The 72,089-nt window shown below is 37.9% G+C and overlaps 1 protein-coding gene across 1 annotated transcript; it reads right to left on the bottom strand.

The window, feature by feature from the left end:
* Nucleotides 1-9,175: 9,175 nt before the first annotated feature.
* Nucleotides 9,176-50,307, bottom strand: fgf11b (fibroblast growth factor 11b). Its single transcript, XM_059539541.1, has 5 exons — nt 49,742-50,307; nt 31,756-31,866; nt 25,412-25,515; nt 11,291-11,489; nt 9,176-10,155 (listed from the first exon to the last, which is right to left on the bottom strand). The coding sequence occupies exons 1-5, from the start codon at nt 49,932-49,934 to the stop codon at nt 10,022-10,024; spliced, it is 741 nt and encodes a 246-aa protein (XP_059395524.1). The 5' UTR covers nt 49,935-50,307; the 3' UTR covers nt 9,176-10,021.
* Between the last annotated feature and the right edge of the window lie 21,782 nt (nt 50,308-72,089).

The raw sequence follows: 72,089 nt of genomic DNA on the forward strand, positions 1-72,089 counted from the left end.
CCACCTCTGCTCATGACTATTAGCCACAGAAGGTTAGTTAGTAAACTCACAGGCCACATGTCAGAACCTTTACAGGAAATGTTCATGCTGTTTTAAACTGTCATTTGAGTGAATGTTTTGGCCGGCACCCTGAGGGTTCCTCTGTATAGCCTACCAGTTTAAAAACCTGCAGCCAACCCAACACACTTTTCAAGTTTTTCATCCGTTTCATATTCAGAGTATTTCTGCGTGTTCTGACACATCTGTTTTAGAACCTATTAGTAAATATAAATGCATCTGAATTGTAAAAAGCCGAAGTGTTTTCTTAGGAAAGACTCTTTAGTTCCATTGTACTGTATCGTTTCCAGGGAAGTGATTCCACTTAAGGACTGTTTTTCTTTGCTGTTAGTCTAGCCACATTACACAAACATAGAGAAAGAGAAAAGGGAGTTTCTTTATGAATCATACGAGCTATCCGTCACAAGTTTCAGCCATAAAAAATTCCTGATATAATTCATAAACAAATGAGCATGTACAAATGGATATAGGTACACTTCCTTGTTTATGAGTGCGAAACTGTTTACTAAAGCATTATTTGCCATCGTTTTCACAGGGTGGAGGGTTCTAATGTACCAGTACTGGTCAGACAGGTTCTCCCACAAACCACAGATCACCAGCCCTGAGCACTTCCTGAAATCTAATGCAAACATATTCATACATACAAAGAAATATCTACTTTATATTCCTCCACACACATAAACCAATATGCACATCCACATATCGCGTCTCTTCTCATACTCTTATGGTCCAGTGAGACATTTCACACAATCCACCGGTCACTGTCTCAGAGAGCGTGAGAAACTCGGAAGTTTATTTCTGATGTTGTGTGCAAATGCAAAATTCCTATAAATATCTTGGCCATGGCTGTACAAGAATAATTTTTTTTTCTCACTGTGCTTTTTCCTGAGCAGAGACTTGAATGTCACCTCTGTGCTTGGGTTGTGGGGGAGAGGGATCTGGGGGAGGTCTTATTTGACACACCCCTATAATTGTTTAGAGTCCCAAGTCAAGTAATTCGAACTGTCAACTGATAGTGACTCATAGCCGAGAGGAAATGGGACGAGTATCAGTGGAAAGCATAGTAATTCTGACAACTGCTGCTTAGTTTACATGGTAATATTATCATGCATTGCTATATATAGTTTAATTAGCTCTGGGGTGTTTGCAAACATATATTTCTTGAATCATTATTATCACTTTTATCTTAACCACAGTTTCTATGTAGATGGGTTTCGTGGAAACTCTCTCTCTAACGCTCTCTGTCATTCAGTTTTTACTTACTACGCCCCCTAGTGGAAAACCCCCGCAAGTGTTCAGGTCAGCCACTAGAGGGAGTCGTGGCCTTTCAGTGTAGCTCAGTCCAGAGAGCTCTGACATTTGTTTTGTTCCTTCCTTTATTGGTGTAATGGATGCTGAACATCACCAAAATGTCTCAGCAGACTCTTTCTGTTTCTCTCTTTGTTCTTCCTTCTTGGGGTCTGATAAAAATAATGTCCATTTACATCCTAATGAGAACAAGAAGGTGTGATGGGGAGAATAAGGGAATAGAGGAGAGAGGAGAATGTGTGGGAATGAGATAAAAGTGAAATCAATGATGATGTTACCAGGGCCTCACAGGGAAGGATAATGGAGGACATTAGGAAAAATACTGAGTGTGTTTTTGTAAGAGGCTATACAGTCCATAAATCTGAGACCAGTATAGCAAAAATGCTACTATTTGCATAATTTAATAGATTTTCTTGTAATTACAAATTGTATTATGACTATAAAAGTTTTTTGTTGTCTCTCCTTTGCTTTATTTGACAGCAGCACTATTAATTTTAGAATGATCCTACACTGTAAAAAAAAATATTTTTTAGAAGTCTTTCTACTTAACAATTTAATTTTTAATGCAGCATGTTACATGCCATTTCTTTGTAAATATTTGTGAGCTTTACTAGCAATTTATGAGTGAGAATTGTTTTTACGATGTAAAAAAAAAAAAAAAAAAAAAAGATAATTTTCTGCCAAAACATTATTCATTAATTTTACAGACATTTCTATTAACCCTACAACACAAGCCAGTGCAGTGCAAAATTCAAAATATAAAACACAGAACACCTGTAAAAAATCAATATGTAAAAAAAAAATCCCTTCATACTCTAGGCCATATTTGTATGATTTTTTATTTTCCAAGTGTACACCTTTGGTGTATTATTTAAGCATATTAAGTTTATTCTGTGTATTTATGCATTTTAACTGAAGTAATTTCTTTCTTTGTTTTGAAGTTGAAGTTGCAATTTCTGTGATCACCTCTCATAAGATAACAAAATAAAGTATCCACCTAATGTTAAGTGTTAAAATAAATATATAAAAGTAACACATCACACTCTTTTTAAAATAAAGTTCCAAAAAGGCAATCAAATGGGTACCCCAAAAATCATTCACTGAACAATTCTTAAAAGAACAATCTTTTTTTGTGTGTGAAGAACCTTTTCCACTTGTAAAGTGTGTGCTATAGAAATGTTCTATGGATGTTACAGGTTCTTTATGTAACCATCAATGCCAATAAAGAACATTATTTCTTTTTTAGGTAATCAGTGCAAATAGTATCAGAACCAAGGCTGCAGACTCGGGTATCATTTGCGTTGTCGACGCAGCGTCTCTTACATCCACTAGAGAGCAGTATAGAACAAGTCTTGAACTCTTGCAATCTCATTCGCCAAAGACCTTGACGATCAGTTTAAGTACTGTAGGTACAATCTGGAGAGGGTCTGGAGATGTGTTCAGGAGGCTTCGGGGCAAAGCTGAAGGCCTGAGGGAAGAGTTTAAATAGTGTGAGTGATGTCAGGTTTGAATGCACACAAACATACAGAGCAAGCAGCTTTAAGAAGATGCCATGTTGGATCAAAATCATTATCTGAGAGATCATAGAGGCTTATAAGGGAACACAGTTGTGTCTGAGAGCATATATTTGCTCGCCAGTGTGCAAGTAGAGACTTGTTTCTGTATGCATTATACCAGCAGCTTGTGTGTGAGTGTAGGGTGAGATCAGAAAGGGAAGCCCTGGTCTAAACGCTGAGCCCAGATGGCAAATGTAACGAGGAGCAGATAGCAGAGGTGCATTCTCTGACCCTGCCACCCTTGCCTTCCTCTTCCTTCCTCCCCAGGGACACATCCATGAATAATGCATGGATCAATTGTTACTTCTAACATTTAGCTCTATTTTAGCAAGATTGCAGCAGGTTGCCTTAGCAAGCTGTGTTTATGTGGTCACTTGAAAGTCTTACCATTAGAATTTAGCCATGGGAAGAAAAAAAAGGCTACTGAGCATTTATCACCCTTGACAGATTTGTGCATTACTGTTGTGGTTTACCTTTATCAAGAGTTGCGGAGGTTTGCTGCAGGTGAGGGTCTGATACAACCATGACTCATAGCTTCTCTGATGCTTTCAGATTCAGCCTGGGGACTCAAAACCAAGTTCTGGTGCGTGTTTGTCAGTGGCTGTGTAAAATTCAGTCAAATCAAACGTGCTTGTGATGTAAAATAGGTTACTGCTGCCACTATAAAAAGCATATGAATAATTATTTTGATTTTGCTGTGATTATGATTTTATTTCCTTGTCAAAAAGGGTTCACAAAATTCTCTCGCTCGTTTGTCTTTGTTTTGATGTTACAAACGCCATTTCTAAGCACATTATGTATATTACTTCATTATGTATAAGCGAAGTTGTTTGTTTTTCGTTGTTCAGGGACTCGTTACAGCTCGAATAGCTCTATGCATGTCAGCGGTAGACAACTTCAAAGTCAAGGAGCGTCACTCACTAAATATTTTTTTTAACACATTGTGTATTTATGAGCTCAAAAACACGCTCATTTACCGGAGGATTCACAACAGGTCTGTACGCAAATAGTTTTGTACTTAACCTGTTCCTTGAACGCGTGCTGGTAGATAGTGATTTGCATAATACGCGCACAATCCATGCACACAAAAGGGATTTCGTACTACCTCACCTGTCTCTTCCGCTCGCTCCCGCTCTCTTTCGCGCGCGCATTCTCAAATAAGAGCATGCGCAGAAAGTGTTTCGAACAGTTCTTAATCTATAAACCGGTTTCGTATCGGCCTGGCCTACATCGTTTAATCACGGCATTTTTATCGTTATTAATTTAAGATAAACATTTAGTTACTTCGTATCTAATGATATTATTTATTTAATTTTGTAAATAAATATGTGGCTTCGGTTGGTTTTAAATGTTATCGTAAATGTTAAAAATGTTCAAACTTACCGATTAATGATGTTTAAAACATGCCACGTAAATGGTTTAGAAAAGCTGACATGACAAAAACATCTTTAATGTAGAATTTGTAAAAAATGTGCCTGTGACCACGAGAAAACAAGTAAAATCTTCTAGTGTTTTATAAAACAACAGTATTTTCCAACAGTATTTTTGTCTCTCCCTTCATCCTGCAGAGAAATGATCACAACGCAACCATCTTTTTTGATTTATCCCATACTTTTGATGTCTTCTCCCTTCCCTTGTTTAATCCACATGGTGTCATTATCTCCAATAAGCAATCTGCCTTCAAAATATTTCTGAATATTCTCGCAGCAGGAATCCTGATCTAGAATTAGTTTCTAGGATTACTTTTAGTTAACCGGCGGAGGGATCTGAATTATGTTTTGCCCTCCCACACTGAAATTCAAACCCTGTTCTGCATGTAATTTTCTCATATTAATCCATCAACTGCCAGCTAATCCTCAAATATATAGAAGAAACTTGTTTTAAGAGTTTGTAGGGTCTGTAAAGGCGTTAAAGACAATTATCTCGGCTTGCTTGAAGGGGCTGGAAGATGATCTACGATTTTATAACCAGTCTGTATGCGCGAGTGAGAGTGTGCTGTGGTTTATATTCCACCCTGCGGTATTAATTCTGTTCCTCATCTGATTAGCGAGACTTCCTGTAATGCAGTGACATGATGCAGATGTTCATAGGTTGCCTGTGAGAGGATTAGTCGAGGCCTGGTGACATAAAAGGGAGAAGTTGAATAAATACTGCACACAGTGAGAGTCTCTTGTGTGTGGATGTGTTGTCCATGTGCAGTGTGCCAATGCTAAGTGGAGGGAGCAGAGGTTGTCTGTCACCTGTCACCTGACTGCTCACCTTTGAGTACCTGCAGCTGTCTGCGCTCTCTGTTTCCTACATGCTTCTGATATTATGCATGGTCATTTTCTAAAACCAGGAACAGCGGACATCTAAAAACACATATTATATACAACACAGTCCATCACACATCTTACAATAATACAAATATAACTGTTTATTCAGTAATATGTAGTAATAAGACACACCCCCTTACTCCTCCTAACCCAGAGATGTATAATTGCTCTAGAAACGTACACGGGATGGCAAGTTAGAGGCCAGGAGAAGGTGCTAAGGAGATCCTGTGCTCTGTAAAGGGGAGTCATTGTCTAGTATTTCCGAAGTGGGATGCATGCAGTAGAGTCCCAGTACTCTCCCAGGTGTGTCGGCTTTCAGAGCAGCACGTCTGCCATGCTGGTTAGGGGTGCAGGGGACAGCCAAATGATCCAGGCTGTTGGTCTATGGTCAGCCTTTGGTGAGTCTCCACTCAGGCCTCCATGCTGAGGTGTGTGTAGCTCCGCCTCCAGTGGCTGCAGCCAATCGGCCTGTTCCTGCATTCACTGTGAGATCAGGGGCGGGGCTTAAGCAGGAAGCCACATTCTGTTTGGCAGTTATTGCCACACTCAGGCAAGCCCTGGCTAGTGGAAGACTTTGCTTTTTCGGAAGACAAGAGGATAGGGAAGTAAAGGACTGGCTTTTTTTCTTTTCATTTCATTTGGAAGACCTGTTCAGAAAAAGGTGCGTTGGCTTTTAGTTCGAGTATTTTTTTTGTTCTTTTTTGCTTAAAAGTCACAAATCATGTGTTTAAATATGGGTGAGGAGGTCTTAAAAGTCCAATTAATCCATTAACAAGAAAAAAAGCATAAAAAACAAGTTTGCACAAGGGAAAATATAGCAGTAAAAGAAAACAATCAAACAAATACAAGGTTTCAGGTTCATAAATATTTTCCACTAAATATAAAAGCAAATTACAAGGAAGTACCCACCAGTTCTTTAAAATGACTTTTTTTTTTTTTACTGTGGGTAAAATGGCCTTCGGTTGCAATTAATATTACAATTTAATAAAAACAAATACAAAAAGGAACTCAAATCTGTACATGTCCAAAGTCCTTATGGCTCACAGCAGTTTTGGCAAGACCAGGCAGTCCATCTCCACAAAAGCACCCATTTACAGTACTGTCATCACTGCTTGATTGCATTTAATATTACTTTTTAATCATTCTTTGATTTATATACACATATTGTTCTCTTTTACTTCTCTGAGATAGATAGTATGAAATCTCTTTTCATCACAAAAATACAGCATGAAAATTTCATAAGTGTTCCCTTGATCATCTCGCTCTTTTTGCATGCTTGAATTGAGGGCAAATGAAACAGAGGGTGGACTCAGTGTGTCCTTGAGAACTTGCCCTGATTTAAAAGAGAGAGCGAGAGTCAGGAGAGATATAATACTAGCAAATTCACAGCAAAACCAGGTCTGGACAGAAGCAAGAGAGGGGGAGCGAGCGAGCAAGGCCCATTTGACAATACCAAAATTGGGTTTGCGATCTGGATGTCACTTTATCTCCATGTTGTCCTTTCCTCTGCCGCTTTCTCTCTCACTGGATAAAGTCCCACAAAAAATAAAGAAATAAAAAAATCATCTCAGTTCATCGTCTGCTAATGTCCTCGAGTTCCTCAGTTGAACAGGGAAATTATTGCTCACAGTGCTGGGCTATTGCTCTCCAGTTTGGCTTTTATTGAGTCAATCGATCGTTACTTCTCTCTCTCTCTCTCTCTCTCTCTCTCTCTCTCTCCCTCTCTCTCTCTCTCTCTCTCTCTCACTCACTCACTCACTCACTCGTACACATACACACACAGAGCTGGAGGGAAGGTTAATAGCCACTGGACACACAGGAGAGGGTTTGTGGAGATTGCTCAGGCAATGGAGCATGACTTTGGAGCACACATGAGGGGACATATTTGCGCAACATTTGTCCTTGTGTTCTTAGCGTCAGGTAGATACACAACACATAACGCGTTCTCCTCCCCCTATCCTCATAGAGACTCTGTTCCTCAACTTCCACTCAATCGGCAAGAATTTGTGTCGGATCTCGCTTTCATCATTAGCACCAAAGCACACGTTCTCCTCCAATAATCCAACTTAATGATCTTCTGGTTTTGCTCCTCATAATCGAATGTCGTCTTCCTCTCCACCAGCTAACTTCAATCACAGAGCTGCCCTCAGGATTTTCACATACTCTCGCAGCCAGCAAATTGTCTTCATCCCAAATCTCGTCACGCATAACCAAACTTTCTCCAGCCTTTCTCATGCTACACATTACAGGAATGTTCCAGATTCAATACAAGTTAAGCGCAATGAACAGCACTTGTGGCATTATGTTGATTAACACAAAAATGTATTTTCAATTGTCCCCCCTTTTCTCTAAAGAAAAAAAAAGTAGAAGAAGCAAAAATCTGGGTTACAGTGAAGCACTTACAATGAAACTGAAGAGGGCAAATTCATAAATCTCAATATCTTCTTTCTTTAATAAAACAGCCACAAGATATAAAAATTTGCATGTTAACATGATTTTAGTGTAAAAAAAATATGTTTACTAAATTTTGGTATAAAAGTGTATTCAATTTTACTTGAAAACAAAACAGTTAAAACCATAAAAATGATTAAAAAGGGTAATTTAAATTGCTTTAATGCTATATAAATGCACAAGTTTAAACGGAACAATAAATGTACATCTTTTATTAAATGAAAAGCTTTGAATATCTACTTGAAAATTGTCTAAAAATCAATTAATATTAATTTCAAGTGCATCACTGTAACCTGTAAAATATCTATACATTTTTTGTTTTTTTTCTGAAGAAAATTAGGAAAAGATTTAAATACATTTTTAGTTTAATCAACATTATGCCACATCTGCTGTTCATTCAATTCAATTGAACTGGAATATTCCTTTAATATTCAACTTGCTAATAACTTTCATTGAGACACATACAAGTACCTTGCTTCAACATGCTAAACACTTTCTGCAACTTGCACAAACCCTCACTAACATCCACTATACATTCTTCCTACTTCCTGATGCATTTTCCAAAATATTTAATGTTCTTTGATTTAATTATTAGTCAAATATTGATTCATTTTATGTATGTATTTATTTCTTTTTTTCTTTTTCTTGCTGGTCAGATGTTAGGGCACAGCTCAAGGAGATTACGTCTATGTGAACACAAATAAGAATTAACAAATGACCTTTCTCAGACAGAACAGCAGCAAAACCAACAAAAGACATGCAAGCCATACCTTCTACAGCCTCAGCAACTGCTATTGGCCCACAAATGCATGTCATCATCAAAGAGGAGGTTGCTTCCCTTCTGTAGGACAAAAGGTCACCATTTGGAAACTGGTTGACCAATGCACTTGCAAACGCACACATTGCAAACAACTTACGGAGTGTGGTGTGTGTAAACTGATAAGATGCCTGTGGAATTACAAAGAGATCCTGGATGTCACAGCACATCCGCTTGGTTATGTGTCAATTATGAAACCTGGAGAGGGTCATCAGTCAACATCTCCAGGCAGATTAAAATGCCCAGACTCTACCGAGCCATTACAATAATCAACTGTGGTGTGTGAGCCAATTTACACATGTGTGTCCAGACTGCCACACACACAAATAAATAATGGAAGCAGATGTTCATTTCACATCGTTCTGTCTCTTTCACACTCTAATACTCACGTCTAAACGCACACAAACATTGCGTCATTGATCAGCTTGCCGCAATTTAAATTTGCATATTAAAATCTCTTGTCCGAGCTGCTTGAACAAGCTGAACGTTCCCGGGAAAAGGAGTAAATAATTCAAGCAATCATGGCTTGACTCCATGTAATCCCCTCTAAGAATTCCATCAAAGAGCTATCAAACAACTGCCCCGAATAATCTTCACTCGTTTGCCAATGATACAGAAGCCACTTCAAGCCAACTGGCCATTAAACATGAATAGAGTTTCACACAAGAGAATTTCTTTTTTTTTTTTGGATCTTACAGTCTGCAGTTGTAGCCATAATGAAACCAAAAACAGATGTGTTTTGAGTTGTGGATTCAATCTAAATTCATAATCATCCTCATTGGGTTGTTTTTGAGAATATCAGACAGTGGAAAGAAGTAGAACTACAGATTTATGTTTGATTTCAAAAGCTGCCCAATCACATATTATGCACAACACCACTGGCTTCCCTGGCAGCGGCCCAGCAGAAATCAATCGACACTGCTGACCAATAGAACTGGATCCTCCTTGAATGGTCCAATAAAAACTAATTTTACTATGCTCCTTCGTATAGTTCTGACTGGCACAGAGCAGCATTTGGCAAAGTGATGGCAGGAAAAAAAATGAACCAGCTAGGGTCTCATCTGCTGAAATCATTATGATGATATTGTATAATAACCTCTCTCTGCTTCGCTTTTGTTCTTGCACTAAAATTCTTTGTTCAAACAAAAAGAAACCGTAGGGAAAGAAAAGCCAATTGAATTCTTCAGTTAGGATGAATATTGTTTGCATTTTTCGTCTGACACTGTGAGAGAACTCAAGTAGGGCACATGGGTGCATGGAAAAATGTTTTTGCAGAGGATTATGGGATCATACGGGGGGAGGGGGGGTCAGGTGTCATGCTGGGTCAGTGGAAATATATGTGAGCTGGTTCGATGGAGAGAGGCAGGGATTCTCCACTTGTCTGTCTGATCTTGCCCCATTCAAAACCCCACAACTGACAGCCGCTCACACAGCTCTTCCTGCCCTCATTACATGAAGGAAAATGGAGTTCTCAGTGTCTATGTAGTCCCTCACCCTCCCTGCGTGCGCCCCCTGTGCTATGAAGCATCAGCTCTGGGGGCTTCTTTCCTGCCATTCTGGTGAGACGGGGAGTCTGAAGTCTTTACGGTTTTGCGTGGAGGACTCTGCTCCGCTACAAGCTCATGCAGTGAAGGTTCATTGTACATGGCCACTAAAGGGAACAAGAAGAGTAAAGACACACTGAGGTTATTTAAAGCAACAACAGAGTAACTAAAGTTATAGTCTCTGGAATAGTCCAAAAAAAAAATGAAAGAATCTGTCATTGGAAAAACCCTTGTTTGGACCACTAATTTGAATATTGGGAGGGCCATTAGCTGGTACAAACTTATTATTATCTAGTATAAGATGGCCAAATTTGGATATAAGCTCATCTATGACATCTGGTACAAGCTGAATACTGGTTTAAGATCAGCTTATCTACTAATCTAAGGTTTTTGTTTGTTTGTTTGTTTTTTTTGTAACCGAAGTTTAACAATTTTGACCAGTCTTAAAGAAAACAAATAGCTGACCAATTTTCAAGACTAGTCTAAACATTTTATGCCACCAGCCTCTGGCCTGAGATAGGGCTAGCTGGTCTAAACTAGGGCGGCTGGTTATTGGCTGGTCGTTAGCTTGTTTAGACTGCTTATTATCTGCTCTAAGATTGGATGGTTACTAGCTGGTCTATGCTAGTGCAAGCTGGTTATAAGTTGGTCCAAGATGCCTAGTCTAAGTTTGGCATTATTGGGTCTACAGCTAGTGCAAGCTAAATATTAATCATTTGTCAGTGCAAGCTGGTTATTAGCTACTCTTTGTTGGCCAGCCACCAACTTCCAAAAACAATCTTGACCACCTGGTTTGCTAATCGACCAATCAAACTGGTCTATTGTCACCTGTTTGGACCAATTACTTACAAGCTTTAACCAGCTAGAAACTAAAACACAGTTACCCCTTCAAGTTAGATTTTCCATCTTGGAATTAGTCTCTGGTAAGCTATATTCTGCATTGGAATTATGGCTGCACAATTAATTAAAATTAAATCGCAAAGGCGATAAATCGCTATTTTGTCATGCATATATTTCATTAAAGCACAGTTCTGTGATCAGTAGTGAATCTCCATCCGAATGCCAGAGGGCGCTCTCGTGCTGAAACTTCAAATACATTGTGTAGTAAATGCTTCTCCATCTGAAAGCACGTGATGAGGCTTTACTACTGATCACAGAACCATCTCTACTGACAAGATGCGTATGACAGTCACATTTGATTAATCATGCAGCCGTAATCTGAAAGTTTAAACCTGATCTGACCTTCGATGACTTTAGGTAGGAAGTGTGCGGCTGCTTTGGTCTTCTTCACACGGTTGCCCTTCATTACTTGGCCATCCCGGTTGATGCCAATGTACCACGAGCGTCCAGACTGGCTTTGGCGGTACAGCATGGAGGAGTACGTCACATAGTAGTTCTCAAACACACTCTCTTTGAATTTGCACTCGGGGTTGAAATTCTCCTGCCAAAGAATGAAAAAACACAAATATGCTAATAAGTACAGGCATCTGTAATGCATGCACATTCATGTATGAGAAAACGAAAGATGACAAAGTTAGCATGTTTCTAACAGAAATACCATTACACCGTACTTTTGATTGGTTGGTCTGCATCTGTAGAGGGTAAGCGGAAATCCCATCATGGTGCTTCCTTGAAAGCAGTGTTCTCCAGAGAGCAGGAGGTAGATTATTCTACTCAAAAACTGCATTCATTTGCATGACTGATGAACTTAACACTGTCCCCAAAGGTACTCCGAGAGTAGAGAAGCAGCGAGCTCCACTCAACATATGTACCAGCATGCAAATGTAAATGCACACACTTGAAAGCAGAAGCCACAAATCTATAGATACTCAAAATGTCATGACCTGCGATGAAGAAAAACACATTCCGTTTTCAACCTAAAACTTTCATTTAGCCCGTTCTGAACAGAACCTCGCCGTTCCCATTCATCTCCCTTTTACTTAGAGCCCTTTCCACCAATCCAAGCCACTAAAGCCAGGTGACTGTAACCAGGAGTGACATGTATACATCTCTCTTAGTCTTCGTCAGGGTCCTTGCCCTGTCAGAGAGCAGACCCAATCAGCAGGATGGATTTACTGAGGGTAGTCAAGTAGAAACGGCTGACTGAAGACTTTTGGCAAACCACCGGAGATTGAGAGATTCGGACTGAGTGAGGAAAGGAGAAACAGAGATGATTCTGGGGTCTGAAGGTGGATGAAAGGGTTACGGGGGTTTTTCTTTCCCAATCTTAAGCAGCTCAGCTCAACTTGAGTGAAAACCAGCGCATGCGTCCAAATTTCTGCCTGTCTGCTTTTAGAGTCTATGCAATGCTCAGGATTTTTTCTTAGATTTGTCTTCATCAGCACTCACGTTCTTTTTCTTTCACTTATTTTATCTAACCCTCCTTCCCTTCCTCTTGGCCTGTGCATCAAACTAAGCAGCTTTTTCCTCACGTATTTGATGTCCTTAAAATCTCACAGACGGAGGAGATCAATAGATGATCAGCCTCATGGAATACTAATAACAATCTAATCACGTGAATCGTGTTACCACGGCCACAGGGAAGGACATTGTCACATCCAACCTCACATTTTCAAGTTCAGTCTTCAAATATTAAGTCCCAAAGTTGACCTTTGTCCTGTTTTACAACATACATTACATTATAGCTTGTGGTGGTACCGTCTTAAGACATTAAGAACTTGATCTCCTGGGGTTGACCTGAGGACAACCTTTTTGATGCCAAGGACCCCTAAATATGTTAGGAAAAAATGTGTGAAAAAAAAACAAACAAACAAAAAAACAAATTAAGTGTGATATTATAAAGACAAGATCACTGTTTCCAAATTTAAAATACATTTGAATTAAATTTAGATTTATATTTATATATTTTCAAACAAATTGTCATTATTAATATTCTCTAAAATATCTCCTATTTATTAAGCTATCTGAGATTAACAATTTACACACTATTTTATTATATATAAAATAATAAATATAAATGTATACAAATGGGAATAATTTAAATATAGTAAATTTAAACAGTTTCTATGTTTTCAATCAGAACATAACACACCATTAAGATCTTAATTGTGTCAGTATAACATTTAAATTTAAAATTTGTATACATTTATATTATTAAAAATGTCAGATATAAAATACACTTATAACATACTTTTAAATAAACATAAATAATTATATTTATGTGATTATAAGAAAAACTAATATGTATGAATACACACATGTGTGTGTGTATTGCTTGTATAATCGCAGTACAGAGCCATGCCCCCTGATGGCATATACACACACAGACGACCAGAGACAACATTACTGCAATACATCATGTGCCATTCACCGGTGAGAAAACTTAATAGTACAATTAGTAAAAGTACTACAATACCAGGAAGGAAGATCAGGTTGTTGATGTTTGCCTGCCATTCTCGCTCTGTCTGCACAGCGTGCGTGAACACATTGATGATGTATCCTGTCTGCACGAACAGGGTGTGCAGGGTGCTCGGAACGAGCATTTCTTGGTCCTACGCCTTCCACAGAATATATAAATACATAAATACATTTAGACCATGTTACTTAATGATTGCTATCGGAATGTGAAAAGACTTTCAACCAGCATAACAAAAAATGTTTCTGAAGACAATCACCTATTGCACCTTTAAGCGCATACATTAACTTAGATTATTATTATTATTATTATTACTTCCTGCTAATTGTTTTACGGACCCCTAGCACCCCTTTGTGGTCTCCTTTGAGGTTCTGGGCCCCAGTCTGAAAACCCCTGACCCAGATGGCCAGCTCCTATCTGTGCTTGGGAGAATAAGCATTGAGTAGCCATGATTACAGGCTTAAATGAAAAGCTAATCCTTTCGCTCTGACTCATGAAGTTAGACTGCCTCCTTCAGCTTGAGTGTCTTGGTGGAATGGGTTGGAATGACATGTGGAGAAAGAGGTAATATCTGGCCTGCGTGCAGAGAATCCTGACAAAGATGCCAAGTCGCCAACATCTTTATCATGCAAAGCAGCACTCTGACCTTCCCCTCGCTCCACCCCCTCTCCTCCCCTTCTCTTCCTTCTCGCTGCCTTCCTCCATTTTTTTTACTTTCGCATGCAAGGGTCTGATTGCATCTATTCACCTGGTCATAAAGTAATGCCCATTCATGAGCCTCTGTCTAAAAAAGGAAAAATAGCCTTGCTAAATCTTTAAACATCCTCCATTTCAAAATCACTTTGTTCAATACATAAACACAGACAGGTGACCTTTAAAGTCTGCATGAAATCAAACCTGACCCTATTTATTTTTATTTTTATTTTTTTACAACTAATGTTAGATAGTTAGGTAAAGGGGTGCATTACAATCAAGCCCCGTCCTCATTTTTTTCTTTTTTTCTTTCTTTCATATTTAGTTTTCTGCTTCATTTGGAAACACATTACAATACAAGACTATGTCTTCCAGTTCATGCAGACTTTAACAATGAGACGTTTGTCAGGATTTTAACTTTTTCTAAGTGTTAACAGTCATATGTGTGACTTTCTGAACTACTTCTAGATGTATAAATTCATTGTTTTAATTAGTATTTGTGCTTTTTTAATTTTGATGATTAGAGCTTAAAGCTCATGAAAGTCAAAAATCCAGTATCTGAAAATATTAGAATATTTACATTTGAATTTCATTAATGACCATCCCTACAGTATAAGTCAAAAAAGGTCATTACTGAAAGGGGTGGCTGTTCACAGAGTGCTGTATCAAAGCATATTAAAAGTCACCACGCTTAGACGTCTTCAGGAAAAGGGCTACTTCTGAAAAAGAAACAACGTCAGAAACATACCTGGACTAAAGAGAAAAAGAACTGGACTGTTGCTCAGTGCTCCAAAGTCCTTTTTTTCAGATAAAAGTAAATTTAGCATTTCATTTGGAAATCAAGGTCTGCAGTCTGGAGGAAGACCGGAGAGGCACAGAATCCAAAATCCTGGGTGAAGTTTCTGAAGTCAGTGATGATTTGGGGTGCCGTGGCATCTGCTGATGTTGGCCCATTATGTTTTATTAAGTCCAAAGTCAATGCAGCCATCTACCAGGAGATTTTGGGGCACCTTATGCTTCCATCTGCTGACAAGCTTTATGGAGATGCTGATTTCCTTTTCCAGCAGGACTCTAGCACCTGTCCACAGAGCCAAACCCCCTTCCAAGTGCTTTGCTGACCATGATATTACTGTGCTTGATTAGGCAGCCAACATGCCTGACCTGAACACCATATGGAATCTATGGAATGTAATTAACATTTAATCATTACATGTAATGAATCTGTTTGAAATAAGTTACAAAAAAGAGATACCTTTTTTTCTTCTATATAATATTATTTGAGATAAACCTGTACAGCATATGTGTGCGTGCTACACTATCATAAATAAATAAATAAATAAATAAAAAATAATAATAATAATAGTTTAAGCAGCAAAATACATGGTTTGTATAAATTAATGATTATAGTTCATTGAAATTTCACCTTAGTAGTTTTAAAACAAAAAATACTGAATTTATAAATATTGTTTTATTGAATTAAACCTACAAGCTACATGCTATAGTATACATACCTATACTATGGTGTGACTATTTAATCATATAGTGACATGCAAAATATTATTTTTAATTTAACGTCACAACATTCAGTTTCATGTAGTTAGGTGAGTCTATGGTAATGGCAACAATATGTTTGAATTTATATATTTACACACACACATCAATTTAATTAATGTACAATATGTTATCCATTTCTTAAAACAATGTATATTTAGCTACATCAGTACTACAGTACTACAGCTGCAGTACTACACAGAGACTTGGAAATGTGCTGTATAATGTTGCTTGAATTTTTTAAGCTTCCAATCATATTATTATGATTTTTTCCCCCTCAATTTTATTCAAGTGTGAACTACACATATTAGCAAACGTGCAGACTTAACAAAACATATACCCAGATACTCCGCAGCCACCACAAGATGTTCTGCAAGTTTCTTCTCACAGCCTTTGGTTCAGAGAGCATGAAATTGACATACGGAGGGTGTGGGATCCTACTGCTGTGCTGTTTCTGTTAATGACCTTGTTACTCCCACGTGGCAAATGCAAAAATGCTTGATGTGAGGGCAGTTTACAGTGCCCGCTCAAGTGCTGCAAAAAGCAGTCTTAAGGCTGTCAGACCTTTAATGCCCATCACAATAACTTTAACAGATGAAAAATTTAACAGTCACGTTAAACTGCCAACGACAAGCAAAGCACAATAACATGAGGTTTCAGTCTTGCAACACAGATGTTTTGAAATTTTCTTGACATTTTGGGACCAACGTGACCTCTATGTCCTTTACGTTCTCAGCAGGAAGTTGGGAAGGAAATGTAACACAACGCTGGAGACACAGTTGAATAATTGATATCAATTATGCTATTTCAAAGACACATGTATTATTCAGTGAAACTGTATTAGTCCCAAATCCATGACTACAGCTATAGGCGTTATACTGAGACTGGAAGTAGACAAGAAATATGCCCTTCATCTCAAGAACATGGGAAACACGCAAAACAAGCATCTTGGCCACAAAGGAACACTGGGATAGCAAAGTTATGACTCAAGCTGTAAATGAGTGCTGTACTTCCTGTGAGTGGAGGAGGCCTATGGCACTGGCGGAGAACGGAAAATGAAAGAGAGTAACTGGATAGCTAGCAGCTAAGGAATTAAATGTATGCTTGGAAAAATGTTGTATTTGCAAAATATAATATAAGTCTTATTTACTCTGAATACATGACTACTTTTATTGGCTGTCAATAGAGCACTGCAGTGATGATGTATTTTTGTAGGCCAACTCACCCTGGTTCCCTTAACAAAAACCCAATAGTTGCTGACCGAAAGTGGCCCCAGTGGTGCCATAATCTCTGTCTGTATATGTCATTTGGGGCCAGTCTCGCCCATGATCATATCTAAACATAAAGCTCCTTACTGGGGATTACGTTTCATGCGTTAGAGTGTATTTTTGTGTTTGTGGCCCAATATGTTTATGCCTCAGTTAATCCTTGCACTTGAGTGCATATGTGTACAGTTCATACGTGTAATGTGTGTTGCTACTTATACGTACATGTTTGGGAAGACGCATTCACTGATGTAAGTTTGTGTGTTCAGCAGATGTTCAGTGGCATACAACATTACATAAGTCTATAAAGCATGCAGGGCGGCATTAGGAAACATCAATGGATGGATGAACGAAAGCAGGCGAGGACATAATCCATTTACGCTCTGCCTATGGTGACGTTTACTGATGGTCGTGCAGCTGGTGAGGGTGGGCGGAGCTATTCCAGATCGCTGATGGCATTTATCTTTGTTTTGAGTGACGAATGGAGGGTCCCTGTCAATAAGATTCATGTTATGGAATGTTAGATGGTATCTCCTGCTTTAATGAATGATCTGGAACAGGGCTGACAGAATTACTAATAAGCATGTAGCAAAGTAATGGGATCTGTATGTAAATTGTGAATCTAGTAAACGTACATTTACAATATCAATGTGCTGGCAGCATTTATTCTAAACTTTCAACTTTAGAGATGTACAAATCTTTACCAGTCTTTTGAGGTTCAAACATTAATGGAGTTGGTTGTTTAAATTGTATTTACAATAAATGAGTTTAATCATTTAACACCATCATATTGATTAGTTAACCCATTTACCTAATTTGACTTGATGTTTTCATTCTGTTGTGTGTGTAAAGATCGATCAGAACTGTTGTGAAACCAATGACACATATGAATCTGTAATGTGTGAAATGCATAGAATAGCATACTATTCTTACATTTTCTTGGAGTTTTTAGAGAAGCTCCGTCCCTTTTTTAACACTACACTCATCTCTTCTGTCTTCCATATGCATTTCTACAGCGTGGCGGTAAGGTTGTATGAATTTATGAACAAACTGCTTTTTTCTTCAAATCTTTCCGGTCGGCTGACATTTGCTATGACATCCATCTGCTATAAACATTAGAATGCATGATAATTTTCGTTAACTCTACAATAAGTAAATCCATTTCCTCAGCTAATTACTCTTCAACAGCGGTGCTATAATGGAAGTTCAAAGATAAACTTCTAAAGATGGCTGCAGGCTTGTTTCTCTGATGCATAAGGTCTATATGTGTATTTTCTGTATGCGTAGATTGCTGGGATGAACTAGATTTTCCAAAATGTGTGATATAAATCAGAACACAGAATGAGATACTGTGTCCCACTGTGCAGTGCACTCAACTTGACCTTTTCATTTCCAGTGTGATGAATATACTGTTGGTTAAATCAACTGTTAGTAATTCATTATTTGATCAGACTGGCAATGATAACACTATAAACATTTTTACAGAAAAAAAGTATTAACAATACAAAAATATAAATTTTAATACAGGACATGCAATGTAGTGTAGCATACTACAGTTTGAAATGACTGTCAGAATAATGCCTATTATTTACTTTTTAAGGATGCATTAAATTGATTGAAAGTGACAGTAAAGACACGTTGCAAAATCTTTCATAATAATAAATGTCTCTCGAGCACCAAATCAGTATATAAGAATGATTTCTGAAGGATCATGTGGCACTGAAGACTAGAGTATTGAGGATGAAAATTCTAAATTCAGCTATACTTCATTCATTTTAAGACGTACAATTACATACAATTTAAAACTGTAATTACATTTGAAACATTTTGATCAAATAACTTCAGCCTTGTATGCCATAAGAGCATAAAAAACATTATATATATATATATATATATATATATATATATATATATATATATATATATATATATATATATATATATATATATATATATATATATATTTAAAATCTTTCCAACCCCAAACTTTTATTTATATTATAAAATATATTATATCATATCATATCATATCATATCATATCATATCATATCATATCATATCATATCATATCATATATTTTTTTGTAAGAAAATAAACAATTTTTGTGTGAGCTCCTCTCCTTTTTAAACAAAATTTTATTTACAGTGGGATAAATATTTATTTTATCCCCTGCTGATTTTGTAAGTTTGCCCACTTACAAAAAATATTGGGTCTGTAATTTTTATGGTAAGTTTATTGTAACATATAGAGACAGAATACCAACCAAAAAAATCCAGAAAAAAAACACTATATAAAGTCTAGAAATTGATTTTGCATTTCAGTGAGTGAAATAAATATTTGATCTCAAAGCAAAACATGACTTAATACTTGGTACAGAAACCCCTTTTGGCAAGCACAGTGGTAAGATGTTTTTTTTTTTTTTTTTTTTAGTTTTTTAGTCACCAGGTTTGCACATATTTTAGGAAGGATTTTGGTCCACTCCTCTTTACAGATTCTCTCGAAATCCGGTCATTTAGCAACGGAAAGTTTCAGGTCCCTCCACAGGATTGAGGTCTGGAGACTGGCTAGGCCACTCCATGACCTTAATGTGCTTCTTCTTGAGTCACTCCTTTGTTTCTTTGGCTATATGTTTTGGGTCATTGAGATCCTGGAAGACCCATCCATGACCCATCTTCAGTGTCCTGGCTGAGGGAAGGAGGTTCTTGTCCAAGATTTTATAGTACATGGCCCTGTCCATTTACCCCTCAGTGCGGTGAAGTCGTCCTGTGCCCTTAGCAGAAAAACAGCCCCAAAGCATAATGTTTCCACCTCCGTGTTTGACAGTAGGGATGGTGTTCTTGGGGACAAAGTCAGCATTTCTCTCCCTTCAAACACGGCGAGTCGAGTAAATGCCAAAGAGCTCAATTTTGTTCTCATCTGACCACATCACTTTCTCCCAAGCCTTCTCTGAATCATTTAGATGTTCATTGGCAAACTTTAAATGGGCCTGTAGATGAGCCTTCTTGAGTAGTGGGACCCTTTTTAGGATTTTAGTCCATTGTGGCATAGTGTGTTACCAATGCTTTTCTTGGTGACTGTGGTCCTAACTTCCTTAAGGTCATTAACAAGCTCTTTCAGAATTGTTCTGGGTTGATTCCTCAGCTTTCTCATGATAATCCTTACCCCATGAGGCGAGATCTTGCATGGAGCTCCAGACTTGTATTTCTTCCATTTCCGAATAATTGCACCAACAGTTGTCTCCTTCTTGCTGATGGCATTGTAGCCCATTCTAGCCTTGTGCATATTATATATAACATACAATCTTGTCTCTGACATCCTTTGACAGCCCTTTGGTCTTGCCCATGGTGGTGGGAGATGTTGGAATGGAAAATACAGATTGTGTGGACAGGTGTCTTTTATACACCTAACGAGCTGACATTAGGAAAAACTTCTTAAAGTGACAGGAATAATCTGTGTTCCACATAACCACATAAGGCACATAACCAGTCCGTGGGAGCCAGAATACTTGCTGGTTGGTAGGGGATCAAATACTTATTTTACTCACTGAAATGCAAATCAATCTTTATCCTTTATATAATGTGGTATTCTGTGTCTATCCATTCAAATTAATCTACTATAAAAAATGATAGACTCTTAATTTCTTTGTTAGTGGGTTAACTTACAAAATCAACCAGGGAACAAATAAATATTTTCCCCACTGTACATGATATTTTACATATTAGTGTCTATCAACATGTTAAAAAATCTGTAGAAATACTAATAAGATTACCTTGGGCAAAGACAGAGAGGCCACAGAATAACAAGATTCTCAACTGAAGGGTACTATAGGGTTCATAAGGGGGCTTATGGGAAATGGAGGCAGCTTAAAATGCCGCAGAGGGTTTATGGGGATGAACAGCTACAATCTGCAGTTCATTACCTGCAAGGGGAAAAGAGAAGATTACTGAACCACTTACACTTCTGTTTCTCTCTACTTCTCTCTCCCCATTCCTCCCCGGCTTGTGAGGGAATGCTGGGAATGAGGTGTGTTTGGAAGCAACTGGATGTTCTAGTTTGGATTCAGTAAGTCTCTGGCTTTTCATTTGCCTTTAGAAACTACATGTCTCTTTGAGTCTGCACTGTGATGGGTGTGATTGCATCTCAGTGACGGGAGCATTTTGAATCTCAATACCATCTGTGGAGGAGAGAGACTATAGAAACCATTTATCAAAGCTGAGATAAAGGCACCACAACACACATTATACACGTTTTGTCTGAGGTCACGCAATCACACACACCCACACATGCACCTATTGTGCTCAGACAGTGCCATTATACCGCAAGTTATCTGGTGGAAACTTTGTTTGTGGAATGAGGAGTTTTAAATCGAAGCCTGTGTCGCCTGAATAATGACTGATCATGGCAACAGGCCCACAACTATTTCTGTCAAGAACCTTACAACTGTGTCAGCGCCTCCCACTCCCCATATCTTTCTCGTGCTCTCTTTCTCACCCTCTCTCGTTCAGCCCAGGAGGGTTTTTCCAGAGCATATTGTCTATAAAATGGGTCAGGACAGGACCGGCTCTATTTTTATCTAGAAACCATTTTCTTAACTTCACAACAGGTATATCACCGATCTCGATGCCCACACAACCCCTCTACTGTAGACCAACAGTGTGGAGGTTCCCTCAGCAATCCATTCCCATCGTTCTCCAGGGCTACTGTGCTGTGCCAAGCACACACACACACACACACACACACAACACACACACACACACACACACACACACACACACACACACACACACACACACACACACACACACACACACACACACACACACAGCTAGTGCCTTGATAATTAAAACAATGAAGTCTCCAGAAAAGCTTTTAGCTCAGTGCTGATCTCTGTATAGTTGAAACTTGGAAATGGAATAGTTTAGCCAGAAATGTAAATTCTTTCATCATTCACTCATCATGTTGTTCCTAACCATGGTACTTTCTTTTGTGGAAAACAAAAGGATATGTTTCCAAACTTTTTTTTCCATGCAGTGAAAATGGGAAGTGCTTTATATTGTAAAAATCTAATATTTGCATTGATTATAACAGAATTGACCCTTCGCATTTTCATAACCATTCAGGTCATTTTTGTGAACCATTTGATCAATTAACAGAAAATAATCAAAGAACAATTTGTTTGCAAGCAGGTTTTGCTTTAACAGGTTAATAAATATTTAGCTGCAGAAATATTTTGGATCATGATTTTTAAGATTCCATTAAATTACTTTTCCAGACATTTTCTGTTTTTCTTTTCTTTTTTTTCTCTCGGGGGCATTTCTGTGTTATAATGTTGATCAAATTATGTGATTTCTAATTACATTAGTGAAGGCAAAGAACCATCATAGACAATTTTCATCAGATTTTGATGATAAGGGCTTCAAAATGTTGCTTTGTCTGTTAATGGTAAAATAAATAAAGGTTAACATTACCATTAAACATCTGTTCCTTTACAGGCGATGTCCAGCATTAAATACTAAATAGAAAAAAAAGGGACAGTACTTTAAGATAGCTATGAAAAGTCTTACGTTTTTGTTTTATAAATGTGCCATTTTCAAAAAGCATTTTGTCATAAGTGCAAATTTGCGTCTGAATTGCCCCTTTCAGATCTGATGGTGCATTTTAAACCTTAATGGTCATTACAGGCTTTGCACCAAACACTGCATGAGGACATGAGGAATGTCTGCCCAAGGGGATGTATGAAATCCATTATATGGCAGAAGAGCACAATCCCTGAGGCAGCTCGTCTAATTTACGTAGGATTATGACAATGAGATACTTACAGAGCTTGACAATATAGTGGCATATTATGAATGACCTTCTCTTTAACTGCAGTGAGGAGAGGAGGGGAGGGGACAGGAGCATGCGGAGAAGAAAAATGCCCTGAAGAGTGAGGTGTTTCCCCATTAGCTATGTTCTCAGAGTCTCACATATTTGTCTGGTCAGTTATACACGTTTTCTTTGAGCCGATGGTTATCATACACTTGCACTTGCATTTAAACCTTATGCTTAAAAAATCTTATGCACAGACTGGTGATATAACAAAATAATTTCCCTGATTTCCTGCATCCAGATGCCAGTTAAGCAGCACTGAAAAACATAGATATGATTCCCAAATTAATCTGCTTATGTAACCCCTCTGACATTGATTAAAATAAACCATCCCATCGCACATAATTTACCCAGAATTCAATGTAATGTTCTTTGATAAGACTGGAAGCAAAAAATAATGTGTGTTTGAGTGCCAAAGACTGAAATAAGGCTCAGAGAGGACAAATTCAGATGGTTATGGTAACAAGGAAAGGACAAAGCTGTTAAGGATGAGTCCGAATGAAAGGGAATGGTGAAAATGACAAGGACAGGATGGACAGACCAGACTTAAGACCGGGGGAGGAGGGACAGTTTTAGGATAGCAGACACAGGACAGGATGTCCTAAAGCTTGCAGCGCATCGGTAAGCAATGCAGGCTCTGAATTAAAATCAGTTGCCTTTGAACCAAATGCCTCTCTCTACTTCTGAGAAGAAAATCTCCTCATTTCTTAGTTCACAGAGAGGCAGGAGACAAAAGCTCTCTCATCCCCCATTCTAATCGGCAGCTCTGGGATGAACGCTCACACACACATATGTACAGCTTAACAAACACACACTCAATATCTTTCTTTGCGAGCTGTCTCATCACACTCTCTGTTCTCTTTATCCTGCTCTAGCCGTGACACAGTCTAAATATCTGCTCCACCTTGCCTGCTAATGCTGCTGCTTTCCACTCTACTCCACATCAAGCACAATTTGGGTAATTGGTCACACTGCATGGGCTAATCCTTTTGTTATTGTTTTTATTTTTTTGGGAAAGCTTGACCTTTGGGAACATTAACGGCACAAATCCAATATGGCTATAGGGTTTCTAGTACGCTTAACATAGGGTTTGAAATGTCTCCAGAACCACAAGAGATTAAAAAAAAAAAAGAGAATGTGTAACTTTTTGAATTTTCTAATTAGTCACTATATATATATACACACACTCTGTGGCAAAATACAGTACCATTAAAAAAATAATAATATATATATATATATATATATATATATATATATATATATATACTCTCTCTCTCTCTCTCTCTCTCTCTCTCTCTATATATATATATATATATATATATATATATATATATATATAATTAATAGCTTTATTAAATGAGGATGCATTAAATTGATCAAAAGTGACAGTAAGGTAACATTATCATTACATAATTTTACAAAAGACTTTTACTTTAGCCTAAATACTGAATTGATGAATGTTGAAATCACAGGAATACATTACATTTTAAGATATATTCAAATAGAAAACAGTTATTTTAAATTGTAATAATATTTCACAGTATTACTGTTTTTACTGTATTTTGATCAAATACATGTAGCCTTGGTGAGCATAAGAGACTTCTTTCAAACACATTTATTAAAATCTCCACTTTTCAACATACGTGTATATTGAACTGCATACTGAACTATTTTATTTGGCATTGTGACATTAAAACTGTTTTGGCCTTTGTTTTGGCCACGAAAGCATGGTAGCGGGCCTTGTCTTGAACACACATCATTCCAGGAAATGCTTATTTATTCTTCTTATTTATTTAGGTTAATAATTGACCAAAAAAAAAACCATATTAAAATTAAGATGCAAATTGTACCAAACAAAACTCGTAAAAAAAAAAAAAGGATTCTTCAAACAAAAAATTATGTCTGACCCATTTCCTTTCTTCCGGCGTACCGCGTCCGATTTACCATGCCCTTTTGATGTTTACAATTTTCCTGATTAGCAAATTGAACTAAACAAAACACAAACAAATAATATTTGAACATAAATAATATAAAATAAAAATACACTTTCTTAAATGGCTACAACAAGAACTCTTAAATCTGGAAAAAGGCAACAAGATCACAAAAATGTAATTCCAATGGAGAGAACCTAAACAATTCTGCTGGCTTCCTGGAGAGTTTAGCTCAAACCTGTCCTAAACACCTTGTTTACCTGGTTAAGGTGTACAGACCCCCTCTGTAAACTGTATTGGATGCTGTGATATAGCCAGAGAAGTTCAGCACCATGGAGAGCAACCTGACAATTCAGCACCATGGAGAGCGTCTTAGAGCTTCACTGCTAGGTCCAAAATGGGTAATTGTGTGCTATAAACAAGGCCTGCAGTTTTTAGAACTAATGATGGAGTCCGCATCTTCCTAATTACGCTATCCTTTTTCACACAAGTATGTTTGGCCAAACTCTTTTTTATAAGGAGAGTAATTAAACACTCATGCATAATTATTTACCCCTCAAATAGCTGTACATCATCAATTATCTGTGAATCATTATTGTAGAGACACATGGAGGACACCGGCATAACGATTCTAATTATGATAATCATCAATCCTTAAAAGAGCTTTCAGTCACTTACGGAGGTGTAGAGGTATCCCTCGCTGTTCATGCCCAGGTAAAAGCCAGTCTTCGCTCCCTGAATCGCCACTATCCGCAGACCCACAGGAATCAAGTTGAACTGTGCTGTGGGATGAAATCAGAGAAATTCATGCTCAGAAAAATAGATTAAACACTCAATGTTTGTAAAGTGTCAGAAAGAAAGGAATATGCAAGTAAAAACACTGTTTTGTTGCTTTAGAAGTCAGACCAAATTTATTTCTAAGTGGGCGGTTCATGGATAGAATGAGCTGCAATGGCAACCCGACTTTTTGCCTTGAGTCAAAAGTCTAGCTTTGCGAGACTAGGGACATCATGACATAGGATGAAACAGGATAAGAGAGATGAAGATGAGAGTGACACAGAAGAGCGGATGTAAAACTGACAGGGATGGAAAAGATAATGGCATGAGGTGGGGGAAGGCATACAGGAGGGACTATCTTTCCTACGTCTGCTGTCCTTGATAGAAAGATGGATTGTGTTTGATATGGATCATTTATGGAACATCACACAGTTAATGCTTCTGAGAGATAGCAGAAGATAAAAACCATGAAAAATAAAAGGCAATGAGAGGGAGACAGATATTCCCACACAGGCTGAGGAACACTGGGTAAATATTTCTGCAATTAGTCTTCAGTGAGATTCCCGCTAGTTTTTGACAGATATATGACAGTATCTAATTGGTGTAGGACAGTATAGCAACAATTTAGCACCATCAAATTCACCTCATTGGACATGAAGTGTTTAGGATTCATATTAGACTGGCCTGTCACAACGTTCATGGGATGCCACAGTCATATGGTTATTTAATATGTGGGACAGTCATTTCAGTAGACAAACATGGCATGTAAGCTAGTCCCTGACAACCCAGGCAGGAGTGTGCTACACTTGTGCACCCTGACAACTGCTATCCCAATAAAATACTTCTCAATACGTTACTCGCAAACTCAAAATAAATAAATAAATAAATAAAACGTACATAGAGCACAAAAGGCACAAGAATTCATGACGCATCACATGTCTGCTCTCATTGGAATGTTTTTCTCTCTCCTTTACTGTCTCTTCCCCTTCATGAATAGCATTTTATGGTGACTCAACATAAAATGCAACATTGTATCACTGAGGCCTCAGGCTGAACCTGTACAGAAAAACTGACTTCCAGAAATGCAATCTTTGGTTGACTCCAGAATGCATATTTTTTTGGTTTGCTTAAGGTACATCCACTCTGAATTTGAGTTTGTCAAGTTGTGATGCTGTCAGTTACTAATAGGTGTTCTAAACTGAACTACAGTGGAATTGACCTGACTTCCATGGTCTCATTCCCATTGCTGGCCACTGCAGTGCAAAATTCCTCACTTACATACAGTAAAACTCTGTTCAACTGTTCAACATCACCAGTGGTGGCTTGCAAGCCACAAAAAGGCAACTAATTAAAAATCAATTAATTCTGAGCATCCATTTAATCATCTTTCCAAACCTGTAACACCTTCGTTCATCTTCGGAACACATTAAGATATTTCTGATGAAATCCCAGAGCTTTCTGACCCTCTATAGACATTAACGCAACTACTAACTACTATGCCCAGAAATGCACACAGGTGAACTGCTACTCTCAAAGACCAACATGGAAAAGGACAAATTGTTGAATAAAGTTTGTTTTCTTTGTGCACAAAAGGTATTCTCTTGGCTTCACAAAATTCAGGTTGAACCACTGATGTCACGTGGACTATTTAAACAATGTCCTTAATACCTTATTGGACCTTGAATGTTATATTTTTGTCGTTGTCTATGCAGGGTCAGAAAGCACTCAGATTTCATAAAAGTATCTTAATTTGTGTTCCGAAGATGAACGAAGGTCTTGCTGGTTTGGAACAACATGAGGGTGACAGAATGACAGAATCTTCATTTTGGGGTGAACTAATCCGTTAATGCAAATACAGTAAGCATAAGCATATTAGTTGCATAAACAATACTAAAGTTTAATAATTTTTTTTTTATATTCAACATTTTAATATTAAAATATGAAATAATAAAAACAATTAAATTATATTTTTAAAGATAAAGCTGCAAGTAGGTGATGGCAAGTCACCTGTCTTAAGGGATAAGTCAATTTCCAGAATAAAATGTCGCAAATAAATAATTTTTTTTTTTTTAAGGAAAACGTTTTATGAGTTATCTACATCTAGTGGACTTCAATGGTGGCCAATGATTTCAAGGTCCAAAATTCTGCTTCAAAGGGCTCTACATTGTCCCAGCCAAGGAATAAGTGTCTTATCTAATGAAATGATCGGTCATTTTCTGGAAAAAAAAAAAAATATATATATATAATAATACAATTATACACTTTTTAACCACAAATGCACAGCTTGCTGTAACTCTGCGATGGGCATGCATGTCTTCACATATTATGTAATCATGTTGGAAAGATCACACGTGTTACGTAATTGTACGTATCTTGAGTGTGCCTGTTGTATCTCTCTCTTGTTTCTGCTTTTTCGCCAGGTTAAGAAGCAACACCTGTTGTTAATCAACGCTCCTAAGTGTCAGCCTCTGCTGATTTGCTCTTGTGACTGTTCTCCTAACCATAAAAGCCAGCTAGTTCTCCAGTGCAGGAGGGGACGGGAGGTTTTCCCTCTGTCTCTCTTGTGAAGAGTCCCTGTTGGAGACGTGTGGTTTCTTTTTGGTGACTGATTGTTGTAGGACTCTTGTTATTGAATCCCTGAGTGCAGGGCTAGTTGCTTTGACGTTTTACTTATTTTCCAAGTACTTTATGATTTAAGGAAGCTGTAGGGAGGTGGGTGCCATTTTTTTATATATTCTTTTCTCCTGTTTATGGGTAGTCAGGGAGGTAGGTTTAGTATTGTCTTTTGGTTTGCATCTGTAATGGATTAAAACATCCTAGTCATCGGCAAGAAGGAGGCGGGAACCGGCGGACAATCAAATAACATTTAATAATTCAAAAATAAACACAAAACAGCGCACCAGCCCCTCACAGACGACTGGTGCGCTCAAATAAAAATCAAAACACAACTAAAAGCCCAGGCCTGGTCCTCTCTCGTCCTTTACTGTCGTCGCTCCAGTTTTATATCCTTCCATCTCCTCTGTGGGACTCAAGACCGGTGGTGGGTCGCAGGTGTAGCAGATTTCCCAATCACTCCACCGGCCTCACTCGTGTTCCCACATCCCTCGGCCCCACCCCACTCGTCACTTACCCCCATTGCCCCTCTCAGGCCGGGGGGCAGTGTTGGGGAGTAACTAGTTACATGTAACGGCGTTACGTAATTTAATTACAAAATTATTGTAACTGTAATTAGTTACAGTTACTACGAAAAAAATGAGTAATTAAATTACAGTTACTTATTAAATTTTTAACGATTACAAAGGGGATTACATTTGAATATTTACAGGCGTCCACAGACAGTTTTAACTGATTTCTTTCCCAAATTGCACTGACTATACGCCCTAATAATTTCCGGGATGCGGAAATACAGTCTGGTTCGTAGAATCCAGTCATAAAAACGAAATGCCTAACGCGGACGGAATATGCCACATTTTGGATGACTAAATCAAAAGTAGGTCAGTACACTTGAATCAAAACATGACATGGACTAGTGTCTGTGAATATTAAGCCCCAAAAATGCAATATATGACTTGCACATTCTGCGTGTCTGTGGAAATCAGGCGCGGACTGGACACCGGGAGAACCGGGACAATTCCCGGTGACCTGGCAGCCGATTTTGGCCCACTATTTAATATCATTATTGTATAATTGCCTGTCGAATGTACTAAAGCGATCATTTGCGAATCCGCCATTTGATAATTCAATCTCTAATAAATCATGAAGTGTTAGTCATGACTCGCGCGCTCTCCGCGCCTCCGCCAAACGGTTTGGATCAGACTCAGAGTAATCAATGCGAGAGAGAGAGAAAGAAAGAAAGAATAGAGTGGACAGCTGGAGCAGAGAAGCAGAACTACTGTTCAGGGTTTCAGGTCAGTTTCATCTGTAAAGATGCTTTTTTGTCTTTTTGTTTTTTTATTTATTTAATCAAGCAGCAGCACGTTGCTCATCAGTCATCACGTAAAATACTATATAAAGGACATCATTATTATCTGTTGTAATGATACAGTAGTAATTTAGCTGAAATAAAATTTAGATTTTTTTTATAGGTTTAGGGGGAGCTACGACAGACAACAACACAACCCTTACGAAAATTAACGTTTTAATATTTAACTATAAATCCAGAGAAAATGGTTACTATTGTTTAACTGTGATAACCAAAAATGTAAAATTATTTTACAAATGTATTTATTTAAAAATAAATACAAATCCATTTGCAAAAAAAAAAAAAAAAAAAAATTACTCATGGTTATTTTACTTTTATATAGGCTAATAAAAGCATGGTTAATTTTTGTAAGGGAAGAATATGGATTATATATAGGATTTTTCTATAAAGATATTGTAGTATTGTAGATAGTGTTGTATTGTAAAGTATAGTTTTGTTCAATCTTGAGTATTAAAGTCATGAGAGAGATGGATAACAGGGCAAAATAAAGAAACTGAAGAGAAAAATGGAAGTGAAGGTGCAGTTCAGGAGAGAACTTTTAATTATTTTGCATGTCCCCAAATTAAAGATTTAAAATAGATAAAAAATAGTTTTGTCCATGAATTTGTTTGTATGAGTTTGAATTTTCCAGTCTGATTTTTTTTCCCAGTCCGCCCCTCCTGTAAATTAATGGCAAAGACATGGTTTCATTTACTACATAGGCCTACTGAAGCTCGCAGTGTTTTCAACCTCTGCCGCCTCAATATAGGAGTACACGAGCACATAAACATAATTTCTAGAACTGCTCTGTGTCACTTCATGTGCATTTTACTTATTTTGAGAAAACTATCATCATATACAAAGAGACAGCAGTTTAAAATATTTTATTACACAGAATACGTCACATGCTTATTAGATATCTGTATTTAAGTTGATGTATATGCTTTTATTTATTATTCTTTAATTTTCACAAATTTACAAAAGTAATCCAAAAGTAATTAGTTACATTACTTTAATAAAGTAATTGAAAAAGTTACACTACTATTACATTTTAAACAGGGTAACTTGTAATCTGTAACCTATTACATTTCCAAAGTAACCTTCCCAACACTGCCGGGGGGTACCCTCGAGACTGCGCTCCGAGTCAAATCTCGGGGAAATCCTTCAAGACTGTTGGAAGACCATTTCAGGTGACTAGCTCTTGAAGCTCATCAAGAGAATGCCAAGAGTGTGCAAAGCAGAAATCAAAGCAAAAGGTGGCTACTTTGAAGAACCTAGAATATGACATATTTTCAGTTGTTTCACACTTTTTTGTTATGTATATAATTCCATATATAATTCCACATGTGTTAATTTATAGTTTTGATGCCTTCAGTGTGAATCTACAATTTTCATAGTCATGAAAATAAAGAAAACTCTTAGAATGAGAAGGTGTGTCCAAACTTTTGGTCTGTACTGTATACGTGTGTGTGTATATATATATATATAAAAATGCTGGAATGTTTTCATCAAAAAACTTAATTTCTTTCCGATTTTAAGAAAGACATGTCTGTTAAATCTTGCCTTTAATTAATGGGTCATTGAATGTGTTACTGAATCATTCACTTTGATTTATTCAAAAATGCAGATTATTTCAATAACGAAACACCACTATGTTATGATCCCAAACATTTTTTTTTTGCAATTTGAATGAGATAATTTATAATCAGCTCAGACAGTGTTAAAACATAAATTACAAAATGATTGTAGATGATACATATCGCACATACCCCTGTAAACAGTGTACAACAACCTGCAAGAGTGAATAAGTGAATTACTTCTAGATACCTAAATGAAAGAACACAACATGGCCAAGAAAATGTGAACATCCTCTTCTAATTATCTGCTTTGACTAGGTCCCTTAATTCTAGTCCAGACAAATATTAATATTCTGGCATGTGATCTTCAATCATATTGCTAAGTGTGAATCCACTATAGTGGCACCAGTGAACATGGGCTAAGTGTTATACAAGTGGCCTTACGCCTGACATACCGGACATATATCAACATTGGGCTCTCAAATAATTATAACACACAGACAGACAGACATAACATGGTACATGAGGAGACTCTAAGACTTTAGAAATGAATGCCATGAACAACAGATGTTCATTTTATGTCTGTCTAGCGGTCACAGGGACGGACACAAGCAGACACACCTCAGTAGTTTCTACAACTGACCCAACCGGAGGTCACACTGTGCCTGTCAGCCGTGAATAACGAGCGAAAAAGAACACATGCTTACAGAAGCAGCTGTTCTCGTCCCTTGTGCCGTCCATGGTGCCATCCGGCAGCATCTGCAGGTAGTAGCCATGCTGGCTGTACAGACGGGTGACGATGCCTTTTAGCTGTGGCTCTGCAGAGAGAAAACACAAACACAGGCACACAGTGTTAGTCTGGGAAGAAAGCATCACAGCTTGACCTATACAGGCACGACTTCATTAAAGCGTATGCAGAGTCTATTCATTATCAACAGCTACTTATTTTGCCCAGGTCATGCTGACATTTTTAAGACATTTATAGTATGACAGGGAATTCAGTTCAAACTTCATTATGTAAATATATATAAAAAAAACTGAAGAAAAATGTTTATATCCATCAAATCGATAACGTTCAAATATTTGGGGTCAGTAAGCTTTTTGTTATTGTTGTTATTCAGCAAAAGACTCATTAAATTGACCAAAAGTGACAGGGCACATTTATAAATGCTGTTCTTTCGAACTATCTATTGATAAAAAAATCCTGACAAACAATGTATCACAGTCTCTACAAAAATATTACATTGCAAAAATTGTTTTCAACATTGGTCATAATAAGAAATGTTTCTTGAGCATATCATCATATTGCACTGATTTCTGAAGGATCATGTGACACTGAAGACTAATGAAATTTCAGCATTGCTGTGAAAGAAAAAAATATATCACAATATTATAATTGTGTTAGATAGCAAAATATGAAATCCTCTGTTTAATGAACCTATTTATTTTTTTACAACAACAAAATAAAAATGTTTTACACACACACACACACACACACACACACACATACACACACACACACACACACACACACACACACACACACACACACACACACACACACACACACACATTTTATATATATATACATATATACGTACTGTATGTATGTGTGGTGTGTTGTATAATTCTAAACCTACAAAACGCACTGCAACAATTTTTGGTAGTCAAATCTTTTTGGAACATGCATTTCATCACATTAACTATTAATACCTGTGGCTACTCTGCTAGGACACCTTGAGGGGAAGTGATTTCATACATCCATTTAAAAACCCAGGGGCCAGTTGGTTTAAAGTAATTGCAAAAACGATTAACATTAGCTTTTAGAAAATTAGCTTGCAGTTGCCGCTGCCATTTGAATTGATATTTTGTCATCGAATGCAATGAAATTCATACATTTTTCCCCAAACAAAGGAATACTTAAGCATATTGATAGCTAAAAGGTAAATTTAATTAGAGTGAATTATAACAAGAATATATCTGAATTGCATAAATTAATTACTTTCATCTACGATTAATTCAGTGGCTCTCAACTGGTTTGTTTGATTAATGAATGATGCATTTATATTTAATAACTAAATGTCTCTCAGCAGCACAAACCAGCCGTGTTTATACTCCATGCAAGCAAAATTAATGCGTTTTGATACGTTTGCATTTTTTTCTTCTTTCAGAGAAAAAGGGTTGTGTCAAACAACATGTCTATGTTGGCCTAATTTCACTAGCTTCTACCAGGTGGCAGATACATATCTGCCAAAATACAACAGAATTTGGTTGGATGCTCAATTTTGATGTCAACAAAAATAAAATATCCCTTTTAAAAGTTCGTAAGTCTAGTTTTTTTTGTCATGCTAGGTTTTTTGCATGTTTCCCTGCTGTCCACAATGCCAAAAGCACAGACCTGTGACCCATTTTTTTCACCAGTTGAAAAACAACTGAACTAATTTAGCACCGTTATCCAGAGCACAGCTGTTTCTTCTGCACATGAAGATGCCTCAAAGACCTGAAGGGTCAGATCAGAATAGACCACCTTTCTCAGGCCTCCAGAAATATATTCCAGATAATGCATTAGTCATGAACATTTAATATGCACAACTCACTTGACATTTAAACTTGCTCATGTAAAACTGCTTGAAGACAGTGTTTGCTCTCTTTTTCCCTGTGACTGTTATACTTTGAACGCTTTGAACTTCGAACTGTCCATCTCATAGCATTGTATTGATGCTCACCTCATCTTTATTTTAAGAGAAGCTTCGGTCACCACAGGACTTTGGCAAATAAAATGTGTTTGCTACTCTATAAAAGATGTACTCGCATTGCACGTTTATTTATGAGTCTAGAGGAGAAGAACAAAAGCTGAATGTTTTATTAGCACAGTCCCTCCGGCCTACTTTGTGTTCATTTTAGAAACAAGTGAAAGGGAAGCTAAACAGAAAGTTGCTTGTAAACAGACTAGTAGCTGTGGTAAATAGTGACCACACTAAGAACAGTTTCTTAGGACCAGCTGATTCGTTCCCCACAGTGAAATTCAAATGAAAGAAATCTCTCAAGGAAAAGGGTAATTTAAAAACGATTATCTGGAGGGGTAGGCTTGCTTGTTATGAGTTTCCACTGAGAAGGATATTAGTTAAAGGTTTGTATCGTATAAATGTCAAGCCGGTGGGTTAAAAAGACAGCCAGTCTCAAATTTGCATGCTTCATCATATAAAACTCAAAATGAACTGCTTTGTATCTAATGCTTAATCGGGTGATCCAAACACAATTGGATATGAAGATCTTTTCTCACTTGTACAGTGAGTGTGTGTGCTGGAGTATGTGTGGCCTTTTATTTCTCTTTGCTGTCACGTCACCTTTAGCGGTGCATAGGACTGTGGTAGAATCTGCTGAACTTTTCCCAAGACCCTGTAAAAGCTTGTATTGATTTCACCCATGCAAATCCTGATAAAAATTCCACTGACACAAATAGGTTGCAAAGCTCAGGTTTGTGTGTGTCTGATTGTGTGTTAGTTTTGCTGCTGTAGTATTATCTCTGATCTGAGATCAGCAAGAAGCATGGGTAGGAATAGGAAATTATTCTGCTTTCAAGTACACAAGACAAGCTCCTACTTCTGAATTGAGCGATCAGGTGTGTTGGGTGTTTTTCAACTATAGGCACTCTGGATCCTGTGCAGTACAAAATAAAACACACTTTTAACACTTCCAGTGTTTTATCTGTCCACTAAAATGTCTAACAGTCTATTCACATACAGAACATTTCCACCAGTGTCATTTTTTAGCATTTATGTTTGGTATTTATTTATTTATTTTCACATAATTGATTTGATTGTAAATAATGCACTATAAAAAATATATTTACCTTGATTGAACTTCACAAATCATGTCTCAAATTTCATCTCCGGCTGCTTTTCTGAGATTGTTGTCTCATTGATAAAGTACACTAAATTTAGAAAAAAATCATTTGTTACTTGATGGCAAAAACTGAGATTATCAAAAATAAATACATTTCCAAAATTAAATATTATAATCATTGCAGTCTTTTTTCTTTCTTTCTTTCTTTCTTTCTTTCTTTCTTTCTTTCTTTCTTTCTTTATTTATTTTTTTAAATGTAATACGGTAATTAATTTTTTTTTCTGATAGATTTTTATATTTTAAGATTACTACACATCTATACAAAGCAACATTTTGAAAAGAATCAAAATATATGTTTCCTGGACCGTTTTCATTTGTCTTTTATAAAACAAAAAGAAACAAAATATATATGTTAAAGGTCTGTGCCCTCTCTCCCACTTCACTTCCTTTCTAAAATACTGTCATATCGTAATACAGGCAAAAACAAGAAAAGTAAATCTTAAACAAAAAAAAGCATGCCAGTTTTAAAAACTGTCAAACCCTGGGGCAAAAAGTGCCTGCAACTGAATGAACACTCTATTATTACACATATATGTTAAAAAAGTGCCCAAAACAAATAAACAATGTACAAAAGGAAAAAGCACTTTTTTCTGTTGTACAAGTGGATAAGCAAAAGGGAATACACCTGCATCACATTACACAATCGATGTTATTTATTTATTAATGTTACCTAGAAAATAATGAATTTGTATATAGCAAACCACAAAGGGTGAGTCATTAGCTTTACATTAGCTGCTATAAGCTCTGTTATATATATAAAAAATATTACTTAAATACTGCAATAGAATTACTTTACAATAGGATTTGCTACAAAATATTGCAAAGCTGCTTCCCATCTCCTTTCATCTGGACATCACAACCTCTCAATTCTGCGTTTCCCCTTCATTTGCCGGATCATTTACATGAAGAGAAATTCATGATTACAATATTTCTTATTAATTTCCCTTGGTCTCTTACTCTTCCTCCACCATATCTCTTTCACTTACCCATATGTTGTAATAATATAATGCATTATCCAACCAAAAGCGGAGGCAAGTGATTATTTGCAAAGTGAGGTGGGGGGGAAGGGATGCATATGACATAATTTCATTAGAGAAGATGGCTATATATGTATTGGACATGCATAAAGTATACACTAACAGCCTCATTTGATAGACAGCTGAAGCATGACAGGGCTAATCAGAATCTCAGCTGCCCTCCACTGGAACGGCGACGCTGATGATACACTTTGGAGTATCACCATAAAGCACCGGGTTGTGAACACCATCCCACACTACTGTTAAACAGCAGGAACTGCGGCTATCAGGGCTCTTCAACACCATCCAAAAACCAGCATGACACAGCAAAGCGACAGAACACACACATACACACGCCATCATGGTGTTTAGCAGCATTTAATGCAGCATGACATTTTGTACTAATTTAGTCCTGTGTAGGAACACAAGTAACTGGTGGGTTGCTCGTGGAATATATTGATACTAGAGTGTTTGAATTTGCGTGGTTAGTCACTATGCTACGTTCCTGCATCTTGAGAGTTTGTAGTCACATGGCATTTACATCTTATATGATTGGCTTACCAGGTATTATAGAGCTTATATGCATTATGAATTTTTATTTTAAATAAAAATGGAATGGAAAGGAATTAAACAAAAGGGAGAAAAGAAGAGAAAGAGAGTTCATACAGTTCTTTGGCTTAAAAAGAACTGTATGAGAAAGAGATCCCCTTCTGTGTAAAAATCTTAGAAGAAGAGAAAAGAAAGCGAGTGGCCGCTCTGATTTCCCCCCTGGGTGCTGTTTATCCGGTGGAGGTGAGGTGTGTGTGGGGAGTGGTAGTGTGCTGTGTCCAGTTCCAGGCTGTTACAGATGGTAATTTTGTCAGAAATCACTGAGCTGCTGCCAACTCCACGCTGGAGATACAGCAAGCGACGGCTTGTGTGCTGTGCTGAATCCTGCCTGTGAGGACCAGCCACCAGCTTTTATCCTCTCTCTCTCATTCAGACTCGCATGCACTGGATAAAATACTGTTTGCCAGGATTTAGCAAAGCTACTGGAAGCTGCAACTAGAGAAATAAATGCTTGAATTCTGTTTATGTTAGATTTTTTTTTTATCTGTCATTATTTGTCTTTTAGCTTCTCATCTCTTCACAGTTATCTTGTAGTTCCAAACCCATTTTCTTTCTTTCGTTGAACAGAAAGGAAAAATTTTGAATAACTGTGGCTGCTCTTTTCCATTACAATGAAAAGTGCTCCAGTGCAAATCAAGATTACTAACAGTATTTAATTTTATTAACATTATTCAAGTAGTATTGATTCAGTTCATAGAATGGGCAGAGATTTAACAAAGGGCAAAAATGTACACAAAATGTTTTTAGCTGTTTGCTTACTGTAAGTGTTTGATGCATCACTTTTCAGCGGCAGCTCGAGTTAAGTTCGTAATCTGTATTGAATGTATAAAGATGTATAAAGCAAAACAACAGTAAGAAATCTGTGTAGTCTAAGGTTTTTATTATGAGTGTACCCAGAAACATACTAGCAAACATAAAGCACGAACAGTGTCGAACGATTCATTAGCAAATGATTCTTATGAGCCAGTTCTTTTAGCAAATCATACAAAGAGACCTCACGAGTTCAGACAAATCGTCTTTTCTGAACTGGTCAAAGTGGTTACAAACAGTCAATAGTTGATTCACTTTTCTTTGTAAGCTTTTGTCTTTTTTAAAGCCACATTTCCTGGAATTGATTTAGCAAGCCTGATTCAACTCATCAGCTCATGATAATAACTGATGATTTTATACAGGACCTATTGAAGTACACTTAAATAATGTATTTATTCAGTACTTTATCATATATGCAACCAAAACATCATGATGCATTTTGGAGGTCGCAAGATACCAAGGATATGAATAGCATATGCACTCACTGGCCACTTTATTAGGCACGCCTTGCTAGTAATAGGTTGGGCCCCCTTTTGCCTTAAGAACTGCCTTAATTCTTCATGGCATAGATTCAACAAGGTGTTGGAAACATTCCTCAGAGATTTTGGTCCATATTGACATGATAGCATCACGCAGATGCTGCAGATTTGTCGGCTGCAAATCCGTAATGCGAATCTTCCGTTTGACCACATCCCAAAGCTGCTGTATTGGATTGAGATCTGGTGACTCTGGAGGCCATTTAAGTAAAGTGAACTCATTGTCATGTTCAAGAAGCCAGTCTGAGATGATTTGAGATGATGGTGCATTATCCTGCTGGAAGTAGCCATCAGAAGATGGGTACACTGTAGTCATAAAGGGATGGATATGGTCAGCAACAGTACTCAGGTAGGCTGTGGCATTTAAACGAGGCTCAATTGGTATTAAGGGGCTTAAAGTGTGCCAAGAAAATTTCCTCCACACCATTACACCACCACCAGCAGCCTGAACCGTTGAGACAAGGCAGGATGGATCCTTGCTTTCATGTTCTTTACGCCAAATTCTGACCCTACCATCTGAATGTTGCAGAAGAAATCGAGACTCATTAGACCAGGCAACGTTTTTCCAATCTTCTATTGTCCAATTTTGTTGACCCTGTGTGAATTGTAGCCTCTGTTTCCTGTTCTTAGCTGACAGGAGCAGCACCCGGTGTTGTCTTCTGCTGCTGTAGCCCATTTACTTTAGGGTTTGACGTGTTGTGCGTTCAGAGATATATTCTGCATACCTTGGTTGTAACGAGTAGTTATTATTGATATCTATCCAGTCTGCCCATTCTCCTCTGACATCAACAAGGCAGTTTCGTCCCCACAACTGCCGCTCACTGGATATTTTCTCTGTTTTGGACCTTTCTCTGTAAACCCTAAAGATGGTTGTGTGTGAATATCCCAGTAGATCAGCAGTTTTTGAAATACTCAGACCAGCCTTTCTGGCAGCAACAACCATTCCATGTTCAAAGCTACTTAAATCCCCTTTCGTCCCCATTCTGATGCTCAGTTTGAACTTCAGCAAGTCTAGATGCCTAAATGCATTGAGTTGTTTCCATGTGATTGACTGATTAGCAATTTGTGTTACCAAGCAATTGAACAAGTGTACCTAATATAGTGGCCAGAGAGTGTATGTTGATTGGCTCATAGGTCTCCCCAAGGAGAAAGTGACTGTGGAAAACATTTTCTTGCTTTATTCATTTATTTAAATAATTATTTTTTCTTTACACTTAATTTCATGTATTTTCTATGTTTATGTTGAGGCTGTTATCTTGCTGCTGTTCCTCCAATTACAAAAGGTCCAAAGTGTTTCTCCTCAGGCATTTGTTGAGGTCTCTGAAGGTATTTTTTAATTGTACCTTTTTTTTTCAAATGGAAGTGTAGATTGATGGAGTCTTTCATTTTGCAAGAATGTGTATGTTGTTTTACCATTCTTTACAGGTTTGTACAAACATTCAGACCTTTGTTTCTAGTATTAAATCTTTTTAGCCTTCCCTGCTCTGCATAAGGAATCACAAATAGAGTATCCAGAAACTCTACATCATCGTGGACAAGAAGGCGATGAAAAGCAATATGCGAGTGTTTTCGACATTGATGAACTCTTCAAAGCTCACTTCGTATCCAGCATATCATACAGTGAAGCACTTTACAGTTGCACTACAGCAGACATCAGGAACAAAGTTACTGAGAGGTAACTGATGGTTGTTGATTTAACAGGTCAGGTTTAAAACTTCAGCATTTTCGTCATGTCATCTGTGCAAACTATTTTGTGTTTATACTGTCCATCACTGCTAATGAAATAGTTTTTTGTTTTTGTTCTTTTACTTTTTGAGGTTACCATACAGTGTGGAATATGAGTAGTTTTGCTTCAACAACATGGGTTATATTTCCTTCTCACAGTTTTAAATATGCTCTGAGCCACAGGAATAAATAGAAAGCTTTACACTAGTACATTTCATTGTGGCTAGTGTTCAAATGCACCACTATTCCTCTCTTAGTAGAGGTCAAATTTAGCTCTATGTGGAGTAGGTTTTTTCTAACTGTATTTTGGATTATTTATTTTTTTCACTTTTATAAGTGTTAAAATACCTGTTTAGAGATTGGGAAAATATAAAGTATATTAGATTAAATTTTAAAACTCCAGTTTTCTAGTGTGTGATTACCAAATGAGACTTGACATTTCTAAGCATTTGCCAGATTTACAGTCTCTATATGATTTTTAATCATTACTGTGTAGCTTTAAAGTATTAAATCATTAAATCAATTTTGGGTGAACTATACTTTTGATAAAAACTTCAGAGACAAATGGTTTGCATTTAAAAAAAAACATTACAGTCCAAGTATAGATAATATTAGTAGACATTGCACCACTTTACCATCAAATCTATATATTTGCAAATTTATATCTTTGTAAAAATCCCTGATTTGTGGCTTCTGAGTCAGAAACAGTAACTGTGATGAACAGAGCATGGTGAAGGAACCGTCTGCTATATAAGTCTGTTTTTTGTACTCTGTGAACGTAGGAAGATAAAAGAAATGATAAATAAAGGTAGAACTGATACAACAGGGAAGTCATTTGCGAGGTGGGACAAACTACTGCATGTTGATGAAAGATCATAAACATATCCTTTTTTTTTTTTTTGCTTAGGTAAAACATGTACTACTGAATCATGCACAGGACAAGGAATGAGTTTTAATACAGTACATTTTGATGGTTTTATTACTTTAAGCAAGTTTTTCCACTTTATTGATACTTCACTAGAGCAGTGTTGCAAATGTCACATTATCAATACTGTTTGTGTAATTTTTTTTACCCACAAAAGAAAATATTTGCAATCTTCTAGTTCGTTTTCTTTCTATCTCTGCACCCATCTTACAGTGATCCCCTTTTCACCCCTAGCTCTGTCTAATTTAATCTCATGCATCGATGACTTTTAATTAATATGATTGGCTGAGGGTTTCTCGTACTGTTACATGGTATTTTTATGCCTTTCTGAGGATGACAAACGCTATGGAAATAAACAGCAAATATACAACATATAAACCAGCAATCCTCTCTGTACAGCCAAGCCCACTGGGAGCAGATTTAAGCAATGTTTATCATTATTAGTCAAGCACTTATATTCCCTACACTAGCTAGAGTGATAAAAATGCAGTAATGCTAATCATGTTCCTGCTGGTGCTTTCTGGCTTTGTCTCTTGCTTATCTTTTGCCCACTTGCGAAACCACCACACACACTGTAATGATAGACTCTTGTACGGAGCAGGATGTCCTCTTCAGTCATCTGTATTGAGAGCTCTGGCTGTTTATTTAAAATGCGGCAGTGCCCAGTGCCGCTCCTCAAAGTCAGACAGAAAATGCAATAACCAAGACGAAGCCTCCATGTGTTCGTTCAATTATGTGTGCGTGGTTTGATCGGTCACAATGTAGCAGAACCAAAAGTCGCACCCTTTTTTCTGCTGGTGTTCACAGGATCGATAGAGGTTAACTGTCAAGTAACCTTTTGTGTATGTGTAGGAGCGTGTATTTGTGGGTGTGTTTGTGTATGGGAGGTTCTGAACAGAGCGTCTGGTACAGTGCAGTGTGCTGCTTTATAGCTGTGAGATGCCAGCTTACCCCGTAATGATAAGAGAGTGCAGAGTAATTACAGGCGCTGCTTCAGCGAGCAGCCAAGGGCATCTGTGACTCCCCTCCCTGACTAAGGCCAAACTACAGGGCTTCCCTCAACCTTTATTAGGACTCCCCACCAGTCCCCTCTCTCTCTGCTGTCTCTCATTCTCTGCAGCTCTCAGCAGTTTTTCCTCTCTTATCTCGCTCACATTTCTCATTCTTCTTTTCCCTCTCTCTATTTCTTTCTCCTCCATCGGATCTTCCCTATTGGTCTCTCCTCTTTCTTATCTTACCCCATTTCTTATTCTTTCAACCTCTCTATTGCAGGGGTTTTCAATGTCTTAAACTGTGGTCCTTCCCATAAACACTGCATCATATACTTTAGTTTATCTGTGATAAAATGTATTACACAAGTTTATCTCATCCTAAAAAGTCTATGGAAATTCATATTTAAATGTAAGCCCATAGGCATCTCTAATTGTTTTTTATTTAGTTTTTTTCTATTTGTGTCTTTAATTCAGTTGACTAAATTCAATCTTGGTTTGCTTTATTTTTTTAAGTGCACAAAAGCATGGTTTTTTTTTTCATGTTTTGCCTTGAAAAAATACCCCAAATTATTGGATGTTCCATTTCAGGAATTAAAGATTTATTAGTTTTTCCTCTTTTAAATGGGGATAAAGATATATAGTCTACTAAGCTGAGGCATAGTTGCCTATTATTTGTTATATTCAGTATAGTGATGCACTAAAACATTTTTTTTAATTTTTTTAAACACAGTACCAAGTTTCAGTTTATACCAGAAGTTTCCATTAAGCCAAATACTGAAAATAAAGTTTTGGTTATTAAAAAGTGAACTCAGTATATAATTCAGCTGTGTTCTTGTGTAAAGTTCTTCTGCAATGAGTCGCCTTACCTGGAAATATTTTACACAATGCTTGTCTTGCATAATTTTGGTCATATTGAGGTGCGTCCATTCTTACTTAGTAGCTTATCTAAGTTATCTTAGTTCATCTAAATTATTGCACAAAATATACACTGACATGGTTAAAACACATCTTTGGAGAAATGCTAATTAAATGTCACTGTTTGGGTCATTAATTTCAGCCCGCCAAAACTATTTCAGACAAAACTAATTTTAAATTATTATTATTATTAGTGCATGAATAATTTTAAGAATGCAATTTTAATTCCCTGTACTTAACCATAAACATTAGCTACCCCTCAAAATCAAAGAAAAATAAGAACTTCTGAACATTAAAAATCTTATCAGTTGATTGTAATATTGTTCCAGGACCAGCATGATCGTCGGTCTGTGAACTTTGTTTGTTTTGTTAAATCACTGTGAGAATGTGTCTTTATCTTCACTATCTCTATTCTTTCTTTAGTTCTTATCCTTTGCTCTCTACTGCAATGCCTCTTGTTATTTTGTTAGATTCACTCCATGAAGAACCAGAGTGGGAAAAAAAGGCCAAGTGACTTGCTCTTAGACACATCCATTAAAGCTTTTCAAAAACAATTCAATTTCTAATGCCATGATTCTATCACAAGACCCAACTGAGTGAACCTTAACTGAGTGTTTATGGGTATTAATCTTTTGGAGGTCAATAATCCAGTCAGACACAGTCTTCTGTCTTCCTGTATTGCATGCTTGACATGACCTTGTAAGCATCATTGTGTGACCTCAAGGGACCATTGCCTGAGATGACAGCCATGTCCATTCGATTATGATTTATTGTGAATTGACAAAATGAGAGATTGAAAGCATGGATGAATGGCAGCTAGCATGTTTTGAAATACTGTAGCGCAGGCTGCTGGATGTACAGAACTTGAATGAAAGGTGGTTTTACAAGCTGATTTGGTTCCGGTACTTGCAGTGGTGGACGTGTTATATGTAACTATAAAGCAATCTGAATTTCTGGGATGACAGGCCAACAGTAATGGAGCCTTGCCCGCTCATGACGCCAACACCAGCACTTAAGTGCTCAGAAATTACAGACGTAAATGTCTACCTTTTCTGTCTGCTGCTCCTTATCCTCTGCCCCTTCTAAAACACACACACACACACACACACACACACACACACACACACACACACACACACACACACACACACACACACACACACACACACAGACACACACACACACACACACACACACACATACACTTCTTTTGTGTATCTCCCTCTTGTTAGAGGTCAAACTCAATCTGTCCTTGTCAGGTTTAATCAAAGTATCCACAAATTCAATTTCAGCTGCTGTGTGAGAGAGGCTATTAAGGTGTTCTTTGTCATTCGCAATGTCATTAGGCGGTGAGGCGAGAGGGCATTGGGGGAGTTTCCGATTCTGATGCATTTACTCATCGTTTTAGGGTAAATAAAGCCCAAGTGCTCTCTGTCAGTACCTAAAGGTGCCAGAATTCCTTTACTCTCTGAGAAATGAGCTGTCAAACATGAACAGTAATATTAAGACTCAAAATCTCATTCTACATTGTTCTGTGTATCAAAATGTCACACTGGTCAAAATCACTCTTAAACTGTATTTCTTTTTTTCCAGAAGAGACACACTTAAAATAAGACTAATTTAAAGCACAATTCCATTAATGTGGCTTGAATTATGTTTATTTTTCTTTTTTTAATGGTTTCAAAAAAAATACCAAGTTACAAACGTTACATTTAAACTTTAAAACATTGCATTTAAATTTTAATATTAATTAATATTTTTCCCAGAAAGCTCTTTTTTGGTGACAGCAGGCTGTGCTATAACCAAAAAACTCCACAAAGATAAAGCATTCTTTATTCTTATAAAGCTCTGCTTCACCTGCTAATTTTTGATTTTCCCATCAAATACCAAATTCAGCATTGCAAAGATACATTTTCCCCCTCTATTTCATGCCAATTTTTGAGCATCATTTCCTGTTTCAGTGCTTTTATTGTGTTTTTTTATTATTATTATCAATCGTGTTTGATGAATGTGATACATGATTTTTTGCCAGCATGAATTCACGCATACTAATCACAGGCTAGTGGCATTTATCTCAGTGCTGCCTTTTCTCTGATCTCTTTCAGGCAAATTTAGTCCTAATCTGATCTCATCCAAACTGCTGGAACTTTTCTACAATCCGCTTTTACAAGTCCAGCCTTCCAACCCAGAGGCAGCACTGAAATAACCCTTCAAAACAAAAGCAGGAATCCCTTCAGCTTTAATTATCTTTTCATCTGGAATTAAATTCTTGATAGATGATGAAACCCTTCTCAATCTTTGGTTGTGTAACGGCATAAGCTGATGTTTGTATGTTTGGCGTCCTCATTATCAACAAAAGAGTCTGGGAAACTCATTTGGCTGCTGTTGCAGCCGCAAAACTAATCGGATATTCATTTCATACAGATGGGGGTGAGCAGTGATTGCTGCAGCTGAGATTTATCCGAATTTGGGCTCTCAGGACAGCCAAAGAGGAAGACGTTTTTGTAGTGTCAGTGTCATTGTAGATGTTACACTCCAAGTCCATAAAAATAGGGCACAATGTAATGTGTTAATTATCCATATTGTTTAGTCACTGGTGTTTTACCCATATTTTGAATAACACATTGCATTTTGTGTTTCAAAATTTTTAGGGTCATAGGAATGTCTGTGAATTTACTAGTACTTTTTCAGGTTTTCTGCATTTTTTTTCATACAGTTTATGTATTTTAAAACTGAGTCTAAAATGTGACTTTCTAGATGTGACCCACATGCAACCTGTCAAATGCAGAATGCACTAATTATTAAATTAATAGCCTCTAAAGGGGAAACTCCAACCTCTCAGTTCATTTTGGAAGGCTGCTAAGGAGGATAGAGCAGAATAATGCTGTTAGCTCTGAGAAAGCCTGTGGGTTCTTTTTCCTGCCACATTATTAGACTCTTTCGGGTTTCAATCTTCCCACCTGCTTTGACATGGAGATCAATAGTGTTAACCGTCCAGTAACTTGATGCCTTGGTGTCTTTCATTTCTGTCATATTTACTTTCGTCCAATATCTTTATTCGCTTCTGCTTCTAGGATCGTCCAGAGGGACCTGACAGTGGCAACCACACAGTACATCTTTGGTTCATTTGTTGACTAACAAAATCGTTACATCTTAATTCATTAATTACTTGAGGGAGGTGCTGTGCTGTGAGCTCAGAGAGAGAACAAACAAAATTCAGTTTCAATTACTGTACCAGCAGCTTGATAATCAATATCTATATCAATATAATATAAATATATAATATAATTGATATAAAATCAATCATCTATCTATCTATCTATCTATCTATCTATCTATCTATCTATCTTATAGTTATTATTATTTTATATTTATTTATTATTTTACAGAATTCATTTAAACCTTAAATTATGTTAATATATTATGAAGAAAACATAAAAGATTATGATGCAAGATATTCCAGAAGATATAAAAGCATAAAAGTCCAAAGTTTTATGTTAGGTGTTTTTTCTTTCTGCTCCTTCTTTTTCCTGTTACAAGGCTCTCTGTATAAAAAATGTCGCAAACGTGTAGATAAAAATTAACAATTAAAAAAAAAATCTAAATTAAATTGTACATTTAGCTGTTGATCTACTGTCCTTTGCTGTTCTTGCTTGTAGCTATGCATTGCAGATAAAATAACTAAGAAAACATAAGAAAACAAACAAACCTTAATGCAGTGAAAGTAAGGGCTGCCAATATTAATTTAACATCCTCTCTGTCATCAGTAATTTTCTCTCTTCCTCTGAATTGCCTCTGCATGTCCTTCTGTCTTTTGCAGTGACTCACTTTTTGTCTTTCCACCTGTCTCTCCTCCATTTTCTCCTTTCCTTCCTCTCCCATCTCTCCTCTACTTCCTTCCTCTGCATTACTATCTCTTCCCCCCTCTCTCTTTCACTCACTCTTTCTTTCTGACCCCTGGCACTCTCAGTACTCAAATGAGAGGCTACCTAACACTGTGCAGTGTGATCAGGTGTTGTTGAGTAAGCAAGATAGACAGCCCATCTTCAGCGGTCAGCTTAATGCTGTCCTCCTCCAGTGCCACGTCCTCGTGCCCTGAGCGACTCCTTTAGTCCGAACCCAGAACAGAACTATTGCATCCCCCTTGCTACACATCTGCAAACCTCCTATCTCTTTATCTTCTTTTTAATTCAATTATATTTTGAAGGTTGTATGCAGGACGGGAAATAAACTTTTATTTTTTCTTATTTTTTCTCCCCCAGGTTCAAACAAGGCTCTCTGTGTTTAGCAGAAATCACTAAATGTTGCAAGCTGTAATCTCATATTAGTGGATTATCTGCAAAAGAAAACCTACATTATAAGCAGATTGCACCCTGAACATTTCCTGAGCTGGTCTAAGATCTAATCAAAATGTAGACATGAACAAGTATACTACGTAGTGACAGCATTTTTTTCTGAGGCCAGTCAAAATGTTTCCCACCACAAAACTTGTTCACCTGTGAGGAAAAAAAAAAATTGGCTGGTGACAGTTGTTAACTTCTCTCCCTATCGGAGTGCACTAAAACTCTTAAAGCTATGTTTATTCAGCATCATAAATGTGCATAGTTATCTGTCAGTTTTACTGTGATTAAATATGGTTTCACACACAGTTTGTTTATTAACGACAATGGTCATGTGGGGCTCTGGAGATGTGCTATGTTAATGAAGTGTCATTTGAAGGTTCATCTCCAGATGCTGTTTTCCACTGTTATCTTGTTAAAAAATAAAACATTCAAAGCCAAAGTCAGTTAATTAGAATTTGGCAGGTAAACATGTGCCTTAGTTGCATTAATTTATTATACTGTCATGATAATTGTGGAAAGAGTTTCTAGAGTTAGGGAGGATGCTATCTTTAATCTTTACTTGTATTAAATATTAAACACCTGATTTCAGGTGTTTCTTTCAGTTATTGGCTTGACATCGATTATTTATTCATATAGACAGTATTCAATCCACTCCTGTAAGTGTTGTATATTGTAAAGGAAAATTGGAACGTAGCATGTGTTAGGGGTTTTCTCACTCCTTTGCTGATAATAATCAGTTCTCTCCTGCTCAGTCCCTCTTCTCCTCTATAAGGAGATTTGTTGTTGAATGAAGCCAAACTCTCCACAGAAGCCAAGTGCTCCATAAAACTGTAAAGGTGTAAAACACCCTCTGCTATTAAGAGAACAGTGTGTGTGTGTGTGTGTGTGTGGGGGGGGGGGGGGGGGGGGGTTGGGTATGTTTCTATACCATCTCCACTTTGTGTGAAACTGGGCACTGGGCAAATGGAGAGGGTGATCATTGATTAATCAGTATACATTAATGAGCTGCATTGATTGAGAGACCAGTAGACTCAGCGCCGACCTCAGAGAGTGTGAAACCATGACGCCATCTTAGAGCAGCAAGGGAACCCATCCTAAACTAGAGACAGGCGTGTGTGAGACACATGTGTGAAGGGTGTTGAGGGTGCAGCAGGGGCTTGACATTGTTATGATGGATGTATATGGATCACTGACCTGACAATGCAGCAGTGATCTCATGGTCCCACACTGCTGTGGCTAGGTGATGCCCACTAATTTGTCAATTTTTGGCCGCTTCAGTTCACACATAGTGCTATGGATTGAATTTTGAAGCACAACTCGCATGTCACAGATTGAGGTATTCAATAGGACTTCCCTGCTGGAAAGTACTAGTAAGGTCTAACAGGCCATATTAACCATCCAAACTTTGACCCCTGGTAGACAAGCACTAAATCAGCAACTCAAATAAGCTTGTCTAGACCAGCATGAGGATTCAAGTCAATGCAGCAAGAATATATAAGAGTTCACCTAAAAATATCACCTAGTGTATATACTAGCAATGCAATATTATATCGTTTCCTGAGCCAGTTTTTGTGTGTTTGCATGTGCAGAAATATATTTGCATTTCAGTATGTTTCTAAATCACATTATGCTAACGGTACTGGTGCGTAATGTGATAATGTGTTCAGTTGATATCAAAGGAATGTAAATATTACAGAATATGGTCCCAGGAGAAAGACAGGCTATCAGCGTTACCTCAGTATCATAAAACTCCATGCACACACTCTCCCTTTCACATTCATTTCTGTTTATACCCATATTATTTTTCTGATGATTGCAGTGTGGCATGTTTCATGTTCACTGGTGAGAGAGGCGGATAAAGTGGCAGATTAATATCCCTGACTATAATCATTTTGGTTTACGTACAAAACACCCACTCTCTCTCATTCACTCTCAAACGCTCACACACTCACTCACTGCCTTATCTCTTTATCTTGTCTTTCACTCGTTTTGTTTTACATTGACAGTTATTTTATTCAGTATGCAGTTATTCAATCTTAGGCTATGGCGTCAACTGCACAATGTCATAAGCGTTTTGTCCCCAAGATATTACAAAACTCACAACCAATGGCAGCGACACCAAACAGAGATGTTTTTGTTTCAATAAAACTGCTCGTCAGAGTTGTGGACACTGGTGTTTTGCATTTTTGCCCTGTAGGTTGGCATAACAATAGCAGAGCTTCTGTCTCAGTATCAGTGCTGTAACCAGAGAGCATGCTGTTTTTTTTCTGTTTGGCCAGTGGCAAGGTTACCGGAACTAAAACATGGCCGGAGTCCAACTTCCAATTTCATGGCATCACTGAGTAACAATCTTTTATGAAACACAGTCAAAATCAAGTATTAATAAGCAGACATGCTTGCCCATGTGTGAACATAGAAGAGATAATGTGTCTCGGGGTAGTAATTAGCATCCTAAGGATAGGTCTTAATGCAACCCAGAATAGCCTATGCATGTGGGACGCTTTGAAAGACTGTAAATCATACCTTATAAAGGACTTGCCTCTTCCGGGCTCAGTTCATGTCATAAAATAGCAGTCAAACCCTTCCCGCCCTTATAAAAGTCTGAATAAATCCCCTAACACTGCAACTTAATGAGCTTAGTGGTTCTCTCCTTTATGTGACCTATGGAGCATTGCTTCACAGAGACAACTGTATTTCAGACCAGAATGTATTTCAGCTTTGTATCTTTACATTTGTACCACAGACAGTTTGACTGTGAAGTGTCAGTTGAGTACAGTAGCAAAGAAGAATGACATCAGTTTAAAAATTTTGCTCAAACTTTTTTCATTCTGCTTTTTTGCAAGAATACAGTTTTTCCTTAGTTGGTGAATAACCAGTTAAATGTGGTTAAAATAGAAAAGTTATAAACAAACCTACCTGGTCTTTTGTCTGTTCTTCCTCTGCGGCCGCCACATAACCGTACTTTTGATATGAGAACAAGAATTTGTTTCTGGCAAAGAGACTTGTTGCTCTTGGGGCACGGCTTGCGTTTGCTGGCTACTGGCCGGTTGGATTGGTCTTCCTTGACTGCCCGTTTTTGTCTGATGAGAGAACTGGCAAGAGCTGCCATCTTCCCCCCCCTCTCACCTTTGGGAGGGGGGTCTCTGTTTGCTTAAGAGACCCTCTCTGGATGATTGTCTTTTTACCAGCAGCACAAAGAGATAAAAGTCAAGGGTAAAACCTCGCGCGGTGAACCAAGAATTCAAGTAGTTTCCTCACGTGTCCGTGTGTTACCCTCCAGTAAGGGAAGAGGTTAAGTTCTGGTCCACTCACAACCTGTCCATGGTTTGTCCTTCATTATGTTTGTTTCGCTAAATACATATTGACACCACAACAAATCCGTAAAAAAGGTAAATTGACGCAGTCACATTTCCACAAAAAGATACAGAAAGAGGCTGACAAAGTCATCGTTGCGACATTGCCGACATATTTGCCCCCCCCCCCCCCTTCTCCCTTCCCCTCCCCTTGTGCCTTGTTCCTGAAGACAAAAACACTGACAAAGCTAAAGTTTAGCACACAGAAATGAAGAGCTTTCTCACCCACACATGGCTGGTCTTCTTGGAAAGTTCTTCACTTACTGGCAGCAGAATTATTCGACTCAAATCAGATCCTGTCAGAACCGGGCAGATGGTCAGCCTGCAGTCCCTATGGCTAACTTTAGTTGTGCTGGAGAAAAAAAAATTATAATCTGGAGCAGTAATCCAGTGCTCCCATGTCCAGTGGCACTTCTGCTTCAGCTGCTGGGACAGACAAAGCCCTGAGTCGCAGGACGGGAGCCGGCAAAAGAAGAATGGACTCCAAGAAATTTTCCTTCTGCCTCTTCTGGCACGCGCTATCTCTCCCCACAGCCCTACGTTACCCTCCACCCACACCCCCCCACAGAAGCCAGCGAGCGTGTGTGTATGTGGGTGTGTGCGCAAATCCAGCGGCTACCACCAATAAAGGTGACATTCATGAGAGAACAAGGGAGGGAGGGAGAGTGAGTATGGTTGAGTGAGGGAAAGCGAGTGAGTGTAAAAGAGTGTGGGAGAAGAACAAGAATGGTGAATGAGAAAAATGGAGAAGAGAAAACAGAAAGATGAAGGGAGAGAAAGAGGAGGATGAGAGAGTTAACACTACTGTCCTTCCTTCACTCTGCCGTGTCTGTCCTTGATGGGTAGAGTGGAGGAGAGAGAGAGAGCGAGAGAGAGAGTGCTTTAGGTGCCAATGGTGACAGTTTTCAGTCACATCAGGAAGAACATCGCAGTCGTGTGTTCCGAGTCAGTTATCACTGTCAAATTCACACACTCACACACACAGTTATCCCCCCCCCACCCATCTCTCTATCTCTCTCTCTCTCTCTCTCTCTCTCTCTCTATAACACACATCCTCGTGTACACAATCACTTTTAGGGGATTAGGATTGTACCACTTTTATTGGTTTAGCGTTCAGTTTCTTGCAGTCCGTGTGCTGGGAGTGTTTGACGTTTACTGAAGGTGTAAAACTAACGCAAACGGGAAGACATTCTCTATCTTATATCTCTTATCCTGTTTTTTCTTCATTTACTTGCTCAATTGCTCAATCCATCTCAAAGCTCTTTTCCCCTCTGTCAGTGCCCCCCCCCCCATTCTTCTTTCTGACATCACTGCGGTTTTGCTTTATCTCTGTGTATTTTCCAGTCTCTTGGCACTCTGCAAATACAGCATGTGAAATGAGCGGGACCTGAGGGGCGGTTTGCTTAAAGAGACAGTTTCAGGATGGGTGGCTGTCTCTCATTAATAGTGACACAGACAGGTAGAGACAAAAATCATCTTTGTTCTACCATGCCCTCATCCACAAACAAATATACTATGTTGCCTAATAGGGGTTGGGGATATACTGGTAGACACAGGTAACCAGGCATTGTCAGGTCAGTGATCCATATACATCCATCATAACAATGTCAAGCCCCTGCTGCACCCTCAACACCCTTCACACATCTGTCTCACACACGCCTGTCTCTAGTTTAGGATGGGTTCCCTTGCTGCTCTAAGATGGCGTCATGGTTTCACACTCTCTGAGGTCGGCGCTGAGTCTACTGGTCTCTCAATCAATGAGGCTCATTAATGTATACTGATTAATCAATGATCAGCCTCTCCGTTTGCCCAGACACAGGTAACCAGCTTTGAAATTTGAGATTTTGGATTATTGTCTCTATCATGGTTCCACGCCCATGTTACGGTGCTGTATTACACGGTCACGAAAATGTATCATTTGCATACCTTTTTAAGCATTGCGGTTTTAAAACAAGCGATTACAGGCTGTTGAAACACAATCAGCAGCTAAAAAGAGCTAATTTTGCTATATGCGCACAATGTCTGAGAGACTTTCTAGAGAGGTGTGCATGTAAAGATGGTGCTCATAGAGCGTGAGAGTATTGAGTTATTTTTGTCTCTTTTTAAGCTTTGAACGGTTAAATACACACACTTGATTGTGTCAAAAAATGTCCATCTTTACAAATATCCTTGTAAACACAGTACTTTAGGTAATAAGTGAAAGCAAACAGCTGAGAAAGAAAACACAGGTAACAATATATGGAATCCGGGCAGCTCTTAAAGTGACAGTCTTATATTCCTGCTGTCTGTCGTTCAAGTTAATCATTCATGTGATCATTCAGAATCATTTTGTTTCTTATTCTTTTTTGTGCGATATTGAGAACATTTTTATTTTATAAAGACATTATTTAAAGCAAAAATAACTATATTGTGATATAGGCACTTAAACTATCTAAAAATAAGTTTGCACACAAATATATCAATATGAACTCTCTAGAGATGTTTCCAGAGGGACAACCCCTGACTATGATCTTGGAGTCAAATTGCTTTGTGATTAGCATTGATTGTATGGATATGCATTGCTAAGAAGTTTAAAATGTGCCTGCGGTAATTGGTGTCTTGGCTGTTTACCTTGAAGCAATAGCAAGATGCTTCCACAACATAAAAATGTGCAGCTCTTCAGCGCAGCCTCAATAAATCAAGTATTCAAGAGGCCAGTCAATCAATCAAATTTTATTTGGCATCCTCACAGAAATCTGCTGTGGAAGCACCTAAAAAGTACCAGCTTGATTTACCTTTGGTTTAGAAATGACGTTGCCACAACAGACAAGGTCACAATCAGTCAACTGCTGATTGTCAGATGACAACTAAAGTTCCTTGGTCCTTAAGAAGAGGGCATAAAATTGTGATAATTTAATTAATGTTTCAAAAAAATAAAAAAAGCCTTTTAACCACATATCCTGCTCATAAGCTCTATAAAGGAGTCAAAACAATCTTAGAAAGAGAGCACAGAGGAAACATCAACTATTTTAAATTCCTGCTTTCACCAAGTATTTGCCTCATGCCAGTTGCCAATTTGATTTCTCATACACAAAGATAGCAGCCCAGTCAGATCGTTTTTACTTAAAAGTTCATGTTTTATGACACTTCCTAGAGTTGTGTTCATCTGTGGTACATATATCATTCACTGGACATTTATGTTCCCATGACTTATAACAGGATACTGAATAAAGGGTTGAGAAAGCAGTACCTTGTAAAGCATGTGTTTATTTGATTACACACTTTTGTTTAGAGGACCATTTTGTTAGAATTCATTGTACTGTTTAAAAATACCATTGGAAAGATGTTTGTCAGGGGTTTGATTTGTTTTTTTAGCTCCTGTTTCTTTTCACTTTTATTGTAGGACAAGCCAGAATATACGTTCCTGTTTTAAAGGAGAACATTCTAAAATTTTTGGTTAGTTTATTCCCATCCTAGCTGTCCTATTGAATATTTTAGGTTTATTTTGTAGATTTAGGAGTAGTTTCTATCATGTCAGTGCGTGTGTTTAACCTCCTCCTGCTTTCCCAAGCAATTACTTTCCACAAAGGTCTCCCTTACCTCCCTGACAAACACGGACAACCCTCCTCTCCTGTTTCCCCATGTGTCTGCACAGCTCAGCCCGACATAGCTGGCCCAGTTCTGTCTTAATGTCTCTCCCAGTACCTTATCTCTCCTTTTGTCTGTCTCATCTCTTCTCTTTTTCTGTCTCTACATCATTGCCCAAACATATGACAGGAGGTATTCTAACGTAATCCCCTCTTCCATTATGTAAGCATGCAAAATAACTCAGTTTGAGAAATATTTATAATTAGCTTGACCTCTGGGGCAGGATCTCATTAGAAAAGAGGGGGGCAATATGCTTTTCATTTACATTCACTGTTACTGTTTACCAAGACAAGCTTGTAATTAGGCTTGAGTCCTAAATGTGCTTCACTGACTTTAATATAAATGAAATTTTTGTGGATGTGTGAGCAACTCAGTTGAAAGTTTTCATGCATGTCCATGTGTGATTTGAAAATCATTCTTTCTTTCCATGACTCCTTCTAGTTGATGGTGGTTTAAGTCTCAGTTGAGCATATGTGAACACCAATTTGAAATTCATCCATCACATTTGATAGTACTCTTTCAAAATGACTTCACTATGGAGAGCAAATGTTTTTCGAATGGGTGGAGGTCTGTCATGACTACATCTCTCTCACTCGTTGGCCCCCAGACCTCGAATTAGAGACTCATGATAAATTTGTCGTCATTCAGTCTCTGAAGCTGATGATTAACTTCACAATCATGCTGCACTAGCATTCTTTCAAAATTTTCCTCACAGAAATGTAGTACTTGAACTATAGTTTCCACCAAAATACCACCATTGCTAAAGTACAGGGAGTCTCGAAACCACTTTTTCATGTCCAACAGAGATTCAGCAGCCTTGAGTATTTTCTTATTTTCAGTTTTTTTTTTTGGATCAGTATATAATATCTAAACTGATCTAAATCCAATGAATATCTACACCCTAAATTGTTTAATTGGGATATATGGCATGTTTTTTAATAGTACAGATATGAAAGATACAATAATACACAAGTAATAAATAGGCTAAAAATTTTATATTTTTGTTGTATGAAATGAAATGTTACCAATGTCGAGCCACACAACTTTGAGTCACAGGCGAGTCTGAGCTAGACTGAATCTTGACTGAACTTAATTCATGTCCAGACCTATTGAGTTATGTTTTAATGGTTACTGTCATCTTGTATTTATGCCACTATTGTTATTTTATTGGTTGAATGTAACTTTTTGATGATAACCACAGGGGAACGACTAAACTGTAACCTCAGGTTTTAGTAAATGTCTGGTATTCTTATTATTAATAAAATGATATTAGATGCTTTAAATCTAAAGTCTTTAAAGGAAGAGAGCTCAAATAACATTGGGCAAGGAGGGCGAGGGTGCTTTAGTGAGATTGTTACGCTCTGGGTTTACTAGCATCTTCATAACCTAATCCTTCATTCACATCTTTGGACTCATTCCATTTAAATTTCTTGTGAGGAATTGAAAAGAAAGAATTGAAAAAAAGTAAGTATAAAAGATAAATTTGACTCTTAATCTTATAGATGGGGAAATAGCTCAGCCCTTTGCCTTCTTTATCATGTATGATGTCTCTGTTATCAGGGTGAATCTAAAGAGAGAAGTCTTTTATCCCCTCCAAACAGCCTCAGCAAAATACTGATAGAGATAGAAAAGAGGAAGAACCAGTTCAATCCCGTGAGTGGAGATGTGTGTGTGTGTGTTTTGAATGTCACTGTTTGTGTGTGTGAGAACAAAATGGGGAGAAGATGGTGTGATAACTCAACACTTCTGTGATGTTTTGGTATCTAAGGTATCCAAATGCAGCACATCTGAGGCAGACAAACAGAACAAGAGATGCCAGACAAAAAAGAAAGCAAGAAACAAAGTAAGACTGTGTGACAGAAATGTTGGCTGAGTTATTCTGTACACCTTAAAGCAGGTCTGTTTCTCAAACTACCAGCTCACAGGCGACTTTCAGACAGTAAATGGTGGACTGAAGTCATCATGAAAGGAACACAAGTTAGCAAACAACAATGAATCAATCCTCAAAGTTATTTGAGTTAGGAGCAAATCAGATCTCTTTGACTAAATGGCCTGTGACTTACTGGTTTGGCTCAACAATGCTTAGAATATGTGAAAAGTCTTTACTTCTGTTTTTGTGTCGGCTTTACTATGTTTTGTCTTTGGCTGATTAGTTTATTCTGCCTCGTTTCTAGTTTTGACAGGCAGCACAGAGGCGTCAATTACTTTGTTTTCCCTGTCCATCTGAAATAAAATGTTCTAATCATTTACTGTGTGATTAGTCATCATTACACACAGCCCATACATCAAAGCTAACTTCTGATGTTTCTAGTCTCTTATCCTGACAGAGTAAATTGCAGTTCTCAAGAAAAAAAAAAATCTTTAGCTTCATCACTAAACATACAGAGCAGTCTGCTAGGTTTGAAGGAGAAATGAGTCACTCAACTCCAGAAAGGTCTGTCCATGCATCAATAACTGTATATAGTTATAAAAACAATCTATTTTTTTGTGGCTGGCCTGTTGCCTCCAGGTCATTTAAGTCTGCCATGCTTGACTTAAAGTGTATGCATGCAGGCTTCATAGTGTTTTAGAGATTTTTAGTCATCACAGAACAATTTGCAATTGTAATAACAAGTGGAAGTTTTGCAGCATCTCTCTCATCCGCTGTCCCTTAATTCATCATCAGTATCAAAGTGTCTTTGAAAAATATCTGTACTTTGTCATCTGAGAGCATCAGATGACAAAATAGACACTTGCTATATTGGCCATTATGACAATGCTGTTACTTTATGATACATTTATTGCTCATCTGTAGAAATGATTCAATCAGACACCCAATAAATCAGTTTCTTTCTCAGCAGAAAGAGCTGAGCTTAAGGTTTCACTTGAAGTTATTCTTCTGTCCTGACTCTTCTGTTGGCTCAGAGTCTGCTATGATGAATACAGTGTTGTTTAAATTGTTATATAAAGGCTTAAAATGAAAAATAGTGTTCATTTCTGTGATTGCTAAAGGGATAGTTCACCCAAAAATAAAAATTATCCTATGATTTACCTACCCTCAAGTAGATTTCGGTGATAAGTCGATAACAATAATTATCCCAATATAATTGTCCACCATAAAGGAATATGAAGAGTGTATTATGTATTAAAATGTATTAAAGGAGTTATGGATTATAAGTACAGTATTTTTGTGATTAAGCTAGCATTTGTCCGTTTACAGTAAATGTATTTATACCACTGTTTTTCATACAAATACCTAAAATCCATCTAGTTCTATTTTAACATGGTACTGAGGTGCTATATGTGTGGTTTTATCTGCTATCATGATACAAATGTATGCTACTATGGAAGGCCAATAATTTGAATAAAACTCAAACAATCCAAATAATTAAATGTCACCATATAAAAATGAGGTTGCTACAATTTTTACAGATGTTACTGATTTTTTATGATGAACATGAATTTACCTCTGCATCCTAACTCAAGCTACTTTTACTATCAAATGTGCATTTTTAAGAGAAAAAAAGTATTATTAATATTAATATCATGCAACACAAACCTGTTTCTTGATTTGAAACAAATAAATTAATTTTTCTATTAAGATATTTATTTTTTTAAGGAACATTAATGGTCTGATTAGAACTTTGGAGCAAAAATCTGGCTTTACTCTGGAAAAAAAAAAACAAAGATTTGTAAAAGTATACGTTTTAAAATGTAACTGCAGACTTATAAGTGCATTACCACCAACTATCTCTCAAGTGGATCATTGACACCAATTGAGATTGTAGATAGATTGTCAATGGTCCACTTGAGAGATAGGTGGCAGTAATGCACTTATAAGTCTGTGATCGGCCATAAAGCAAGAAGAAGAAGAAGATGCCTCACACACCTGTTGCTGAGAACGCGCACATGACGACACACTTGGGAGAGTTCTAACAGTTCGGACATTGCGTGAGTCAGAGGTAAAAAAATTATATAAATACTCTTCAGTTTCTTGCACAGACCGATCGTTTTGTGTCTTTACACATCAATGTATAATCACGAGCCTCAGGGTTTAATTTGGTTTTGTTTGTGTAAAACTCTTTAGTCAATGCGAGTACAATCGTTTGAAATATGGATATTTTTCTTACACAGACACATCGATTCACTTCAGAGAGCCTTTATTAACCCCCCTGAGCCATGTGGAGCTTTTTATGATTAATGTTTCCATTTCAAAATCTCAACCACCATTCACTGCCATTATACAGCTTGGAAGAGCCAGGACATTTTTGATGTAACTCCAATTATATTTGTATGAAAGAAGAAAGTCATTTAAACCTAGGATGCTTTAATTCATGGGCTAATTTTCATTTTTGGGTGAATGATCCCTTAAACAAAACATGGGTAAATCTTTCTTTGTGATACAATCGTGACATTGTTCTAGATATCTTCTAAAATGGAGAACAACAACAGCAACAACAAAAACAAATCAAACTGTTTGGTTGCTTTACATATCATCCAGACAGTCTCTTTCTGTTTGGTGGTTCTTGGCTAGAGTAAGTTGCAAGGTGAATCTATTCGGTTAATTGATTCTAGCAAACAAAAAACATTCATTCTTTGTAGTGTCTGTCACTTGTCAATCTCTACAGTCTGTTTTTACATTGCCCCATCAGCCTTTATTTTAGTGATTTCTTATCACTTTAATTAACCATTAAGAGTGAATGGTATTGATGGGTACATATTTGGTGACCAGGATCTCCTTGAAATCCTTGTATTACTATAGCTGGTAATGCATTTTTCTAGCAATGCCAAGGTCACGGTTTCGATTCTCAGGGAACACTGTTATGCTGATGATACTCAACTCTATATTTCTTCGCAGCCCGGTGAAACACACCAATTTGAAAAACTAATGGATTGCTTAGTCGATATAAAAAACTGGATGACAAGTAATTTCTTACTGCTAAATTCTGAAAAAACAGAGGTGTTAATTATAGGACCTAAAAACTCCGCTTGTAATAACCTAGAACACTGTCTAAGACTTGATGGTTGCTCTGTCAATTCTTCGTCATCAGTTAGGAACCTAGGTGTGCTATTTGATCGCAATCTTTCCTTAGAAAGCCACGTTTCTAGCATTTGTAAAACTGCATTTTTCCATCTCAAAAATATATCTAAATTACGGCCTATGCTCTCAATGTCAAATGCAGAAATGTTAATCCATGCTTTTATGACCTCAAGGTTAGATTATTGTAATGCTTTATTGGGTGGTTGTTCTGCACGCTTAGTAAACAAACTACAGCTAGTCCAAAATGCAGCAGCAAGAGTTCTTACTAGAACCAGAAAGTATGACCATATTAGCCCGGTCCTGTCAACACTGCACTGGCTCCCTATCAAGCATCGTATAGATTTTAAAATATTGCTTATTACCTATAAAGCCCTGAATGGTTTAGCACCTCAGTATTTGAATGAGCTCCTTTTACATTATAATCCTCTACGTCCGCTACGTTCTCAAAACTCAGGCAATTTGATAATACCTAGAATATCAAAATCAACTGCGGGCGGCAGATCCTTTTCCTATTTGGTGCCTAAACTCTGGAATAACCTACCTAACATTGTTCGGGAGGCAGACACACACTTGCAGTTTAAATCTAGATTAAAGACCCATCTCTTTAACCTGGCATACACATAACATACTAATATGCTTTTATTATCCAAATCCGTTAAAGGATTTTTAGGCTGCATTAATTGGGTAAACCAGAACCGGAAACACTTCCCATAACACCCTATGTACTTGCTACATCATTAGAGGAATGGCATCTACGCTAATATTTGTCTGTTTCTCTTTTGTTCCGAGGTCACCGTGGCCACCAGATCCAGTCTGTGTCCAGATCAGAGGGTCACTGCAGTCACCCGGATCCAGTATGTATCCAGACCAGATGCTGGATCAGCACCTAGAAAGGACCTCTACATCCCTGAAAGACAGCGGAGACCAGGACAACTAGAGCCCCAGATACAGATCCCCTGTAAAGACCTTGTCTCAAAGGAGCACCAGGACAAGACCACAGGAAACAGATGATTATTCTGCACAATCTGACTTTGCTGCAGCCTGGAATTGAACTACTGGTTTCGTCTGGTCCGAGGAGAACTTGCCCTCCAACTGAGCCTGGTTTCTCCCAAGTTTTTTTCTCCATTCTGTCACCGATGGAGTTTCGGTTCCTTGCCGCTGTCGCCTCTGGCTTGCTTAGTTGGGGACACTTCATCTACAGCGATATCGTTGACTTGATTGCAAATAAATGCACAGACACTATTTAATTGAACAGAGATGACATAACTGAATTCAATAATGAACTGCCTTTAACTATCATTTTTTCATTATTGACACTGTTTTCCTAATGAATGTTGTTCAGTTGCTTTGACGCAATGTATTTTGTTTAAAGCGCTATATAAATAAAGGTGACTTTGACTTTGACTCGTATTGCTAAAATACACCTTGAATGCACTCTAAGTCACTTTGGCTAAAATCATCTGCCAAATGCTTGAATGTAAATTAAGGTGAATGGAGACAGGCATTTAATAGAAATGTGTTCTTTAGTTCCCCCTCCCTCTAGAACACTAAGCCAGGGATAAATAAGGCAACAGAACATCTTTGTTTAAAAGCTTTAACAACACGTACTCTCAAGCATGACACAAGCTGGACTGAAGAGTGTGAAAGTGGCGGGAAAGCCAGACTATTGCGAGTCTGGTCAGCATTACAGAGGGAGATTAATCTTCACAATAGTGCGGAGCGTCAGATCGTTCGTGGGAGTGCGGATGTAATTTGTCGCGATTGTGCAGGGCCTTGGCTGTAATATGAGTTTAGACGAGAAGTTCACATCTGTCTAATCGAGTACAAGCATGACTAAATGCCACTTGTAAACACCGCCATGGTGCTCAGCTATTAATAGATGCAGGATGTTCTCAAACAGTCTAAAGCTATCCGCCATTTGCTGAATGTCAACCACCCCCAATTTATCCTTTATTTTTGGTTTAATTAAAAACATTTGAAGGGCATTATGTAAAGACATTAGCCTGGCACGATGCAAAGCCATTTATAAGTGAGATTTTTCAGAAGCAAATGATTTCGTAGTGATACAGGGGCTATACAAACGGTAGAAAGACAGTAGGAATGAAAATGGCAAAGGACAAAGCATTATGATAGAGAGAGACAGTGTGAGGGAAAATTATTCTGTACAAACTGTGACAGCACTGTGCTTGTGCAGTAATATTTAAGGCCGATTCCAGTGAGAAATCTGAAAATTAAACTCTTTATTGTTACACTCTTCATTATGTTTGACTAATGATTCATGTTTGAAGTGCTGGAAAGGGATCTGCGTTTGTGTGTGTATCTTTTATAACTTTTAAATGCTTACACTATTGTGCACTCTTTGTGTTCTTTTTTAACATTCTTTTTTATTTTAGTATTACTGAATTATTCTCAATGAGAGCAGTCATAATGTCTCTTGTTATAAAGTTTCATTAATTTCTCATGGTAGATGGAGACTTTCTTTCTGATGGAGTGTCTTTTAGCCTCAAGGTTAGCTGAAAAGTAGTTGGTTCCTTGGACGCTGAATTCTTTGTTTTGTGAGTGCTATAAAAGCGGGTGTTTTGAGCCTATTTTGCGTATGATGTGCTCTGGAGTATCTCTGAAAACAGTTAAGGGGGGCTTTTAGTTTTTTTGTAATAAAGAAGCTTTGCATCATCACATTCTGTTTAAAAAATGTGGCTTAAATACAGCGAAAATACAAGTTTTATTCCCACAACAAGAGATGTAAAGTTCAAAGAAGTATGCCCAATGTTGAGTAAATTTACAGGAAGCTCAGGCCTGAATCCCCAGAGTGAGGTTAGACATTTATTTGCTCTCTATCTTTGATTCTGCAGTCTCTCTCTCCATCTCTGTGTGTGCGTCTCTCTCTTTCTCTCCTTCCAGCTTTTTTTACTCTGACTCAGGCATGAATAATTCAAAATGACTGGGCAAATTCACCTGGCGTCTCAATTATCACTTATGTTTTTCCTCTGGTGTCTTTTCTTCTAATCCACTTCTCTTGCTTTCTCTACCGCTGCTTCTTCTGGGGTGAATGATGATTCAGTCCTCATTGTTTCCTGACGCACTCATATCATTCCAAGCTACCTCAATGATCTGTGAGTCAATACATGATGAGCAGTGCTTCACTTTCTCGTCTATTTAAGCTCTGACAGCTTCAGCGTCCGGTCTCTTCTCCCTAGTCGTCCCACGCATCTCTGGACGCCCACACCAGCACTCTGCAGACACTCTGAAACTCAAGAGTGGAAAATAAACAGGTATAAACTACAGACACACCTGTTCAGAACACTGAAACACAGCTCGATGTCTGAGAACAATAGTTTGTCAATAATGTTAAATTTAAGGGAATAGTTCATCTTAAAAATTCATCATTAACTAACTATCATTTAGTTTAAAACCTTTGTAAGATTCTTTCTTATGTTAAACACAAAACAAGATTTTTTTAAGAAATAAACAGTAATTGGTCCTTATTGAATTTCATAGTAGGGAAAGAAATACTAGTCAATGGGGACCATCAGATGTTTGATTACCAGCATTCTTTAAAATATAATTGTCTGTGTTGAACATAAGAAAGAAACGTTTGGAGCAACATGGGGCGAGTAAATGATGAAAAAAAATTTTTTCAAGGTAAACCATCCCTTTAATTCTTTTTAAATAATTTATTAAAAAACAGGGAAAAAGTCAATTACTTGTAATTAGCATTTTTGTGCTGAGTAAGAGTTTTGCAATAGAACGGTTGCTACAGTGACTGTGAAAATGTCACATTCAGTATTTATCGCGCTGGAGAAGCTTCTTTGAAAATGTGGTTTTCCAAGCTGATACTAATAATTTAAAAATCATTACAAGCTGCTAATGCAACACAGCTAACTGCACTGCAGCTATTTAAGGAAGCAATGTCATTTTGAAAATATAACTTTCAGATTATGTAAATTACCTTCAGTGGAGTTTTATCTGGCACAAAAACTATGAGAATCTCAGTGTACTCAAAATGATGACACAGTTGCAAAAGCTGTATTTAATTGAAGCAATGCATATTGTAAATATGCCTAGAATCGTGATACTTTTTTTATTTGTTGGTTTGTTTCTTTTTAGAGGAAATTATTTAAAAAAAAATGCATTATTTAATATGGAATTCATATTTGTGATAGCTATATACATAGTTTTTTTTCTTTTAAAAGCTTTTTAATCAATTTCTGTTTGTCCTTCTCTTTTTATTGTTCATGTCTGTGTGGCTTTTTGTAAGGTGCAAGATGCACCAAATGCAAGATGTCAAAATTGGAAATCCACACAGTGATGGATAACATAATTTAACTAAATATTTTCCTGTAAATATTGGTAGGTAGTAGCATCACTCTTATTAACATTACACCATTGTACTCTAAAACATTATTTTTTAATTTGTAAGTAAAACAGAATATTGGAGTACTGCACTTTTTTCTAATAAGAAACATTTTTCAGTCTTTCTACTTAAAAATGTTAATGTTTTAATTAATTCTAATCTTAATTAATCTTCTTTTTTTTTCTTTTTTTTTCAGTTGTTTCAATATTTATGTCTACAACCGTGATCATAGCATGGCAGAAAAATAAAACGCAATCTTTAAAGAGTTCAAATTAAACCCAGTGCCTGGCAAGCACAGTCTAACAGATGCCGCCCAGCATCACATACTGTAGGTACAACATCCTATAAAGCCTCATTCAGCTTCAGTGGACTTCTGTTTCTCTTGGTGCCTGGATTATGAAGCTCTCGAGTGTTGTAATAATTCACCTTTGATCCTGGTTCCAGAAGTGAATTTAATTCCAGACAGACTAACAGGCAGTTTGTAGACTTTGTGTGAGAGTAATCTGTGAGTGTTGATCTGAGCACTTTGCAGAAAGTTGCGTTTCATAAACAATATCCCTTCCATCTCATCGTTAACAGGACTATTACATAGCCTGCCATAAACGTAATGTGAATAGAGTGTCCAACTGAGTTACAAAACAGGAACAGAGAGTATCCTGCGAGGTCACCATGACAGTTCAGAGCCGGTGCGGAAACAGCTGCCAAGACCCTGGAATTTAATACTGCCGTTTACTCTGCAAGCGTAAAGGCTATTAAATGATTTCAAGTTTGAGATATTCATCTTATGTTGCACAACATTTGAAAGCTGCCTCATCTTTTTCTCTTGCAAGCTCAGATTTCCATTTTCAATCAAACACTTACTTGCGACTTCTATGGAAATTGGGGGTTTTACATGATAAGGTCCGATGCTTAAGTTCAAAGATTGGTACACAACCAATTACTGGAATTGTAAAGTAAGAAACATGGCAATTTCTGTCAAAAGATCACTCAGGATTGCGGAACAAAGGCAGAATGTCAATTTTTGACTGGAGTTTATTTCTAACGCAAGATGTTTTCCTTAATTGTGCTCCTTTTGCCCTTCACGTGTTGTGCCTGATATCTGATCACCTCTCAGATCCAATAGTGAACCTCTAGCCGCCTCTGTCATACTCTATTAAAGAAAAAACATACAAGGAAAGCCATTACTGAAAAGAAGTACCACCGGTGCCTGTGAATATAGATTCTAATAAGAGATATTCAGATTCGATTGAAAAAATGCAAATAAGTCCCCAGATGCTTAGAGCTCCACAAGAGTGCGTGGGTGAGAGATAGCGGCCACATTGCAGTAACTGAGAGAGGGAAAGATTTTCCCAGGTGCTTTTACAGGATAATATTTCATCCTCCCCCTGTCTCAGTCACTTCCTGTTACCTGTGTATGAAGGCCTTACAGAACATGATGAGGTGATTCAGGCTGTCAACATCACATAAAAACCCCCCACACACACTCTCCTGTCTCATCTGCTCATCACCAGTCAAAGTGTGTATGAATCATTACATCCCTTCACATCTGAAGCCAGACATGGACATGCACTGAGGACACAATTCTGTCTGTATCCTCAGAGCACCCATCAGTTTGGCCTATGTGTGTATGAGACATGTCAGACTTTAATAATTTTGGTTACTGAATACTTGAAGGCCTTTGCGCCAGCTTCAGATTTCTGGCGACACTGACAATAGCAAAGATGTCAGATATCTTTAGATCTACTTTCAAAACTGTTAAATATTATCTTTATATTGTACTACTATCCCTGTATTGTCATCATTACGAGCACACATTATAATTTCCGCCCAACAGATTCATTGTCATTCATAATATGTATCTGTATATTACTGTCATATAGATATCAATTATACTGATACACTGATCACTTAATTGTGACAGTCAAATAAACATTTGCTGTAAGCTGCTCTAAAACATATGTGTGTTGTGAAAAAATAATTTCACTGAATTTTAAAAGAATAATTTGTGCCTGTAACAGAGACAGTGGTGTGCCAACTGCTACAAGGTGTTCAAGCGGTGGCGGCACCCCTGCTCTGGATGTACCTGCGCATGGAGGCGTGGAAAAATGAAGTGATGTGCTGATGAAGTCAAAAAGTTGGTGTTTATTCCAAAATGTGAAAAACAAAGATTTTCCAAAAGAATGCAAATGATATTTACAGTTTAACTCCAAAAGTATCAAAAGAAACAAAAATAGAAAAAAAAAAACTGTACAGAGTTTAAATGTACAAACAAAACTTTTGGCTATGTCAATAATTTGACCCAAAAATCAAGTAAGCAACTTCACCGACTCACTCTACAAGTTCCTCTTGCCAGACTGAGAGAAACGCTTAAAAAGTATAAACACCTCCAACTTGGACTAAACCATTAAATAATTGATGGTAACAAATAAGATCAAGAAAGACAAAACAATTAAATAGCGATTTAACTGTAACAAAGGCATAACTATTAGAACCAAAAAATATACAAAAATATACAACCATTTCAAACAACACAAACTAAATTCATTATTACTGTTTACCAAAGAATCAAACAAACATCAATCTCCCCCTCCGGCATGAGACCAATTAAGTGTGCCTTCTATTGGCGGGAAACAGGTATTTAAAAATGGTGTCAATGTGGTGCCCGGGTTTCTTCTGTTTGTTATGAGGAAATGTTCCAGTACGTAAGTATGACTGTTTACTTTATGTAAGTGGATGATTGAAAATAATAAACATTTAACATGGCAACCGGTCTTGTTTGAATTCTCAACAATACACAAATCAACATAATAAAATTAATGACTCACAAAGTGTTAACCTAAAAAAAAAAATGGTGAGAACAGGATCAACACTTAAACAATCAATTACACACACACATACCTGGTGTTAACTGATGTTACATTGCGCAAAACAAATATGTGTTGTTGTATGAAAAGTGTATGTATGCCTAGTGTGTTGTGTTCTAAGCCCAGTGCCAAAGTCTCTAGTCACAGTGCCCCACTGTGACAGTGCCAAACTGAAAATTCTGTCATTTTCTTTTTCATTATATGTGCGTCATGAATAGTTCAGCCATGAAACTCCATTTGCATTCTAGTTAGTTCATTCAGTTCAGTGTTTCTCAGCCAATCGGATTGTTACGATATTAAAGTGTCTAGGAAATATACATAACATTAAGGATATTAAAACACTACTGGTGTGTGGAATGTGGTGGAAGGAAACATGACAGACAACTTCTGAGAGAGAAATTTGACTGGAGTTTTTTATTTTACAACAAGCCGTAGCTATTGAATCCAGTCAATGCAATTATGTCTGTGGGCTATGTACAATGCGATAAATAAATAAAGAAATAAAGAAAAATGGGAAAGAACTTAAGGGGCGCTAAAGAAAATAACAAAACATAACAAAACAATCCTTAACTAGTCCCTAAACCTAACCAAAGAAAAATGCAGAAAACAAACCGAAATCTTCGCGCATCCGGCGCCTAAATAACCTGACTAATAATAAAAATACAAGGGTTGGCGCTCACCTCTTACCTAGTGTGTATATACACAAAAGCAGCTACGGGCAGAATGTATATCGGGATATACTGACCTGATGTTCCTTCCCAAAATAGCTTTGTAGCTGAAAACTCTTGTTATATTCTCATATAGTGATACACACGTAATACGAATAAATTACTAAATATAAATATAATCACTAAAGCACATAGCACACTTCTCCGGGTAGATTAGATTAAACAGGCAAAAACTCTCAAGGAGTATACAAAACCTCAGCATGCCGCATAACAGCTTGCTGCCGCAAGAGAGGGAGCCAAGTGAATGAACCCGCCATCTCTCTTAAACCAGCTGGACTGCCTCTGATTGGTTCTGGTGCTCCGCCCTAATGATAACCGACAGATGAGTCAGCCAGGCACAGCGACCTAGAGGTGGGCCAAAACAGAAAGAAAAATCAATGACCACACAACACACATGTAGTGCATCAGCGAGCAAAAACATCAACATTCCCACGCCAGCGAAACGCACGGGGAACGTAACACCCTCCCCCTTAAGGACCAACTATATGTAGAAAAAAAGCTAACATATACAACCCGATTTCCGGAAAAGTTGGGACGTTTTTTTAAATTTTAATAAAATGAAAACTAAAAGACTTTCAAATCACATGAGCCAATATTTTATTCACAATAGAACATAGATAACATAGCAAATGTTTAAACTGAGAAAGTTTACAATTTTATGCACAAAATGAGCTCATTTCAATTTTGATTTCTGCTACAGGTCTCAAAATAGTCGGGATGGGGCATGTTTACCATGGTGTAGCATCTCCTTTTCTTTTCAGAACAGTTTGAAGATGTCTGGGCATTGAGGCTATGAGTTGCTGGAGTTTTGCTGTTGGAATTTGGTCCCATCCTTGCCTTATATAGATTTCCAGCTGCTGAAGAGTTCGTGGTCGTCTTTGACGTATTTTTCGTTTAATGATGCGCCAAATGTTCTCTATAGGTGAAAGATCTGGACTGCAGGCAGGCCAGGTTAGCACCCGGACTCTTCTACGACGAAGCCATGCTGTTGTTATAGCTGCAGTATGTGGTTTTGCATTGTCCTGCTGAAATAAACAAGGCCTTCCCTGAAATAGACGTTGTTTGGAGGGAAGCATATGTTGCTCTAAAACCTTTATATACCTTTCAGCAATCACAGAGCCTTCCAAAACATGCAAGCTGCCCATACCGTATGCACTTATGCACCCCCATACCATCAGAGATGCTGGCTTTTGAACTTAACGCTGATAACATGCTGGAAGGTCTCCCTCCTCTTTAGCCCAGAGGACACGGCGTCCGTGATTTCCAACAAGAATGTCAAATTTGGACTCGTCTGACCATAAAACACTATTCCACTTTGAAATAGGCCATTTTAAATGAGCCTTGGCCCACAGGACATGACGGCGCTTCTGGACCATGTTCACATATGGCTTCCTTTTTGCATGATAGAGCTTTAGTTGGCATCTGCTGATGGCACGGCGGATTGTGTTTACCGGCAGTGGTTTCTGAAAGTATTCCTGGGCCCATTTAGTAATGTCATTGACACAATCATGCCGATGAGTGATGCAGTGTCGTCTGAGAGCCCGAAGACCACGGGCATCCAATAAAGGTCTCCGGCCTTGTCCCTTACACACAGAGATTTCTCCAGTTTCTTTGAATCGTTTGATGATGTTATGCACTGTAGATGATGAGATTTGCAAAGCGTTTGCAATTTGACGTTGAGGAACATTGTTTTTAAAGTTTTCCACAATTTTTTACGCAGTCTTTCACAGATTGGAGAGCCTCTGCCCATCTTTACTTCTGAGAGACTCTGCTTCTCTAAGACAAAGCTTTTATAGCTAATCATGTTACAGACCTGATATCAATTAACTTAATTAATCACTAGATGTTCTCCCAGCTGAATCTTTTCAAAACTGCCTGTTTTTTTAGACATTTGTTGCCCCCGTGCCAACTTTTTTGAGACCTGTAGCAGGCATTAAATTTTAAATGAGCTATTTAAGTGGATAAAAGTGTAAAATGTATCAGTTTAAACATTTGCTACGTTATCTATGTTCTATTGTGAATAAAATATTGGCTCATGTGATTTGAAATTCCTTTAGTTTTCATTTTATTAAAATTTAAAAAAACGTCCCAACTTTTCCGGAATTTGTGTTGTAGTTGTTCAAACGAATGTACTCAGACGCCGCAACAGGCAACTCTAGACAGTGCATCCGCGATCACGTTTTCTACACCTTTCTTATGTTTGATAATTAAGTTGTATCCCTGCATAATCAGAGACCAGCGCATCAAACGCTGATTCTGATTTTACATGCGAGACAAGAAAACCAACGGATTGTGATCAGTAAACACTGTAACTGGGCTAATACTTGATCCAACATACACATCGAAATGTTGAAGGGCCATCAGCAACGCTAATGCCTCCTTCTCGATCGTCGAGTAGTTTAACTGGTGTTTGTTGAACTTGCGAGAGAAATAACAGACGGGATGGTCAATACCCTCTTTATCTCCTTGAATTAGCACAGCTCCAGCACCCACATAACTCGCATCCACATCGAGTTTGAAAGCAGAATCAAAGTCTGGAGCGGCTAAAACAGGTGCGTTACACAGAAGATCTTTGACCGGGTTAAAAGCATGCTGACATTCAGCAGACCACAAAAACCTTCGAGACGGACTGAGGAGTGAAGTTAACGGCTGTGCAATCGTCGAAAAGTTTCTACAGAAACTGCGATAATAGCCGGCCATCCCTAGAAAACGACGAAGTTCTCGACGGGTGGTTGGAGCAGGGAATTCGGATATCGCAGTGACTTTTGCTTCGATTGGGCGCACTTGCCCCTGACCCACTTCCTTCCCTAGATACGTGATTGTAGCCTGACCGAATTCACATTTAGCTAAGTTCAAGGTCAACGAAGCTTTCTCTAATCGCTCGAAAACAGTTCTCAATAAAGAGATGTGCTCTGACCAGTCGGACGAGTAAACTACCAAATCATCAAGATATGCGTTACACTTAGGCACCCCAGACAACACAAGATTTACGAGTCGTTGAAAAGTAGCCGGTGCGTTACGCATGCCGAAAGCCATCACAGAGTATTGCATGAAACTGTCGGGTGTCACGAAGGCGGAGATGTTAGAAGCACGAGCCGTAAGCGGTACCTGCCAGTATCCTTTTAATAAATCTAATTTACTGACATAACGAGCCGAACCGATGTTGTCAATGCAATCTTCCATACGCGGCAATGGAAAGCAATCTGGTACAGTTAAGGCGTTAACCTTACGATAGTCAGTACAAAACCTGAGCAGTGCTGTCGCTCTTCGGTACCAGTAAACACGGAGAACTCCAGGGACTGCAACTGGCTTGAGCCAATCCATGCTCTAACAAATACTCAACCTCTTTCCGCATAAGGTCTCTCTTCACTGAATTCATGCGGTACGCATGTTGCTTGATTGGAACAGCATCACCCACATTAATATCATGCTCTAAAACTGTGGTGCGAGAAGGTACATCATTCAATAAAGCAGGAAAATCATTTATTAGCTGCACAATATCACATCCTTGTTGTTCAGTTAAATGCGATATAAAAGATGTAAGGTCAGACATTACCTCAGAGTTCTTAAGTCTTGCACATTGCTGGTGAGTGTGACGTATAATTACTCCATCCTCGGGATCAGCGAGTTCAACGGCAGCGCATGCTACCGAGACAGGAGCAGGAGATGACATAGGAACAGCAGTTTCTTCTGCCGGCGAAACATCAGGCTGGACAGCTCCCCTGCAATAAAATAAACATGTTCACGTGACACACACGAGTCTTTCGTTTTCTATCGGGCGTTCCAATTACGTAGTCTGTATTACTAATTTTTCTGACCACCTCATATGGTCCAGAAAACCGTGCTGATAACGCGGAGCCTACCATAGGCAGCAATACCAACACTTTGTCGCCCTTGTTAAAGGAACGATGAACAGATTTACGATCAAAAAGACATTTCATTTTTCTCTGCGCAACTTCGAGTGACTCTTTTGCCACCGAACAAGCCTTATGTAATCGTTCACGGAACTTGCTCACATAGTCCAACACATTCAATGATGGGCTAGACTCAAAAGACCTCAGGTCCTCCTTAAGCACCTTCAAGGGTCCTCTGACAGTGTGTCCAAAGACTAACTCAGCAGGGCTAAATCCAAGACTCCCTTGAACTGCCTCTCTGATCGCGAATAGGAGCAACGGTACACCCTCATCCCATTCCTTATTTGTCTCCCTACAATACTTTCTGAGCATTGACTTAAACGTTTGATGAAAACGTTCGAGCGCTCCCTGGCTTTCAGTGTGATAAGCACTTGCAATTCGATGAGTTATGTTTAAACTGGATAATACTTGAGTAAAAATCTTCGAAAGAAAATTAGTGCCTTGGTCTGATTGCACAACTTTTGGTAACCCAAATGTAGATAAGAATTTTACAAGTGCTCTAGTTACAACAGGTGCTGTAATTTTTCTCAAAGGAATTGCCTCAGGAAATCTGGTTGCAGTGCACATTATAGTCAACAGAAACTGGTTACCGGTCTTAGATTTAGGCAAAGGCCCAACACAGTCAACGATAACGTGTTCGAACGGTTCTCCTATCACTGGAATAGGCACGAGTGGAGCACTAGGAATTACCTGGTTCGGTTTGCCAGTGATTTGACAGATGCGACAGGTACGACAGAAATGTGTAACATCAGTTTTTAATCGAGGCCAAAAAAATGTCTTAAAACTCTGTAATAAGTTTTCTTGACTCCTAAATGTCCTGACAGATCTTGATCGTGAGCTAGAGATAGAACTTGCTGTCTGTAACAGGTTGGAATCACAATCTGATACACATTAGTCCATTCAGCATCATCAGAAACATCAGAGCACCACTTACGCATCAGTTAACCATTCTCAATAAAATAAGCAGTTTTCCTCTCTCGTGCTTTCTCCAATGATACAGCAGCGGCAATGCAATTTTGTAAACTCTCATCCTCATGCTGAGCAGCAATAACTCTCTCGCGCGTCACACGCGGCTTTACATCCGGAGTGTTTAAAACAGGCACATTTTTAACAGTCTTATTCTCATCGGGTAACGTGTCACTAATAAAAACAGGTGCAATAAAAGATGTAGCTAAATCTTCAGCATCCGTCTTACGAGACTGTGCTCGCGTGACTACACAGACTGGAAAAGTTTCGGGAAAAGACTTTGCCAGTTCATCAGGCTGGTCCGACACAACAGGATTATTAAATACCTCCAGCAATGGCATGACTTTCCCACCGGCTAAATCATTGCCCAGAATGAACTGTACTCCACATACAGGCAAACTCTCACAAACGGCTACCTTCACAAAACCTGTACACAGT

This window comes from Carassius carassius, chromosome 45 (assembly GCF_963082965.1).
Source record: "Carassius carassius chromosome 45, fCarCar2.1, whole genome shotgun sequence".
NCBI classification, from domain to species: Eukaryota; Metazoa; Chordata; class Actinopteri; order Cypriniformes; family Cyprinidae; genus Carassius; species Carassius carassius.

Bases quoted from the DNA above. Each gene is read 5' to 3' on its own strand.
- fgf11b (XM_059539541.1), bottom strand. From the start codon at position 49,934: ATGGCAGCTCTTGCCAGTTCTCTCATCAGACAAAAACGGGCAGTCAAG. The intron at 31,867-49,741 runs GTAGGTTTGTTT...TTCTCTCTGCAG, and splicing joins AAGAACAGACAAAAGACCAG to AGCCACAGCTAAAAGGCATC. The intron at 25,516-31,755 runs GTAAGCATGTGT...TTCATCCCACAG, and splicing joins GGACGAGAACAGCTGCTTCT to CACAGTTCAACTTGATTCCT.